The sequence below is a fragment of the Quercus lobata genome, chromosome 11 (assembly GCF_001633185.2).
Source record: "Quercus lobata isolate SW786 chromosome 11, ValleyOak3.0 Primary Assembly, whole genome shotgun sequence".
Taxonomy (NCBI): domain Eukaryota; kingdom Viridiplantae; phylum Streptophyta; class Magnoliopsida; order Fagales; family Fagaceae; genus Quercus; species Quercus lobata.
The window spans coordinates 10,175,715-10,247,803 of record NC_044914.1 but is presented as its reverse complement, the minus strand read 5'-3'; the positions used below and the strand labels follow the sequence as shown (position 1 = coordinate 10,247,803).

The 72,089-nt window shown below is 36.6% G+C and overlaps 2 protein-coding genes across 5 annotated transcripts; both read left to right on the top strand.

Annotated features, from left to right (window-relative positions):
• The first annotated feature begins 33,994 nt into the window (after positions 1-33,994).
• Positions 33,995-41,598, top strand: LOC115967819 (putative disease resistance protein At1g58400). Of its 4 annotated transcripts, XR_004086564.1 has the most exons (5): positions 33,995-36,497; positions 37,354-37,440; positions 38,922-39,120; positions 40,634-40,825; positions 41,263-41,598. XR_004086564.1 is itself a non-coding variant. In XM_031086968.1 (3 exons), exons 1-2 carry the CDS (start codon positions 34,131-34,133, stop codon positions 37,411-37,413), a joined length of 2,427 nt encoding a protein of 808 aa, XP_030942828.1. In that variant the 5' UTR covers positions 33,995-34,130; the 3' UTR covers positions 37,414-37,440; positions 38,922-39,338. The 4 variants fall into 4 exon arrangements, 1 of the variants encoding a protein (XP_030942828.1); XR_004086565.1 differs by lacking the exon at positions 40,634-40,825; XR_004086563.1 differs by lacking the exon at positions 41,263-41,598 and having other exon boundaries at positions 40,634-41,220.
• Positions 41,599-47,939: 6,341 nt separating this feature from the next.
• Positions 47,940-49,538, top strand: LOC115966371. Its single transcript, XM_031085615.1, has 2 exons — positions 47,940-48,285; positions 49,240-49,538. Exons 1-2 carry the CDS (start codon positions 47,940-47,942, stop codon positions 49,536-49,538), a joined length of 645 nt encoding a protein of 214 aa, XP_030941475.1.
• Positions 49,539-72,089: the final 22,551 nt, after the last annotated feature.

The window sequence follows — 72,089 nt, the reverse complement described above, 5'->3', positions numbered from 1 at the left end:
TGAAGCTTTCTTTAAGTATGATGAGATAGCTATTCCACGAAAAAAATGGCTTGATGATAACACCTCCGGATTGGGAGATATTGCACTCCCAAGATAAGTGCTGCTTTACAATTTCTTATACTGCGTCACCTCCCTTTCGCATGGAATATCTTTGCAACCGTTGCTCCAAATCAAATAAGGCTGGAACCTCTAGAAAGTAACCATCTATACCTTTCTGATGATATCCAAAATGAGGTAATCAGAGTCCTGAAAGACCTCTAAGCATCTGCATGAAGATAGGCCCGAAAATTGACAAAGCTGGAAAAGGGGGAGCCTAGGAGCTTCTAGAAAAAAGATGAGGTGGCACTAGGCCTAAACCTTGAAAACATGTGCAAGAGCAATACAAGCATCATGCTGTTAGGTGAAGCAGTGGAGTGTTGCACCCTAGATGGCGAGAGTCCAGTAGCCGAAAGCTTCACTACCTTACGCACTGACTCGAGTAGCATGAGGCACGTGGAATCCTATGTTAATCAACAAGGACCACCTTGTAAGGCTTAATATACCTGGGTGACCGATTGTGAACTTGGCACAGTGCTAGAATTGCCACGCAAGACTAAGGATAACTTGAAGGCACGTCTTAACCTAAAAGATATGGGTATAAGACATACACTTCACCCAGAAAAGAGGGGAGATGATAAGACATATATGCCACGATCTTGTTTTACAATGGTTCAAAAAGAAAAGGGTAGTTTCTTGAGAGTTTTGAAGAAAATAAGAGTTCCAAATGGCTATGGTTCAAACAACGCAAAATTTCTGGTTTGAAGAGTTATGATAGTCATATTATAATGCAACAACTTCTTTCAATAGCAATAAGAGGAGCTTTACTAAAGAAAGTCAGTATGGCTTTAATAGATTTATCTTGTTACTTCAGAGACGTATGTTCCAAAGTCCTGCAAGTAGAAGATCTTGAGAAACTTGAGTCTCAAATTGCAATGACATTATGTGAATTGGAAAAAATATTCCTTCCTGCTTTCTTTATTGTCATGGTTCATTTAGTCATCCATTTGGCCACTGAAGCAAAGATTGATGGGCCAGTCCATTATTGGTGGATGTATCCTGATAGACCTAACATAATTCCCTCAGGCAACATCCTCGTCTAGAAGAAGGGCCATTGGATGAGGAAACCATTAGTCTTCGGCCTTAATAGTATCCATCCGATGAAGAAAAAGTCATTAACTCACAATTAATGGCAAGGTGTTACACATCAGCAATAAGTCTCCTTACCGTTGGAGGGACAAAGATCCTCTCATTAACACCTCACAGAGGCATTACAAATACCACATTGAAGCCACCATTAAAACACCTCCAACGGCTAGGAGAAGGAAGCAACTCTAATACTTTGATATTGAGCCCTTTTTCTCTCTCAGCTGTTTGACTTTACCATCGGAGGCCTTGTGGCAGGCACCACACTGGTGTTCCTTTCTTCATTCATTCTTGCAGGGCTTTAGACAATCTTGGACGGCTCTCCTTTTGGACGATCATTTCAACTGACGATTTCAACATCATCATATCCCATTGAGTGGTAGGTCATAATAATTTAAAATTTTCAATGAAATCCATTATTCCACTATTGATCTTTTGTTTCTAAATAGGTATCTCTTAAGACTTAAGTCTTATGTGCGTAATAGAGCTCATCCAGAGGCCTCTATTGTTGAAGGATACATTGCAGAAGAATGCTTAATATTCTGCTCGCGATATTTGGAATCCGTTGAGACAGTATTCAATAGACCCATTAGAAATGTTGATGATGCTACAGGAGCAATGTTGAATATCCAACTTGATTCAATTGAATGGGTACAAGCACATCATTATGTTCTATTCAATAGCAATGAAATTATTCCATTTCGCGAGTAAGTAATATTGATAAATATGATTCATATTTAAGCATGTTAATCAAATGATAACTCTTAATAATAACACATGCTACATTTGTTTATATAGGTTACACAAGGAACAAATAAAGAGAAGAATACGTCCATGTCGCGTACCAGAAGGAGTTATTAATAAGATCCATATAGAAGAGTTTTGTGACTAGTTTCGAAATTATGTAAGTAATTCATTACTAATAATTTTTAGTATACAATAGAAGTAGTATAAGGGTTACTTAGCTCATATTGATATATCATATATAATTTTAGGTTGTGGCCATGAGTAATACTGAGAAGGCGAAACTTACTAATAAATTTAGATGGCTTGCTAAAGGACCCAATACTGAAGCTAGACGGATGAAACGATATGTTGTCAATGGTACTAAATTCCGAACTAAAGATAATGAGGAAAATAAGAAAACTCAAAACAGTGGAGTTAGTGTAGCAACATAAGGAGGCATTACTTACTACAGTGTTTTGTTTGACATAATTGAATTGAATTATTATGATAATTTGAGATACATATTATTCAAATGTGATTGGGTTGACATTGATACAGGTAGGGGATATAAGATAGATGAATTTGGGTTCCCCCTTGTCAAATTTTTCACATTTAATACATGTTGGGAAGAGAATGACAGATGACCCATTTATTTTGGCATCTCAAGCTTCACAAGTATATTATGTTGAAGTTGAAAGAGACAAGGATTGGCTTGTTGTTGTCAAAACAAAACCAAGGGATGTGTTCGACGTTGGTAATGGCGATTTGAGTGATAATGATGTAGACATTTATTGTGATAATGAGCCATATGATACAATGATTGAAAATCCACCTAATAATCCGAATGATGACCTAAATTGGGCTCAAAATGATGTGGATGGAACCATAGTTGATACACCACTTCCACTTGATGAAGAGAATTTTATGGATGATTCTGAGTCTGAAGAAGATTACTAGTCACAAGAGGGAACGTGTTTCATTGTTTTAGTGATTCTTGGTGATTAATGATTTCAAAGGAGAATATTGTTTCATTGTAGCTTGCCTAATTAGTTTATCATTGCTTGAGTACCAGTCTATATTGTTTTTATTGTAATGTGTCTAGTGATTATTTTGGATCTAAAACAATAATATTGCTTGCAATATTTACTTTGTTAGTGTGAGTTTTTAAATTGTGGATTTAAAACAATCTTTTCTCAACTACTAGGACTAACCTTTTTGCCAAGGTGTATGAGTCATTTTGTTTTCAAAATTTTTATTAGACTAATACAACATTATTCTTGGTCCAATAGCTTGGAATTTATGCTCTTCTCATTTCTTTAGTGCTAGCTGAGTTCCCGCACGATGGGTGGGGAAACTTATTATTAGTTTTTTCCAATATTTCAATAATTTTAGCCAAGAATCTTGTAGGTTAACTGGTTGGCACATTTCTAACAGAGACATCTAAGGTTCAAATCCCCCACCCCAACAATCGATGTATAAAAAATATTATTTCAATAATTATTTCAGTAAAAAAATTGTAATATTTAGTTATTTTATATACAAAAAAGAAAGACAGTAAGAATATTGTAGTGATTTGATTATACTATATATATGTGGTAACAAAATTGAAAATTGCGTGATATAGTAGCTAATATAGACAAGGATGTTTCACGCCTACTAAAGAAAATGCAAATATCATTTAATTATTATTATTTTTTTACATTCTTGATTTTGTGTAACTAAATTTATTTTTTTCCTTTTTGTTGGACATTGTTTCAGTTGTTGCAAAACCAACTTGATTTGAGCAAGAATACCATATTTCAAACCAATTCTTTCTCACATATAAAAAAAATTCAATTGTTTCTTGTATAAATCTTAGAAAAATGATATTAAAATTTCATTATGCTTAAAATAAATAATATAACAAAATAAACATATTTATTCTATTAGTAATCTTTCTAGTCACATAGAATAATTACTAAAATGTTAGTTCCCCCCCCCCCCCCCGCCCCTCACACACACACACACATATATATATATATTAAATGTCTCTAAAATGAGTTAGGAAGTTATGGTCTTCTCAATAAGTGTTTGACAACACACTAAGATTGCTGAGGATAAACATCTTCACAATTTAAACCAGTAGATCATAGTAGTAATACTATCATTGTAATCATTCCTAATGTATTTTGTAAATTTGGAGGTCTAGGGGTATATTGTTCATTTTAAAAATATTTCTCTAGTTATGGACATTCTAGAGATATTTTTGTCATTTTATAATTCTAGGGGTATTTGTGTCATTCTGAGTATTTTAGGTGTATGATGATCTCATTAGGGTATTAGTTTTCTACATTGGAGTATTAAAAAAAAAAAAAGACTAAAATTTTGTTGTTTTGTATTTAGAAAACACCTATAGAAGCACAAAAAATAAAGTATATTGTAGCAGTTAGGAAATTGCTGCAAAAAAAAAAAAAATTGTACTTTTGTATTTAGAAATCGCCTATAGAAGCATAAAAAATAAAGTATATTGTAGTAGTTGGGAAACCGCTATAAAAAATAAAGTATGTTATAGCGGTTACAAAAAAACCGCTACTACAGAGAGACTTATAGTAGCATTTGAAAATCTGCTACAATAAACCCGCTATAGTAGCATTTTTTGTAAGTGCTACAAAAAAGACCATTGTACTCATATTTTTTGTAGTGAGAACCCCCAATGGGGAGTGACATAGAACATAAAACTTAAGTGCCTACTTCAGCAGGTGGTGAGCCCATTTGTCACATATTTGTCTTTAAATAGCGCCGCCCGCGCGCCCCCCCCACCCCCCAATTTTCATTAACAAAAATGCACAAAATCTCCTAGTCTTCCACCTTTTCCTAAACACAACCTCTCCTACACCTCTTCTCCATCTAAGGGTCGTCAATGGGCCAGGTTGGGCCAGCCCGACCCATTTTTACTTGGCCCATAGGCACAATGGACATAGCATAAAGGGTTATTAACTAGTTAACGGGCCGCGTTGGGCTAGACAGAAAGAGAAAACCCAGCCCATGACCTTATCCATGGGCAATGCTCATTTTGATTTTAGCAAGTTGGGCCACCGGGTTGGGCCTAAAGGGCTACCCATGAGCTTGTGTTAGCTTCTTATTTTATTATTTTTTATAAGGACAAAATCAATTTTTTTTATAAGGAAATAATCAATCTATTTTTTTTAAAGGAAAGAATCAAGGAATTTAATGCTTAATTAAAAATTTTTACGGTCAAATCTATTTAATTTTTTGTTTTGTTGATGGAAACTTATTTAGTTTATTTATTTATTAAACCTTTAAATGGTTTTTTATTTTTATCATTTAATAAAAAAAAATGTCAAATGGTTTATTCAAAGTTGCTAGACTACTAGAAAAACATATATTTAGTAAACTAAGTTTAAGACAATCACTTTAAATATCTTAGTGGTTGGGAGAGTTCTCTTAAGAAATTCATCTATAATGTCTCAAAATCAATCCTTCATACTTCTCCTATATGTTTTTGTTATGAATTTTGCATTATTGGGTTGGGCAACGAGTTAGGCGAATGGACTGGGCTATTGGGATACCTTAGAATAGACTCTTAATTCCTAAACCCTTTGTAGACACTCAATTTCGCATCCATAATTTAACCTTGGGAGACGACCAAAATAATCATTCTAATTACCCAAAAATCATGATTGCATTTCATGCATTAAGTCATTCATCACATATCATAAAAATGATCTTAAGATTCTAATGATCACAATGATATGCTCAGTTTCCAAATTAGACCTTTGGATTGAAAGATATCGCAAGATCAATTTTTCACGGTCTATATTCATTCATTTGTGTGGAAATTAATTTTGATTGGTCGACGATTAAAATTAATTAGAATTTCTATGATTGGTAGTTTATTTTGATTGAAATAAGTTTGGTTGCATGGGAATAAAAGAAATAATAAGATAATGTTAAAATTGAACTAATAATTAAGTTTTTAGGGTAATTATCTTTGTAATAATTATTTAAAAAGATTTAATTATCAAGTTAAGGTAAATTTTATCAAGAATATAGTCCAAGACATGTCCAAGTACAATTTCCAACTCAGAAAAACGCCCAAAAGAGTCCAAAATGTGCAAGAAGGCAGATTTGGGCGAAACTGTTGAGAGTGCCAATCGGCTTAAAAGTGCCGATCGGCACTTCAATAGTGCCTATTGGCACAATACTTGAAATTTTGTTTTGGTCAAAATTCATCAAATTTGATTTTTTTAGGGATAAGCTCTAACCTAACTCATGTCTACTGACTTCCAAAGCAACCCTAGCTTATTTTTTTAAGCAATGCACCTCTATAAATAGAGGAGAAAACCCAAAATTCAGCACCGCTCTTCCCCTTTATGTTAAAGAAATTCCAGAAGCCTGGCTTTAGGATTTTGTTTTCTGTTAAGCGACCATACTTTAAATCTTAGAGAGATTCATTCTCTCTGATCTCTAAAGTAATCCCTTCTCATAGAGTTAATTCTTGCACGTAAGTTCTTAGTCTTTAAGTCCTTTTCTCTCTATATTTTCATGATTCATATGTTTGTTTACTTGCATGTCCAAGTTTATTCATGCCCTTCTTTCACGTTTTATGATTAATACGTTCATCTGATAATTATATGATTCATGTATAATAGATCTAAGATGGTTTATGAAGTTCTCTTTATGAATCTATGACTCTTTCTTAAAATCTCATATTTTTCTTTCAATAAGAAAAACAGATCTAGATTTTACTATCAAATCTTTTGTTTTCTACAATAATAAAAAAAGATCTGGATTTTTCTATCAAATCTCATATTTTCTTTCAAAATAAAAACAGATCTGGATTTTTCTATCAAATCTCATCTTTTCTTTCAAAATAAAAATAGATCTGAATTTTTCTTTCAAATCTAATATTTTTCTTACAACAATAAAAAACAGATTTGAATTTTTCTCTCAAATCTCATATTTTTCTTTCAATAATAAAAACAGATCTAAATTTTTCTCTCAAATCTCATTGAAGATAGTAAAATTTAGTCTGATGGGCCTATCTTAATGGGCCTGACGGATGGGCACTGTTTAGTCTTTGTAAAGATGGGCCCACGCGCTCTGAAGACCCATCGCACAGACATGGCAAGGGCCCATGATCCGAAATCTCTATTTGCCTAGAAAAGCCCTAAGATCTAATAAGGGAAATTGTATCAAAGTCCCACATTGGAAAGATCTGGAGGTTAAGAAGAAAAGCAACTCTCTACCACTATAAAAAGGAGTAATATTCACGCAAATCAAGGTAAGATGATTTGACCCTCTCAAACGCCTCAAAATAACTCAAGGGACGAATTCTGACTTGACCTTCGGAGGGCTTTTGGCCGGCACCACACTGGTGCTCTCTAAGGGTTTTTCTTCCGTTTGTTCTTGTTGTGCAGGTTCGTTGACTCGCGAGTACGGTGTGACTTATTGGTGACAATTCTCAACGTCATCACTCATTTTTCTACAATAGTAAAAACAGATCTGATTTTTTCTCTCAAATCTCATGTTTACTACAATGAAAAAGACAGATTTGAATTTTTCTCTCAAATCTCATGTTTTCTACAATAATTAAAAAAAAAGATCTAAAGTTTTCTCTCAAATCTCATGTTCTCTTTAACAATAAAAATAGATCTGAATTTGTTTTTTCAATCTATTGTTTCTCTTTCATAATAAAAACAGATATGGATTTTTCTCTTTAAGCTTCTTATGTTCTAAATAAAAACAGATCTACAATACCTTTTTAAAATTTCTTTTAGTTTAAAGAGATTAGATTCATAAAGTTCACTTCTTGACTTAATTTTAGATTTACCATTCAAATACATGTTGCATCTCATCATTGTATGCTAATGGGTACTTAATGATCATTAGAGTCTAGAAGATCGGATTCCATCGGGGCAGGATGGGTGCCTAATACCTTCCCATTCTATAAGCTAGCTTCTGAACCATAGATCTTAGGTTTGTAGAGTAGTCTTTATTGTTGATAAATTGTAACCAGGACAAAGAGCTTTGTAATTCCTTATTTGGACTGTAATTAGGACAAAAGCCAGGTAAAGTTTCTTTCTATCATTAATGTTCAAATAAATAAGAAATTTCTCAAAAAAAATAAAAATAAATAAGAACTTGATGTTATTCATGCACTTTTGTATTTTTTTTTTTTTTTTTTTGTAATGTATGAAAATAAGTGGCAACTCCAAAATAATCAAATTCCCAAAAGGGAGGTGTCGATACTTTCTCATTTGATTGAGAGCCCCCCATAGTTTCGGTCTCTCACACCCTCTCTTACCAAATCTCCCAGCAACGTTTTTGCCTACATAAGCCACCACAAGATTGATCATTAAATACAAGTTAGGGGGGCAACTAATGTAGATTCCCTATCTAAGTGTTACCGTAATAGAATTCTAACCACTCCCAATTGGTAGCCATTTACTTTATTGCTCTTTAAATACAATTCATTTACATTATTGTCATTTAAATATGAGTCTTTACATTATTGATTTTACTTTTATGTAATAGTCTAGCATGTAATCCGTGCGTACGCACAAAAATATTTAATTAATATTTGATAAAAAGGAAAAAAATTGAAGAATTTTATCAATTATATCTCTATTTCCTCATCAACTTCAAAAATTCTTAGAAAGAAACAAATTTCTCAAAATAACACCAGAAAATCGAACATTAGAAATAGAACACAAATTCAACAAAGGCCATAAAATAGAGATAGAGATTAAAATTGTGTTAGAGACTTGAGGAGGGCAAGGAAACATTTAAGAGAGTGAAGAGCTTGAGACTCTATTTTGAGTCCACCCATAGAAGTGTGTAGGTTAGATGTTCTTGTCTAAACGAATGAACGTGATTATTGAGGTCGTTTTGGCTTCCATGTTAGGTTTTAATGTATCATTCACTTTGGCACCAAAATTGAAAGGTAAATTGCAAATTACACCCCTAAAGTTTGAATGTGTTTGGATTTTACATCTTGAAGTTTCAGAATTTGGATTTAATACCTTGAAGTTTGAGAGTGTTTGGATTGTACACCTTCACGTTTCAAAATTTGGAATTTAACCCCTAAATTTTAGGGATGTTTGGATTTTACTCCCCAAAGTTTGGGGGTATTTAGATTTTACACCCTAAAGTTTCATAATTTTGGGGTGTTAAATCCAAACACTCACAAACTTTAGGGGGTAAAATCCAAACTCTGAAACGTCAGGATGTAAAATTCAAACATCCAAACTTTAGGAGGTAAAATCCAAATTTTAAAACTTTAGGGTATAAAATCCAAATACCCCCAAACTTTAGGGGTATAATTTGCAATTTACCCATAAAATTTCTATGCATCACCGCTGATATGAACTGTGCACCAATCCAACTCAATTCCAGAAAAAAGCAAAATATATTTGTAGTTCTAAAATGATAAAAACTTGAACATATCCATGCCTCAAATAATTAAACTACATTATTTATCAATTAGGTGAAACTAATTTCATTTATGAGAGAAAATGAATTATAATAAAATGATAATTATCTATAAATTTATATGATGTAAGTGATGCACTGCGGGGTCTCCTATTGTTATGTAGACAAAATTGTGGCTATAGGATTTAAAAAAAAAAAGAAAAAAAAAGTCAAGCTCCCAATGGAAAATTTTCCTTCCATTTCTTACTGCATGTATCAAGCTTTGAACCTCACTCAACCAAATGCCTCAAGCAAGCTCAAATTGAGTTTTTCGTGTAAAGTCTATCAAAATAAGCAAAATTGAGAGAGAGGGAGAGATATATCATGTTGCAATTTTGTTGCTTATTGATTCTCAACAAATAAAAAGGAATTTCATTTCTTATCTCTTGATAGGCATTCATTTTCCCCTTTCTAGCTGAAATAGTTTTGGGAGAGGTTGTCACTCTAAACGTGAAAGAGGGCATTAAATTAGTTCAATATTGAATCCTCAAAGAGTCAAGATGAAACCACATAATTGGTTTTGGGTCAAACTTAGGTATAGTGTCCAATAGTACTGGATTTGTTGAGATGACGACATGTGTCTACTTTTAGACATGTGTCCCCATCGACTAGGTCCAGTGCATTGATGTACTGGACCTAAACCAAGTCCACTGGTTTGCCCTTTGTCTTCCACGCTTGGGAGCATAATTACGAAACTAAGATTAATGGATTTCTCAATTTTTGCTATGAGTAATAAATACTTATAGCAAAATTAAGAAATTGAATTGGACACTTTACATCAAAGGGTCATGCTAATGAGTGCCCTTAGGGCATTGGTTAATAATCTATTTTAGGAAAGTTTTGACACCACTTTTATGGGAAATGAAAAAAGCTGTCAAAATATTAATTTCTTTTTTTTCTTTTCCTATAAAAACTTTCTTTAAATAGATTACTAACCAATGCCCTAAGGGCACTATAATTGATTCGTCCCCTTGGTTTTAGCATGTAATAAATACTTGTACACCAAAATTAAGAAAAAATTTAGGATACTAGTAAAATTAGAGCTCAATTTTTGAATCTAATTAAATTTTCTTTGAGTATTGACTATATATATATATATATATATGGAGAAATTACAGTAAACCTACCTGTGGTTTGGCCTATTTTTACTTTGCCTATTCATGGTATAAAACTTAACATTTTTCCCACTTGTGGTTACTTCCTTTTAGTCTTTGTTACCCACCTTTATTAAAAAAGATCTAGGGTACTGATCCAAACATTTCCCACCACTTAAGGAACCATGAAGGTATTGGACTGGAGAACTTCTTGTCAAACATTAAGAACCATGAGTGATCAAAGTTCTTGTTCTGGTAGAAGAAGACTTTCTTAAAGGCGTCCATATAGTCATAATAGCTATAATAGAGTTCTGAACCTGTGAGAGGCATGAGTGTCTTGAGCGAGGAGGGGTGCCTCCCATTCTTTGCAGCTGACAAAACTTGTGATGATGAACTTGTGGTAGAGGAATACTAAGGGGTCCCCTTTGTTCATGATATTTTCTACTCGAGCAGACTTTTCCTGGATGAGGATGCTCTTATAGAACTTGATGTTTTTCACTGGGTGTTTCAGGAGGTAGTGCCATTCTGGGGGCAAGACTTCCATGGCCAGAGCTAATGGATCCTCAATACGAACCAGATGGGATTCAATATAAGAAATGTGTTGGACAAAAGGTTTCTTAACATAAGAAGACCTTCCTTTTCTAGATGGGTAGAAAGAAGGCTTTTGGGACTGTATGGGGCCAAAAGGTTCTTTTACTATGTATGGGGTTGCCCTAGTTGCTGGGGTGGCTAAGGCTGAATTGTAACTGGGTTGACCATGGGATGGCCTTTCGTAGTTTGGCTTTGGGATTGTGGAAACCAAATAACGATTGGCTATGGTCGATGGGGAGACTGGTACTAACTGGCTGGGGTTCTTTGCCTGACTGGTACCACCAAGTGATTGTTGTTTAGGCAACTTTGGGGTTTGAGGTTGTACGGGTTTCTTCTCGAACATCTTGGTTTGGACTCTGCAAAAATTCATGTTAAGGAAATCAGGGATACTATTTTGGGTTCCTTCTATGAATTCTATATCAAAGTCAAAAACTGAAAGGATGGCTTGCCATCATGTAAAAATCTGTTTTGAAGCAATGTTTTGAAATTTTTTTTCTAAAACATGTTTTGCAGATTTACAATCAATCTTTATTAAAAACTTTTGATTCAAAAGATCACTTTGAAATTTTGAAATGCATAGTACTATAGATAAAATCTCTTTTCTAATAGTACTGTAATTAGTCTGAGGGGGAGTCCATATTCCTGAATGGAAACAGACTGTCTATTCAGGTGAATTAGGATTGAATCGTTGGAGGATAATGCCACCATAACCTATGTTAGAGGCTTTCGTCTGGACAATCTTGAAGGAATTGATCGAGGGAATTCCTAAAAAAGGGAGTGTCTTGACATATTTTTTGATTTCTTGGATGACTGAAGTATGAACTGGGGTCCAAGGAGATGGATTGGTACGAAGTCTATCAAAAAGGGGTTTGCATTGCTGCCTAAGATTTTGATAGAAATCGGAAATGTAATTGAGAGACCCTAGAAATCTCTGAAGTTGGGTTTTATCTAGGATTTGATCTGGAAACTTGTTAGCAAACTGGATAGCTCCATCTATGGGTTTGATAACACCATGATGGATATCAAATCCTAAGAATCGAACTTTGGTTTGGAAAAGTTTGATTTTTGGGGCTGAAACAACAAGACCATTGAGCTTGACTGTTTGGAGAAATGCCCGTAGGTGCTTCAAATGTTGATCCAGGGATTTTGAAAAGATGAGCACATCATCTATGTAGACAATGGCATGACTGGAGAATGGATTGAAAATCTCATTCATGATACTTTGGAATTTAGAAGGTGCATTTTTTAGACCAAAGGGCATTACGTTCCATTCGTAATGTCCAATGGGTGTGGTAAAGGCTATCTTGTACCTATCAGACTCTCTGATTTGTATCTGCCAAAAACCACTCTTCATGTCAAACTTACTGAAAACCACTACTCTACTAAGCCTATTGACTAAGTCATTTTTGTTGGGAATTGGGTACCTTACCCATTCTAAGACTTTGTTAAGGGGCTTGTAGTTGGTGACTAATCTAGGGACACCTCTTTCTATCTCAGCATTTTTCTGGATGTAAAAAGCTGGACAAGACCATGGTGATCTAGACTTTTTGATGATTCCTTTTTTGAGGAGATCCTCTATTTCAGCTCTACAAATATCCATAAGTTCTTGGTTCATTTGGATAGATCGAGCTTTGGTAGGGATATCATTTTCCTTAAAATCCTTGACATAAGGGAGAGCTACCTTGTGTCTCTTTCTATGCCAAAAAGTTGTGGGTAGATCAGGGCAGACTTCCGGCTTAAGTTTTTCCTCGAACTTTTTGATCTCTTCTTGGATGTTTTTACAAGTTAGTTGTTCCTCAACTTTCTTGTATCTTGATAAGTGTAATTTTTACATGATTTTTATTATCCTCTTATTTATTAAAATTGTTAGTTTTCCTTTATTTCTTTTGATTTGATTTGATTTTTATTTATATTTATCTATTCATTTGTGCTTTGAAGGAATGAGAAGATTTCAGATTAATCTACAAGGGCTTTACATGCAAAGTGGGGTTGGGCCAATTGAATCAAGTCAACTTACATCCAGCCAGGCATGAATTCAAGAGAAGACCAACCCAATTAAATTCAAGTCCAATTGGAGCAAGGAATCAAAGGAAATTTGCATCAAATCCAAGTCCAATTCAGATTAGGATTCCAGCCTGCACATCAGTTAGTATTTTCAGCATAACTTTGGGCTCAGATATCCAATTGAGATGATTCAAGTTGGGCTGGAAAGTTAACTTAAAGGGCTACAACTTTGTAGTTCACCAAAAGCCCGAATTCTGAAGATAAATGGGCTAAAATAGTTGGTTAAGTGAAGCCTAAAAATCTGGGATTTTCTCCAAACGGGAATTCAACTTATAATAGGATTCATTGACCTATTTAAAGGCTCTTTAGGGCAAAATTCAGAGAGGCCAGTGCTAGGGCTGCAGGTTTCGCATTGAAGTATATATATATATATATATATATATATATATTTTTTTTTTGGGAGTCTTTCTGAAGAGGAGGATCTGAGGACTAGGGCGAGAGCTTCATGTTGATCAACCAATTCAGATGAAAGACATAAGTTTTATTTGTTTTCTTTTCAATTTTATTTTCTAGAGTGTTGGTGTAGTCTAGCAATGAACACACAATTTATATTCTGAGTTATTTGATTTTTAATATATCCATGATTGAGTGTTTAATTCTTGTTCTTAATGCTTAATATTTCTTTTTACGAATTATTGATTGATCAATTGAATGACAATGAGACCGAGAGGTGATTTATTATTTTAGTTCTAGAATTAAACACCATTAGTTGAGTGAAAGTAGAGATGCTTTACCGCGATTAGTGTGATTTTTCAGAAAATTCAAAGTACGTAATGAGTCTTCAATTAATTAAATTCGCATAGAGATATGGAATTGTTATTTGAAGATATTTTTGATATTATTCGAGAGAAGATATTGAATACTTAAGGAATTTTTAATCATCAATGGGAGATTATTAGAGTTTAATAATTAGGAAGAATAAATTGTGTGGGATTTGTTAGGTGAAATCAACCGCTCTAGATCCATTCTTATCATATATATTTTTTTTACGCTTTTAGATTTTTACGTTTTGTATTCGTAGATTTATTTTTATTAAATAGTTTAATTTAATTCAAATAGTAGAACATTCTATTTATTTTTGATTTTCCAAATAGTAATTAATTTAGTGAATTTCGGTATTCAATAACATAGTTAATCCCTGTGGGTTTGACATTCGTTTTCTAAAAACACTTTACTACTTGTTACGATTCTGTGCGCTTGCAGATTATTTTTCGCGAATATATCTCAAATCATCCTTAAGGTACTTAAGATGCTGGGTCTTGGCACTAATTAGGTTAAGGGTCTTGGAGATGGAGACTTCCTGGAGGGTACTAATTTCTCTAGGTTCTGGGCTCCTAAGAAACTTAAACCTGACTAGTTGCCCAAAGGGATGGGTAGTGATTCCTTCACTATCCGTGCTGAAAGGATACAACAGACACATGAATGGGTTTCCTAAGATGACCCTATCTGTCATATTATTAACAAGGACAAATGTGGTTTTGAAACATGTGTTGTCCTGACACATATGAGCTTTTGGGATCTTGAATTCAATCTGCATTTTTCCACCACTTGCGGAAGTTAATCCCTCCCTGGTTTTCTTGAAGTACTTTGAGGGAATGATTTCTTCTTGGACGCAGTTGAGATCAGCAGCTGAATCTATTAAGGCTATGACCTCAAATTCAAAATCTTTGCTAATGACAATCCTGACCTTGGAATGCCATTTCTGGAAGTTAATCCTACTGATGGTTTCTAAGAACTTTTGACTGGGTTGTTCTAAGACCATATCAGCTGTAGGGTTAACTGATTCATCTTCATCATTATGAGGGTTCTGAAATGAGGGACCTTCCTCATTGCCTTGATGAGAAGTGTTTTCTGAATGTTTTAACCTTTGATCAAGGAAATTGTGATCAACCCCAAGAATGGTTAGTTCTTGCTTGAGGGTTCTCACCTCTGACTTGGTTTCCTTGATTTCCTTTTGAATGTTGTTGGCTGTAACTTCCTTCTTGTTTTTGGTAAACCTATTATAGATCTTTTCCAAATCTACTTTGGGTCCACGAATACTTTGTTCGGGTTTACTGGTTTCCCTATCTAAGGTTTCATGGAATTTACTAAGCTTCTGAGCTTTGATGACAGGGTCCTCGATCTGTTCTATGAGATCTAGGATAAGCTCTTCTTGCTTGCTAAGAACATTGATAATTTTGTTCCTACAACAACTATCTTTGCATGGTATGGGGGCATCTGGACCATTAGAGTACTTGAGGAGGCTCTAGAGGAAGATGACTGGCATAATTGGTGGATCTCTTGGTCACTAGAACTACTTGGGGACTCACTTTTCGAGTGGTCAAGCTCTAGGAGTTTCAAGATCTCATCCTTATTGGTTTGGTCACTAACTAGGGTGTTGATAAGGGACTTGGCCTTAGCTCTACACTTTTTTCTGAAATGACCTCTTTTTCCACAGTTAAAGCATTTCTTGATGCTCTTGGCATGGAATCTCCATATTTTCCTGTGGATTTGGATTTCTTTCCTTTCTTATAGAAATCATTATCCTTGAAGTTGCTGCACTTATGTTTTCTATAATACTTGGAGGCTGTTCTCTTCCTGTGGAATCTCTCAGAGGATTCTTGGCCTCTGTTTTTGGATCTTCTCTTGGAAGGGGCAACTGAGGGTAAGCCGTATTGTGCATAGAAGTTTCCTACTTTGTACTTGGCTTTACTCTTGCTGGCTTGGCTTTGGATTTTCAAATCTCTGCACATCTTCATTCCTTCATTGCAAATGGTGCTAGAGATATCTCTATAGGTTAGGTTATCATAATCTATGATACCTAAGGGATTGCAAAGGGTTTCTTTGACATTTTCACCAAAGAGTGTGGGTAAGCCATTGATAAACTTCTCCTTCCAAAATGGAGAGTTACAATCACTTCTAGGCATGACTCTGGTAGTAAAAACATCTTCATACCACCGGTAGTCGCTATGGGTTTTACATCTAAGGTTACTCAACTGGTCGTAAATCCTAGATGTGATGTTGCTAGGTTTCCCTACGAAGTGTTTCATAATCATATGGATCAGGGTGTTGACTCCACTTGGGATACCTCTGCTTATGCTTTCGTCAAAGATGGGGGGCTCCTTCCTCATCTTTTTGGATTGCATTCTTGATGTCTTCTTTGGATTCTTCTGTTAGACAGTTGTTCCACCATTGCAAAAGTTTCCCTGTGAATCCTAAAGTTATGAGCTCTATGACATCTATATGAGGAATGTTCTCATTTAGGTAGTTATTGGCTACCATGGTCATATGCTGAATCTTGTTTAGGATTTCTTGTTTTGATAAACCATCTATATTCCATTAATAGAGTTTACGAGAGGATACTGAGAATTGGTTGCTAACATTCCTTTCCTTTAACTGTAGGTAAAGGGGTGTTGGTCTGGGATACCAATTCTTGGTTAAGCTGATCGGGGTAGGATGGTGAAGCCTTTTCACCTCTAAACCTCGAAACTAGTTTTCTAGTTGTTCTATTTCCTTTTCATTGTCTGAAGAGGTTCTGCTAGAACTACTAGAGGTTGTATGGATGTTTAAGACACTAAGCTGGGAAGCTTTACTAGGTGAAAGGGTGACTGGTCCCTTCTTCACAAGTTCCTCGAGCTTTTGGGTAACTATTTTTAAGGTTGTTTTGTCCTTAGACTTAAGACTGGTTTGCCTAATTACTGGTAACTTGACAAGGGGTTTTTCTAAAGAAGGGATAGGTTTGCTAGGGTTTCCTGGCTAGAGGATAACCTTATTTTCTACCCGTTCTTCTATCTTGTCTAGCTGTTTTCCTAGGACATCTAGACATTGGTTGTTGGAGTTGTTTTGTTCTATCACCTTCTTGACTGGTTTCTCCTCATTGGAGGGGACTTTGAAGGGTGATGCAACTACATCGCTTCCACGGTGTTTGAAGGTTATTTTAGCCAAGGGTGGGTGACTAGACCGCACAACTTCCTTGGTTTCTTCCTTCATCCAATTGGTTTTGTTGATGACATAAGACCTTTTGTGCTATTCAAAATGGTTCTCAAAATATTCAAAGAAAGGGACATTGCTGGATATCTCCTTCATGAATTCTTGCCATTTTTCTAACACCTCAACCTTTTGCTCTTTGGTGTGGTTAGCTCTTTAGGCTTCTCTTTTGACTCTGTTCTTTTCAGAATCAAATTCCTTTCCTAGAGCTACTAGGTTAGGGGTGAAATCTTTCTTCATAACCATGAGCTCGTGGTCAACTAGGGGCTCTGGTTGGATGGGTACTTTAGGGATGTTCTAATCTCCTAACTTGATATCTGCGTTTGATAACTCATAAGACTCTGAATTGAGAATTCCATCGTCTTGTGGAATCTCTAGGAGGGAGGATTTACAACTGGTAGAAGAATTACTCCTAAACAATCTATTCATTGTTTTGGATCAAAAGCTTAGATTAAACAAGTATAACCTAATCACCTTTATCCTCAATAAACTGGATTTAACCTTAGATCTGAAAACAGGGTGTTCTACAAAGACGATTGCCTTCTCTGTGCAAACTACAACCTCTTGCTGCCATAGTCCTAACTTTTAAGCCTAAACACCTCACTTTGGCTAAATGGTCACTCGGCTTAGGACATTGGATCTAATTGGGTTGAAAGAATAGCACTGATCTGGTCTTACTTGTCTCAACTTGATCTTCAATCTATTTGTTGAGGTCTAAAAAAAAGGATCACAATAAAATAAGCCCAAAACAGAAGAACAAGTCAAGCTCAAAAGGAAAAATTCAGGCTAAGCCCAAAGCAACAGATACGGAAGACCCATGGGGGAATAAAAGAAAGGCCCAGAGGATCCTGAAGCCCAGAAAAGAAAGAAGCATCCAAAAAGAGACCACGGCAAAGTATAAAGAAGCAAGGATCCTCAGGAACAATCAATAGGCATGGATCTCTTCAAGCACAAAGAAAAAGGAAGACTGGGACAGATCGATAGAAAGAAGACAGAAGAAGAAAACAAGAAATAAAAAGCAAAAAAACGCGAGCGACCTCTCATGGCACAGACAGAAAAGGCCTCGGGGAACCAGGACAGGGAAGAAGAATGATAACAAACGACTTTAAAAAATGGCAGAACAGGATTCCGCCCAAATAGGAAAGAAAGGGAAAAGAGGAAGACGCCAGAAATGGGGATGCCGAGAAGGGCATACCTCAGCACGTCCCGAAGAGGATGGCTAACCAGAAGCTTTCGAAAGAATCAGAACCAAGAGAAGGAAAGAATGAGAGAAAACGGAAAAAGGGACTTACCGAGACGATGGGGACAGAACATGCTCTGTTTGCAAAAGAACAAAACATGGGAACCAACGGTTCCCCGGGAAGCCCAGAAAACTCCATTATAAAAGGAGGGGATGGGTTGTGAAGAAGGCAGCGAGAAAAAAAAAAAGAAACACAAGAAAGAAGAAATTCTCTAGGAAAAACTATCAGAAAAATCTGTGCAGAAAGAAAAATACTAAGGGAAAAACAAATATTGCTTCCCGGTATCCTGTAAAGGCCACTATTGCACATACTCGGATTCAACGAGAATCAAACTTTGCAAGTTTTGAAGGCTGAAATAGCCATTCAAAACTGCAATTTTTGAGCTTGATTGGACCTTGTATCACGTCCTAGTGAGCTTTCTGTAATCAAACAGATAATGTATTAATGAAACACTGCTTCATAATTCCCAGGATCCCCACAGCACTATTTCTTTTTATCGTCTTGCTAATCCTGCTTTCTTTCTTTCTGAACTTACGTTGTTAATTTTTGGCACTCTTCGATATCCTTGTTTGTCATTTTTCTTTATATTGTCAGGAGTATTCTCTGCATTCACTTGATTCTTAAACAGCTCGTTAGCTGCGGTGAGTCAAGGCCCGGTCCACCAAATCCTTCCTTTTTTTCATTCAGGCCCGGGATCCTTGGGCCTGAGTGTCACGAAAAAGGCACTTTCACATTTTGGCGACTCCGCTGGGGACTGGGCAAAGAAGAAGGAAGAAGCAACCCCTTCACAGAGAATGCCTCCAAGACAAAGAAACAGCAAAGGAACTAATGTGCCACCTACGGCCTCTGAGCCTGTAGGAGAAAACGAGGAAGTCTCCAGGCAAGGAGGTGGGATACCCTTGGTAGAACAGGAGGTTGTGTCAGAACAAAGACACGCAAGGTAGGAACCAGACCTAATGGCCAGGATGACAACAATGTTAAAGGATCTGGAGCAAGAAGTTCATCTTCTCAAAGAAGGCAGGACACAGGAAGTCAGAGACAATATTCCCCCTACTGGCCACCAATATGGGACGCAACCAGAAGGAGGGTCAGCAGTGGGAGGAAGAGCCAACCCTCAGTACTTGACACTGGCAGACGTCAATGCCCTCCTGGAGCAAGAAAGGGAAAAACTCTCAGGGATCCCCAAGCAATTCTCTCGGGATCCCCCGTTCCCTCCAGAACTTCTTGGCAAACCATACCCTAAGGGGTACGAACCCCCAAAGTTCCATCCTTTCGATGGGAGGAATGGAAGTGCCGTGGAACATGTGAGTAGGTTTGTCCACACTATGGGCCCCTATGCAGGAGACAAAGAATTATGTCTAAGGGAATTCGCCAAATCCTTAGTGGATAGGGCATACACTTGGTACATCACGCTGAGACCCGGGTCCATCAAGACCTGGGATGAGATGATGGAAAAATTCTGCGCCAAATATTACCCTGGTGAAGACAAAATCACTTTCCAAAACCTGCAAATGGTAAGGCAGAGACCTGGAGAAGATCCTGTTCAATTCATTAAAAGATTCGAAGATGTGTCCCTAGACTGCTATGGAGACCATGAAGAAAAGGAGCTCGTGGAAACCTGTATAGCCAACATGCTTTTTGATTACAGGCTCAACCTTGAAAATTTATGTATCACACAGTTTGCTGACCTGCTACAGAGAACCAGAAGGACGGCGCAAACCATGAGAACAAAAAGGCTGCCCGCATCCCAAGCTATAACAGCATCAGCAGGGGAGAAAAGGAAGAGACCAGATGGGAAGGTGTTTGAGGAACCACCAGTAATCCCATGCACAGCTGAGGAGTTAAGCCATGTCCTAGACAAATGGATTGGAGATGGGGTTGTCAGGCCATTCACTGTGTCCAGGCCACCAACTGAAGAAGAAAGGAAGAATCCTTTATTTTGCAGAATCCATAATTATGTGAAGCACTCCACCAAGGACTGCTGGACCCTTCGCAGACTCTTCCACAAAAAGTTGAGAGAGGGAACCTTGGAGCTCACTCAGAAGGAGCCAGAAGTGCAGAGGAACCCCTTGCCTAACCACAAAGGAAAAGGGGTAGTAGCAGTAGTAATACATGGGAACCCGGCAGAAGCAGGAGAATCTGAAGGATCCTTCCACCCGAGCACAGTCAGGACCCTCCAGAAGAATCCTAAGTTCAGGTCGCTATTCAATCAATTAGGATTCGGACCAGAAGCAAGAAGGGTGGCCACAGAATCTCTCATGAGCATAGCAGCAGATTCAGGAATGGAATGCTTTACAGCTGAGTCACATGCTAGTCGAGCTTTCCTGGAGACAACCAATGCAATAACCTTCACTGATGAAGACATGGAGATTGAGCACCCAGACCACCGTAGACCCCTTTATCTAATGGCCACCATAAACGGCGTTCAAGTCAGAAGAACACTGGTGGATACCGGGGCATCACTCAACCTCATAGCCTTGAGTACCTTGGAAGCTGTTGGCTTAGTCGACAGAAGGATCCTGGGGGCTCCCATGGAAATAACAGGATTTGGAGGATCGGTAGAATCAACAGAAGGATACGTGCAGCTAGCCTTAAGGGTGGGGCCAATAGTAGCTCTGACAAGGTTTCATGTGATTAATGCAGAAGTTTCTTATCACGTGTTGCTGGGACGCCCGTGGCTTCATAAGCATCGCCTTATTCCATCCACGTTCCATCAATGCATTAAAGGAAGACTGAATGGGAGGCCCATAAGGATCCCTGCCAATCATAATCCTTTCAGCCAGGGAGAAGTGAACTTTGCAGAAACGATGTTTTATGATGAGTTGGAGCCAGATGATGAGAACCCCGCCCCAGGGACCCCAGTGGCACCTATCCTAGAAGAAGAAGAAGGAGGGAGGGGCACCCGTGACCTGAGGAACCTTCTAGAAAGGAAAAGACAAAAGAGGGAGCCCAGCTCTTCAGGATCCCGAGAATGTGTGGTGGTGCGGGAACCTGGGGGAAGGCTAATCTATCGTTTGTGAAGGTGCGCGAGACCCGAATGCATTGTGCAGGAAGGTCCCGGACCACCAAGCTGCATGATGGCCCAAGAAGAAATCCCAGAAGAACCAGTTAAGGAGGCCCAGATTCAGCCTGAGGAAGAATTAAAGGAAATAGACTTGGGGACAGAACCAGGATCCCGAAAACCTGTCTTCATTAGCAGTCAATTGGTGGCTCAAGAAAGAGAACAACTGGTAACCTTGCTTCAAAAATACAGATATGTGTTTGCATGGACCTATGATGAGATGCCTGGTCTAGACCTAGAGTTGGTAGTCCATTCTCTTAATGTGGACCCAGGGATGAGGCCAGTAGTCCAACCAACTAGGGTCTTCCACACTGAGGAAGAAGCTCAAATAGTTCAAGAGGTCAAGAAATTACTAACAGCTGGTTTTATCAAACCCATCCAACACCCAAAATGGCTTTCCAACATTGTACCTGTGAAGAAGAAAAATGGTCAGATCCGTTGCTGTGTAGACTTTCGCAACTTGAACAAGGCATGTCCTAAAGATGAGTTCCCCTTGCCCAATATCAACCTCCTTGTAGATTCAGCTGCAGGAAACTCAATGTTCTCGTTTATGGATGGGTACAGTGGATACAACCAAATCCGCATGGCAGCCAAAGATGCAGAGAAGACGGCATTCAGAACTCCGATTGGGAACTTTTACTACACTGTAATGCCCTTTGGCCTCAAAAATGCGGGGGTTACGTATCAACAGACCATGACAGCCATTTTCCATGACATGATGCATGAGGAGATGGAAGATTATGTAGACGATATTGTGGTCAAGTCGAAAACCAGAACAGGACATTTCCAAGTACTTGAGCAAGTCTTTGAAAGATGCAGGAAATAAAAGTTACGTATGAACCCCATGAAGTGCGCCTTTGGAGTATCTGCTGGAAAGTTCCTTGGGTTCCTGGTACATCACAAAGGCATAAGCGTGGATCCAGCCAAGGCCACAGCTATTGCCACGATGAGAAGACCAACTACTGTTAGGGAACTCAAAAACTTCCTAGGAAGGGTCTTCTATATTAGGAGGTTTGTGCGTGGTTTAGCCTCAGCTACAGCAGGCCTATCCAAACTATTGAAAAAGGGAAATGAATTTACCTGGGGGACGGAGCAGCAGGAAGCTTTTCAAAGAATTCAGGGCATTATGAATCATCTGCCCACCCTCCAGGCACCAGTACGTGGGCGACCTCTGTTGCTATACTTAGCATCAAACTCTCAGGCAATAGGAGCTTTGCTGGCACAAGAAGATGGCCAAGGAAATGAGCAGCCCATATATTATGTAAGCAGAACACTCAAGGATACCGAGACCAGGTACCCCAGAATAGAGAAAGCCTGCCTAGTGATCATTTATGCATCCCAAAGGTTGAAGAGGTACTTCTCAGCTCACCAAATCCTCTTGGTAACCAAGTCCCACCCCATAAAAGCACTCCTGCACCAGCCCCTTCTCACAGGAAGGATAGCACAATGGCTAGTGTTGCTCTCACAATATGATATAGGTATAAGAACTCCCAAGGCTGTCAAGAGCCAGGCCATAGCAGATTTGCTAGCTCAATTCCCAGGAAAGGAAGAAGGCCCGCTGAGCGAAGAAATCCCTGGTGAGGTAGCAGTGATGGAGATCCTAGGGAAGAAATGGACCATGAGGTTTGACGGTTCAGCTACAGCAACTTCAAATGGGGTAGGAATTGTACTAAGCTGTGAAAATGGGGATATCATACCCCTGTCTTTCAAGCTTGGTTTCTCATGCTCTAATAATGCAGCTGAATATGAGGCATACTTAACTGGGTTGACTATAGCACTCAGCATAGGAGTGAAACATATGAGAGTATTGGGAGATTCCAATCTTGTAGTCTCCCAAGTGAAAGGTGACTTTGCATTACGGGAACAAAGCTTAGCAGCCTACAGGACTTGGGCACAAAGGTTGGAGATGGAATTTCAAACTTTCAGCATAGAATACACTCAAAGAAGTGAAAACAGGTTTGCTGATGTGCTCGCCACCCTGGGATCCCAAATACCATTTGATGGGAGGGATACGTTGATAAAAATAGGGAGGCAGGAACATTCCATTGTAAGGATCCTCCAAGGGATGTACCCCGGAGAATCCAAACAGTGGGACTGGAGGGACGAAGTCAAAGAAAAGATGAAAGAGGTAGGCCCTAGAGGGAACATCAAAGAACTAATGGATTACACCCAGATAGAAGGAGAATTGTATAGAAGACTGCCAGGAGGAATACTGTCCAGATGTATCACCGAGAAGGAAGGAAAGTCGAAACTAGAAGAATTACACGCCCAAGCATGTGGAGTTGCGGAAAAGGTCAGCCTATACAGAAGGATGCAACGCATGGGGTATTACTGGCCAGATATGGACAAGGAAGCAGCAATCATACAGGGGAAATGCCAGGAATGTCATTTGGCAATTGATAAAGAAGAAAGCTACGTGGTGTTTATTGCAGAAGATTGGCGGGTTCCTTTCATAGGATACCTGGCTCAGGGGATCCTGCCAACCGACAGGGAACTCGCCCACAAGCTCAAAAAGCTAGCGTGCAGGTATTTCCTACAGAATAACATCTTATTCAAAAAGGGATACCATGGGGATCCCCTTAGATGCCTGGGACCAAAGGAAGCTAGAGAAGTAGTCAGAGAGGTACACTCTGGAGATTGTGGAAGTCACCCAGGGAAGAGAAGGCTGTACAAGCAGTTACTATTGTTGGGATATTACTGGCCAACGATGAAAAGAGACTCTGAGGAGCTGGTCAAAACATGTCATGCTTGCCAAGTCCTGTGAGATGCCATTCACACTCACCCAAATGTCCTATAGGATATGACGACGTCATGGCCTTTTCATACTTGGGGGCTTGATCTCATAGGGCCTATAAACCCTCCATCCAATGGTTATATATGGATCCTGGCAACCACGGAGTACTTTACAAAATGGGTAGAGGCCATCCCTTTGAAAAAAGCTACTGGAGCAGCTGTAGCAAATTTCATTCGAGACTACATCATTACAAGGTTCGGGATCCCCAGAAGATTGATCAGCGACAATGGAACCCCATTCATAAACAAAGATATGAAGGGATTAACTGAAGCATACCACATCAAGCATGGAAGATCTACCCCATACTATCCACAAGGAAACGGCCAAGCTGAAGCTACTAATAGGGTAATATTGAAAATCCTTAAGAAGATGAAGCATGAGTATGGAGGAAAATGGAGTGACCATCTGGCAGATGTGCTTTGGGCATGTAGAAGCTCTGTAAAGACAGCCACAGGATTCTCCCCATTCTCCCTGGTTTATGGAATAGAAGCCATCAGCCCTGTGGAGTTAGTCATTCCTACACCAAGGGTAGTTCTGGAGGAAAATCAAGGAGAGAGTGAGGACGCAAGCAATGAAAAGAGGCTAGCAGATCTAGAAGGAGTAGAAGAAGAAAGAGAGCTGGCCAAGAAAAGGAGCCAGAGATACCAACAAAGGATGACCAGAGCATATGCACAAGCAGTACGCCCAAGAGTGTTCACTAAAGGGCAATTAGTACTAAGGATGGCGGAGCATGTGAGGAGGAACCTGCCAGGGCCTTCCAAGTTCACCCCAAAATGGGAAGGACCCTACATCATCAATGCAGCTCATGAGAGTGGGTATTATTACCTTGCCAAAGAAGATGGAACAGTCCTGACAGAGCCCATAAACGGGAAATGGCTGAAGCAATACTATGCATAAGGACAAGGGGATCCCGGTACCTCAGGGTCCTTTCACCAGCTTCACTATCTGCTAAGTTCTTTTTATTTTTTGTCTTTTTTTTTTTTTTTAATTTTTCAGCCTTTATCATGAATTCTGGTCTAAGACAATTTTGTTCAGGAACATGTGATAGATTGACACTTTGTGGTCAATACTGCACCAAAAGACTTTTTTCTTTGTTCCTTAAAAATGACCATGTTTTAATGAAGTTCCTGTTTCTTCAACATTTAAGTTTTTCTTTAAATACTGCAAAGACCAAATTTGGATAGATTTAAGGAAGGATACCTTAGTCAAAAAAAAAAAAGGGAGAGTATGTAATACCCTTTTACATATGGCCCAGGATCCACCTCACAAATAATTTCAGATATCCCACAAACAGTCCCAAGTGCATAGGTCTAGGATCACAGAATAAAAGTAAAGTATCTAGGATACCTAGCCTAGCACTTGGCAAAAGGGGAACCTGTCAAAGTTCATGAACTGGGACCGTATCTCAAAAAAAAATATATATACATAGGAAAGGATACCAGTGTACCCAGTTTAGTACTTGCATAATAGATTACCGGGTACCTGGACCAGAATTTGCAGTAAAGCCTGTGGAGACCATGGTCCAGGACTCAGGAAAGAAAAGAGTCATAAGGAAGAAAAGGCAATATACCAAAGAAAAAGGCAGATTCACATACTAAGAAATGAGTAGCAGTTTTCAAATACAAAAAAAAGTGAAAGCAAAGAGTAGAGCAATGTTCAAAAAAAAAGAAAACTTATACAACCCCAAATTGTTTATGTAAATCTAAAAAAAAATAAGCTAAGGAATGAGGCCGGCCAACAGGGAGGCATCCGGAGAAATAACAGGCACAGCCAAAGTAGAAAGGATCCTCTGCCGCTTGACCTTCAAGTCTTGTAAAACCTTGTGAGCATGAGCCAAAACTTCCTCAGCAGCACCTATCTCAGTGTCTATACTCTTGAATGATTGCCTCTGAAACAGCATATGAGCCAGCAGACGCAAGTGATCCAGCAGAAAAGACAAATTGAACTTGGCCTCCAGAAGGTCTTGCACCACCCCTCTCCACTCCAGAAGCTTTTCTTCAGACAAGGAATCTACAGAAGAATTCCTTAGGGAAATCAGCACAGCACATAGCAACTCCATCAAAATATTGCCTAGAAAGACGCCTCCCCTAAAGCCACTGGTGAAATCCTCGTGACTCTTGAGCAGACTCTCTAGCAGCGGCAGGCCTTCCACAGGAACAGAGAAGCGCAGGAAGCTGCCATAAGAAGACCCAAAAACATGGAAGTGGCTGGCAGGAAGACTGTTGAATTCCAAGAGATTAAAGCGAGCCAGGAAAGAGGAAAGCCTTGAATCAAGATCTGAGGCAGCCATTTTCGAGGCATCCCCCATCACTGTGTCACCACTTGCAGAGACAGGAGGACTTGCAGCCTTTTGCTCTGGATGAAGGTCAGCAACTTGAATAGGTCTCACAATTCCTTCAGGGATAACGGGCTCAGAACCTGCAAAGCCTGTATCAATATCCAAAAAAAAAAAAAAAGAAGAAAAGAAAAGGAAGAACAGATTTAGTCTTTTAAAAAAAAAAGAAAAGGGGAAAAAGAAGAACAAACTGGTTCCAGCTTCTTGGGGCAGAGCCTCTTCTTCCTGATCTCCTGACTTCCCCGAAGATTCTGGGAAGGAACATAAGGCAAGTTGAAGAAAAGGTGAAGGACCAGTGGCAAAATGGCTAAAGGAAAGGATAGATGCAGAGGGCTTCGCCATATAAAAAAAGAAAAAAAAAGGGGGGGGGAAGAAAAGGAAACACGATGGGAGCAGCTTGCACTCACCTTCTAAGCTTTCTGATTCTAAAGAAGAGGCAACACTGGGAGCGGATTTCTCACTGGTTTGACCTAAAAGGAAAAAGAAAAGGAGGAACTCAAAAAAAACTGGAAAAGAAAGTAACGCTATTTCAAGGAAACAAGGTTTACCTGTTTGTTTGGATAAAGGAGTGTCTCCCAAAGCACCTTTATCTGACAAGGATTGAGGAAACACAGTCCTGATAGGACTAGGAGTGCGTTCAAGATGGGGACTTTGAGATGACGGGATCCTAGAAGTTTTGGGATCTTGAGAATCCTGGGAACCTTGCATCGGTTGCCCAGTTTTCTCAGCTGGATCACCAACAAGGGGCTTCTCCCCCATAGCAGGAAAAATAACAGAAAGAGCTGTGATGGTTTCCTCCCCCAGGGCCTTGTCAGTCATAAGAGGGGATACCTCCACCTAAAGGAAGAAAAAGCGGAGAAGGCAGTGCCAAGTAAAAAAAAACACAACAGCGGGAAATGCTAACAACACAATGTCAGAACAAAATGGAAAAGAACAAAAGAAAAGGGGGAACACACATACCACGTCGTCTCCAGAAGATTGACTCTTACCCTTCTTGTGATCAGATTTGCGCTTGGACTGCAAAGGAAATCACCACTCGTCAGCAAAATAAAAATAAGTGCAACAAGGTGAACAAAAAAAAAAGAGAGAAGAAGGAAAGAAGTCTTGCCCTTCTCTCTCTCTCTACAGATTCTCTGGAAGTCTTTTGCTTACTACGAGTACGCCCAGAGGGTCCTAAAGGAGGCTGGGATACCAAACCAGAGGATCCTAAAGAACCATGGACTGAAGCAGTCACAAGAACCTGGGAAAAAGAAGACTCTACCTTAGTCTTCTTCCGGGTCCGTGAGACCAAAGGTTCCCTGACATCCTTGCCTTCCTGAGATGCCAAGTGTGCTTGAGATTTCCCCGTTTTCCTTCTTTTCGTCTCAGAGCCTATCTCCACACCCCCTGTACTTTCACCAACATCAACAGCTTTCATTTTCTTTGGCCTGACATCCTTGCCTTTACTCGGAGCAGTGGCAACACTTATTGTCTCCGTTGCACCTTTTTTGATGGGCGCTCCAGAGGAAGCACCAATGATGAGATTGTCACCCAGCCAAGTCTCAGGAAAATCCTGTCCATAAGCCACCCAACCTCCCTTGGAGGCATGCCACTCTGCGAACCCAGTCTTGCTACTTGCAGCAGCAGAAACAATCCCAGCAGTAGGAAGGGATAAACGTCTATTGGATGTCGGAGCAGAAACAATGCTAGGATTCGGGGCTTCCCGAACTGTACCAGAGCCAACATAATCAACAAAAGATTTTTGTACTCTTCTCCAATAACTGGTATAGCCACTAGAAGCAAAGACTCCTCTTTGGGAGTTAGGCACTGCAAATTGGGGGCTCCTCCGTGACCAATAAGAAAAGGCCTGCAGCCTCAGGAAAGGATCCAAGGAAGGAAGGGATGGCACCACATCCTTAAAAACTGGAAGAATGTCCTGGTCAAAACCAAACTGTCGGAGCACCCGGTGTGCTAAATAATGAGTATATTTTGGGCCACTTGAAGAAGGCACAGGAAGCCAGGAGGGGCTAATGCAGGCAAGATAAGCCAGACTGCCCTCATCACCACGGCGCAAGTCAAAGGTATTACCTGTGGAAGATAAAAAAGAAGACAACACAGAATCACACGCAAAGCCAGGACCAAACTCACGAGGGGATCTCCAGTATAAGCTCCCTGCTTGGTCAAACAACTCCACAAGATTGAGGCCACCACCTTTCAAGCTAATCCAACGAAAAATAATGGGAAAGGCATCGGTAGAATTGCCACAAAGACCCTTCACTATGTCGGGGGATCCTTGGAACTTGTCCTTCACAAATTTCAAATTCCTGCACTTAGCCAAAATAGCTGCAGAACGGTCCCACATGAAAATCTGAAGAATAGCACAGTAAAGAGATGAAGTGATCACATAACAAGAATCACCCTCAGCCTCATCTCCATGAAGCTGGTCCAATTGAGAGTAAACATGACCTAAAAACAGAGGGGCCAAATGATACTGGGTACCTCGAGCCAACTTGATTGCCAACGGAAAAAACGAAGACTTAACCCCATACCCAGGGAACTCACTAAACAAAAACTTACTAAGCCAAAAGGCCAGAAAACCGGCCCACCTCACTTCCTTATCTTTCTCACGAGAGAGGGTCATCACCCATCTCCCCATCCTAGCCGGCTTACCACCAGAAGAGGCAGCGCGACCACCAAAATGACCAAATAGTTTTTCTTCTACCACGAGATCCTCACTAGAAAGGTAATATCAAAGGGGTTCTCTTCACCAAACACCGGGAGGAGGAAGTTATTAACCACATCCTCCAAGGTGATCGTCAATTCACCAGTAGAAAAGAAAAAAGTATGAAGGGAAGGGCACCAACGACGTACCAGATGCCTGAGCCCTTTGGCGTCTCTGAAGCCCTCAAGGTTTCTAGAAATAGCCACTGCCTTTAGGATACCGGCGCGCTCCAAACGACCCACAAACTCAGCATCAGACAATTCCTTGTCTACCCATATAGGCCAGCCCTGAATCTTTCCCGGAACAAAATCAAAGAAAATAGGAACTGCCTCTCGGATTCCTTGTCTGATCTGGAGATCGAAAATCTCTCTAGGATCAGGAACCTGGGCGGAACCAGCGAAACCCGCTTGGCCAGAAAACATCCAAACGTGAGGGGATGGAGGAGCCTCACCATGAGATATATGAGGGAAAAATAAACTGAGAGAATACCAAGGATCCCGTAAAGGGAAGGCCGGACGTTCAGTAACCTCGTGAGAATCACTCGGAGCAGAGTCAGAAGAACCTTCACCCTCAGAAGGACTGGGAGTATGCTCTCTCCTCTTTCGAGAAGAAGAAGAAGCCATCAGAACAACACAAAAAAAAAGAAAGATTGAAAGTGCAAAAGGGAGGAAGACCAGAGTAACAGAGAAGAAGAGAAAAAGAAATAGAAGACACAAAGAGTGAAAGACTCAGAGAAGCAAAGTGATAAGATGAAACGGCTACAATAAAGACGCAAATAGCAGTTGGGGAAAACAGTTTATGGAAAGACGCGCCAGTTGCCAAAAAAATTTAATTTGAAGAAGGGATTAATCAGCAGTTATTAATGAGAAATAATGGGAAACGAGAAAAGTGGGTAGAGGAGTTTTACCTCAAACACCCAACTGCCACGTCCCGTATAAAGAGGAAGCTGCAAAAAGTAATAATTATAAGGGAATGCGACACGCAAAAAGGAGGTGACTAAAAGCAGCAGAAAAGGGCCGGGATCCCAGGTAAAAAGGAAGGGAACCCAGTAGAAGTTGAAAAAAGGGGGATACCACGAAAATCTTAGGAAACCTAAATCACTCACGCGTGGGTTTCAGGCAACCCACGAGCTCGGGGGGCTAAATGTTGAGGTCTAAAAAAAAGGATCACAATAAAATAAGCTTAAAACAGAAGAACAAGTCAAGCCCAAAAGGAAAAATTCAGGCTAAGCCCAAAGCAACAGATACGGAAGACCCATGGGGGAATAAAAGAAAGGCCCAGAGGATCCTGAAGCCCAAAAAAGAAAGAAGCATCCAAAAAGAGACCACGGCAAAGTATAAAGAAGCAAGGATCCTCAGGAACAATCAATAGGCATGGATCTCTTCAGGCACAAAGAAAAAGGAAGACTGGGACAGATCGATAGAAAGAAGACAGAAGAAGAAAACAAGAAATAAAAAGCAAAAAAATGCGAGCGACCTCTCATGGCACAGACAGAAAAGGCCTCGGGGAACCAGGACAGGGAAGAAGAATGATAACAAACGACTTTAAAAAATGGCAGAACAGGATTCCGCCCAAATAGGAAAGAAAGGGAAAAGAGGAAGACGCCAGAAATGGGGATGCCGAGAAGGGCATACCTCAGCACGTCCCGAAGAGGATGGCTAACCAGAAGCTTTCGAAAGAATCAGAACCAAGAGAAGGAAAGAATGAGAGAAAACGGAAAAAGGGACTTACCGAGACGATGGGGACAGAACATGCTCTGTTTGCAAAAGAACAAAACATGGGAACCAACGGTTCCTCGGGAAGCCCAGAAAACTCCATTATAAAAGGAGGGGATGGGTTGTGAAGAAGGCAGCGAGAAAAAAAAAAAGAAACACAAGAAAGAAGAAATTCTCTAGGAAAAACTATCAGAAAAATTTGTGCAGAAAGAAAAATACTAAGGGAAAAACAAATATTGCTTCCCGGTATCCTGTAAAAGCCACTATTGCACATACTCGGATTCAACGAGAATCAAACTTTGCAAGTTTTGAAGGCTGAAATAGCCATTCAAAACTGCAATTTTTGAGCTTGATTGGACCTTGTATCACGTCCTAGTGAGCTTTCTGTAATCAAACAGATAATGTATTAATGAAACACTGCTTCATAATTCCCAGGATCCCCACAGCACTATTTCTTTTTATCGTCTTGCTAATCCTGCTTTCTTTCTTTCTGAACTTAAGTTGTTAATTTTTGGCACTCTTCGATATCCTTGTTTGTCATTTTTCTTTATATTGTCAGGAGTATTCTCTGCATTCACTTGATTCTTAAACAGCTCGTTAGCTGCGATGAGTCAAGGTCCGGTCCACCAAATCCTTCCTTTTTTTCATTCAGGCCCGGGATCCTTGGGCCTGAGTGTCACGAAAAAGGCACTTTCACACTATTTATTCTCAGTTAAGTGGTGGGATAGTCTTGAGATTGATCAGGTCATCAGTCAGTTCCATAAGGACTTCCTTCCTCCAGTTCAGAAAGCCATTGCTCAGAAATCAAGATTTCAGTCTAGTTTAAACTCTGTCCAGGTCGTCGGAAAATCTAGCAAAGAATTAAAAGATCTTGCAATGCAATTGCTTTTTCAGTCAGAACAATTAGAGTCAGAAGAAAAGGTTTCTCCTGCCTTTTTAGAAGCTTCACTTAATCACTATCCATTCAACCCATTATTCCAGGACTCTCAAGATCCTTATGATGGTTACAACTTGGATAGTGATTAAGTTTCCCTGAATAGCACCAGTTACTATTCAGAACAGTTTAGCAGACAGGCTACCATTCATCTACAGCACTAATCACTGTTAATGAATAGTTCCCACACTCTGCCGACAAAAGACAAGACACTATTCATGAACAGTATCTAGCACTACTTTCCAGGAGTACTGTTTGCTTTCAGGGGAACAGGTTTTCACCCCTAGTTAAAGCAATTCACCTTCCGAAATTTCAGCAATCTTCAGAGGAATCCAAGGCTCCCTCCAGTCTACATAAAAAAGCTCAAGTTTCATTTTGAAGCAAGTCCAGTTGAAGCTACAATAGCAAAACTACTTCCTTTCTCCTTACAACCCTTAGTCTTGTAATTAGATGGTAACCTTAGTTTACATTTGTATTTCCCCAATCGGCTTTTACTCTTGTAATCATATGGCCCTGATCAGCCTTTTCAGTTCTATGACCCTGGTTAGTCTTTTATTTGTTCAAAGCCTGGTCACCTGAACCCCCAATCTGTAACTTACCCCTTTTTTGGAAAGCCAAGCCAGCAAGAGTAAAGCCAAGTACGAAGGAGGAAACTTTTGTATATAGTACGGCTTACCCTCAGTTACCCCTTCCAAGAGAAGATCCAAATACAGAGGCCAAGAATCCTCTGAGAAATTCCACAGGAAGAATATATATATATATATATATACACACATACTCCATTCTATTACTATATCATATTCGATTATATATATATATACATACTCCATTCTATTAGAGCATCTGTAGCAGATGTGGTAAATATGCCAAATGACAAATATTTGGCACATTTGCCACACCAAACACAAAAATGGAGGTTTATCAGATGTTCCAAATTCCAAAATTTATGCAACATGGCTATAGTACTGTCTCAAATATGAGACTGTACGAACAGATGTTGCAAAATTTTTTATAGTTTTTTATTCTCTTTTCTCTCTCCTTACTCTTCATTTTTTTCTTTTCTCTTCTCCCTCACCGGTTCCCTCTCTCTTCTCCCTGTATTATCTCTGTACTTATCTCTCAGGATCTTCGACTAGTCCGGAATGTTCACTGACAGCGACGACGGCGTAGCTCTGATGACGACAGCGCGTTCCGCCGGCGAGGGCTTGGAGGACAGCTTCTTGGAAACGCGCACCGATCTCTCTCACCCTCTGAAGTCGCCATTGCCGATCTCGCCCAGCCGCCATCAATATTGGTCAGCCACGCTCGATCTTACTGATCTCACTCACGGGCCGATCTCACCCCGAGGCCGTCGTCGATCTCACCCTCTTCCTTCTCCTCTCTGTCCGCCTGCACTCTGCCTCTCTTTGGTAGTGGGGTTTTTTTTTTTTTTTTTTTTTTCCTGCAATTTGGGTTAATCTGATATTGGTAAGTAATTGTGGTGGTTGGTTTGCAATAGAGGTGGGTTGTAGTGGTGGTGATGGTGGGTATTTGTGTTTGTTTTTTAAATTGTAGGCGGCAGGTGGTGGTTCAGTTGATCTGGGTGGTGGTGGTCTGTGGGCTATGGGCGGTGACAGTGGCAGTGGTGGTGGGCTGTGGGGGTGATGGCCGGTGGTGGCTGTCAGTGTTGTTGCCGTAGTGGATATTTGTGGCCGGTGGTTGTGCCATTGATGATAATGGGAGAGAGGATAATATATTATTTTAATCTGTAGTAAATATTATTTTAATGTATAGAATTGTATGATAAAACATCTGATAAATGAGATATTGTAAAATGATGTGATAAAATAATCAAGTAGGTCTTTAATGTAACAAAATGGCATAATTTTTGCCATATCTGCTTCGGATGCTCTTACTGTATCATATTCGGCCAAAAGATTTGTATGTGGCGAGTGTCCCTAGCTTTTATTTTTCTTCCTCAGCGTGTCCCACACGCTCAACTCACAAGACCAATTATCAATTATCAATAAAGAGCGGAGAAATGGTAAAGACGCGTCCCTTTCAACATCCACTTCAGATTTCAGCACTCTCTTAAAGATGCTGTACATTTGGATTAGCTGTACTCCGCTGGACTAGTTTCTGTGCACTATTTACCGAGTACTTCACCGGCCCCAAATTTTCCTAGCTCCTACAAAGGAGAAGAAAGAGCATCATTAAAATTGAAATGCTGTTGGCGTTTTCACCAAGGAGAGGTAACTATAATTCAGCTTCAAAATGAAGAGGTTTGTGGAGGGAGTCAGAGCTTTTTTATCCACAAAATTTGGGAAGGAACAAGGCCAGCCTGATCTGGAAGACACGACCCATTATTATTCAAGTACAGAAATACAGCGCTGCTGCGGAACCCACCGCCTTGGAGATGTCTTTGAGGAGTCGGATTCGGATGTAGTTATTGGACGTGAAGATGAAGTAAAAGAGCTTGTATCTCGACTGCTCGATGACAATGACGAAAGTCTCCGTGTGATTTCATTAATCGGCGATGAAGCACTTGGCAAGACCGCTTTGGCAAGGAATGTCTTTAACAGACTAGATATTCGGCAGCATTTCCCAAGGCGAGCCTGGATCCATGTTTCCGGAGATCTTGAATATAAAGCTCTCTTGCTCATCATATTAAAACAGCTTCCAATATGTAGCTTGAAGAACTCAGAGCTTATGAGCGAGGAAGAAATACGTGATAGGCTTTTCTTAATTTTAGCGGAGCACAGGTTTCTGATAGTGTTGGATGATCTCTGCACAGTAGATGTTTGGCTCAAGCTTGTCCGTGCCTTTGCAGATGCCTTTAACGGAAGTAGAGTCATTCTCACTACTCGAGACTTAAATGTTGCAAAGCAAATTGACCCGTGGGGTTTTCCACTTGAGCTAAGCCCATTAACTGAGGAGAGGAGTTGGTCATTGTTCTTGAAGAAGGTAGGCAGACCAGAATATCGTAAAGAACTAAACAACCTCAGGGGAGATATTTGGAGAATATGTGACGGTTTGCCTCTAGCAATCGTTCTACTGGGAGGGGTTTTGTCAGCTCTAGAATTTAAGGACTGGTCAAGGGTGATTGGGCTTGCTGAACAACGAAGAGGAAGCCAATCCCCTCTTGAAAATATCGTTGATTTTGGCTATGATCAACTTCCAGATTTTTTAAAGCCCTGTTTCCTATATCTGGCTCTCTTTCCTAAAGCCTATGAAATCCCCATACGGAGGCTGTTGCAGTTGTGGCTTGCCGAGGGATTTGTTCATCAATTCATACCTCATGAGAGAATTCCTGAAGATGAGGCAAAAAGATATTTGGAAGAGCTAGTGTGTAGAAACATGATTGAAATAGCAAAATGGAAATCAGATGGAAGCCCCAAAACGTGTCGAATGCCAACTTATCTCTATAATGATTTCTTGCCAAAAGCCAATGATAAAGGATTTCTTCATGTCCACCATTGCAAGAAAGATTTTACATCTGCAGATTCACCTGAGTCTTATATTCCAAGGCTTGCAGATCAATTTGGCAGCATATCTACTTCAGAATCTCATATTCAATGTCCATCTTCCTACCTTTCTTTCGACCCTAGAAAAGGATACAAATCCAACAAAGATATTGGTAAGTTTCTCAACACAATAATCATTACAAGTTTTGTCACGTTGAAGGTGCTTGACCTAGAGGGTGTCTACAAACCTTTGCTACCTAAGAAACTCGGTAAGTTTCAGAATTTAAGGTACCTAGGCTTACGATGGACTGGCCTTGACACATGTCCAGAGTCTGTTGGGGATCTACCATGTTTGGAGACTTTAGATTTGAAATGTACAAATGTAACCAGTTTGCCAAGTTCCATTTGGAAGGCAAAGAAGCTCAGACATCTCTATATGGAAGAGATGTCCATTGAGAAGCCACCAAAAAAGTCTTCACCTAACCTTCTGACATTAATGGAGCTCCATATTGGTGCTAATTGCCCCTATAGATATGGACTGAACAAGTTCACTAGCCTTAGGAAATTGGGGCTGACATGCGATTCACAATCAGCGAAGCAAACAGCCGAGTGCATCTCAAACCTTGGCAACCTTCAAACCTTAAGGTTGAAAGCAAGAGACCCGTTTGGTCAACCTGTAGAGCTCGTGCTGGCGCCTATGAAGGAACATCAGTCTCTCTCAAACTTATATTTATTTGGAGAGATAAAGATGAATGACATGGAGAACTTTCCACGAAACCTCAGAACTCTTACACTGTCGATGTCAGGACTAGAAATAGATCCAATGCCGAAGCTAGGGATGCTGCCTCAGCTGAACACCCTCAGGCTTTTTGCTCGCTCTTATGTAGGGTGGAAAATGACTTGTCCTTCTGCCCACTTTCCTAAGCTTCGTGTCTTGAAAATGTGGAATCTAGAGCGACTAGAGCAGTGGGAGGTGGAGGAAGGTGCAATGCCCGAACTTGTAGAGTTGGAAATTAGATGTTGCGAAAAACTTAAAAAGTTAGTTAAATTAGAGGAGCTGGATTCCTTGAAGGAGTTGATTTTAACAAACATGCCGCAGAAATTTGTAGAAGATATTAGAACAAGGATGGGCACAGGCATATTACTCACGAACAAGTGGGAATTTTCTGATTTACATGTAAGTTTTCTCCTCCTTTATTCTTTCTCTATTGTGTATTTTTTGTTGGGTATAAAGATGGCAGTAGAACAAAAATAAAGTATTTGATTTTTTTTAGGGGGTATTTGATTAATAATAATAATAATAATAATAATAATAATAATAAACTCAAAGATATATGACTTTTGATTGATTTTTTAATATTTTGCCACCAAAGATTTTAAAATCTCACAATTTTTTACACATTATTATTCCAATATAATTTCTTTAATTTAATTTAAATTCTATTCTATATTTAAACCATCCATTGTAATCTTCACATATCATATATTTATTTTAATGTTAGAATATATAATTTAATATACAATTATCATGATAAATACTTAATAATAATTATCATGGTGGAATTGTGTTAATAATGTTTATATTTTAAATATATTGTTCAATGATTATTATTAGTATGTGTAATGTTAATGGATATCCTTATGACACTTATGACAATTATTAATAAACTATTTTAAGAAAGCACAATTTTCATAAAAAAATATAAAAAATTTATCAAATAATTAATTATTTTATTATTTTTCATAAATTGTTTCTAAAAATATTTCATATACCAATATTGTTACGTTGTTAGAAATCTGTTAACTTTTCTTTATTATCCACTTAAAAGTAGTGGCATATTGTTCTTTCCGGAAAAGAAGCCATACAAAATTGTTTTCTGTTTTTTTTTTTTTTTTTTTTTAATTTTAATTTTAATTTTTTTTTTTATTTGAGCTGAAAATTTGTTTTGTTGTTAGTGAGTGGGTAGCATTCATCATTGATTACAGTTGGATTATTTGAATTGCTTTTTCTTTTTTAATTTATTGGTGTGTAGGTTAAGTATGATACATATACAAGTAAAGAAGAAACAGGAATGGAAGACACTGGATCATAAGGCAAAATGATTCAGGTGTTCAACTAGGTACGAATACCTTCTAACTCATATTCACTTCTATTAAAGAATACTTACAAATATAATCTTACATTTGTTTCCGTTGACTACAATTTTCTTGGAATAGTTCACATGAAGTGAAACTTTTCAGTGATAATTAGCTTTATTTGTTTTGAAATAAAATAGTATTTTACATGTAAAATATTTCAAGTAAAATATTTTTAAGCGTTTGGTATAAGAAGTAAAAAATTTCAAGCAAACAACCAAAACTAATGGTTCAACCACCAAAGCTACTAGTGCATGAGGTTCGGTGACTGAACTGCTAGAACCGATAGCCAAGACAGTGGCTTAGACTACCAGATTGCCAATAATGGTGTCTCCAATAACCGAATCGTCAACACCAGTAGCCGAATTGCGGCTTCAGTAATCAAACCTCCAACATTGGTTGCCACAACGATGTCTCCAGTGATTGGACCGCTGGCATTGGTTGTTGGAATGATGGCTTCAACCATCTGACCGTAAGAGCAGCGGCTTCGGCCATTAGACCCTAACATTGGTTGTTAGAGCGACGACTCTGGACACCGAACCAATGACTTAGCCACTAAAGGATTTTATGGTCAACATAAAATATTTTACAAGTTCAAACACATTTTACTTGCAAACAAACACCCAAAAATGGTAAAAAATTTTCCCAGAAAAATATTTTACTTTAGAACAAACGGAGAATAAACATATACACTTCCTTTTAATATAATGGTGTCATATGAAATACAATGCGGTAACTTTCATTTGAGAATAAATCAATGTTTTCTTGCATTCTCAACTCTAGGATTGAATATGATTCAAAAAAAAAAAAAAACTCTAGGATTGAATATTTAGTGTGCTCTCAAGACATTATATTCATACTAACTTATTATTCCCTAATTAACCACCTGTTTGTATGATTCATAGAACATTGGAACCATTCATGATTGCTCGTTGATCTTTGTGAGAGGTTGCTAATAAACTAATTTTTAATATCTAAAAAAAAAAATTTTTTATTGTGATAAATCAAATTAGTTTATATAAATATATAGTATTCTTTTGGGAATATATATGATCATACACTTCAAGACATTTGAGATGTATTTACAAATTTGGACATTTGGATGACGGTAGGCATACATGATACAACAATAGTCATGAATTTCAATTTTGTTATATTGTGCCTTTAATTTATATAACAAAATTTAATACAAAGATAAGCCTATATTTATTTTTAGTATACCAAAAATGATTAATGACCCATAAAAAAAATGATTAATGATTTTTTTTGAGAAAGAAATAATTAATGAAATTGATATTACAGTACAAACTACAAAGTGAGAGTAAGTCCTTCCTTCTAATAATTATGATATCATGTTTATATTATTTTTATTTTTGGAGCTATCTTAGAATTTTTTTATATTATTAAAGAGAGAGAGAGAGAGAGAGAGAGAGAGCTCCTAAGTAAATTAATGATTTTAACGCAGGATTAAAGCTTATGGAGGCTGGATTCCAGCGCTGGAGTACTCTTGGACATGATGGAGTCTCTGGAGTGCAAGAACACGACCGTCACTCAAACCTTTAACCTGCTATTGTTGATGGATGGTTGCTAATTAAAATGCGCTTCCTGAGACTCTCAGAGTGATCGACCTGGATTTTCCTGAGATTGTTTCTGAAATTACTAGAGTGAGTCAACCGTAGTTAGCACTGTTAGCCTTGAAATGGAAGATCACAATGATTTCATGAGTTTTCTTTTGATTTTCTTGTCAAAAATAATTTTTTTTCTAAGGTGATTCCAAGTATACTGAAATTTCTTGCAATATTTGAGTTGAATATTTTCCACTCTCTAATAAAGAGATATTTGATGAAATAAGCTTTGAGTGGTTATGGTATACTGTGAATTTTATATTTTCCACACTAAATATACCGTGATTGCATTGACTAATGAACTATATGATTGAATTTTATTATTTTCTTTCTTGTATAGGCCAATACAACCATGTTGTTGAATACAAAACTTAAGATACAATACCTAACAAATTGTGCCTAAATTTTTTCCATCAAATATTATAATAATTTTATATAAAACATTAATTCTGAAACAATACACTAGTATTAATTAATACCGAATATTTCGTTCCCCTAATCAAAACTGTACCTTACATTGTAAAAGAAATTTATGGCATTTGCCAGAATGCCCTAGGTAGCTTTGCCTCTCATTAAAACAACTAGTTTGCAACTCCATGCATATACAATATCATTCCTATATATATAATTTAAATACTATTGATAGTCATTTTTATATATTATTAACGCTTTAAAAAAATTTGTATGAATATTATTAGGTATAAAATGTAAATTGTCCATTTTTTTTTAAATTATTGTGAAGCACTTTTTTTATTTATTTTTTATGATTCATTTATTCTAGACTCTTTGGTTTTTGTACTTAATAACTCACTTAAATGAATATTTATGATGTGATCCCACATTTGATTCTAAAATTAAAAAATAAAATTCTTTAAGAATAAATAATTTAGGACACATGGCGCAATATTGGAACTTTAATTAGGAATTCTAATTTGAGTTTCTTTCAGCTTCACTTATTACTATATATATAGATTTTGATCAGAGGAACCGATGTGGATAAGTTAGGTTGCTCGCATTTGGGCCATTAAAAAAAAAAAAAAATTATAGAATGGTGATCCCAAGTGTAAGATGTTAGACAAATTGAAGGGTAGTTATTACACCAAGATCACAGTGTTCATCTATAACCATGTGGCTTTGCTATTTTGGTTAAGGAACGGGTAACATTAGACGAAAATTGTGCGTCTAGAGCCAACTAGAATTTCACTGCCTTAGGGAGCCTTAAGGATCATAAGCATGACTTACAGGTATTGGTGATATGACTAGCAAATTTTATGTTGAATCAAGATATGCGAAAGATAAGAAAGCAAAAGATGTGTTGAAAATCATTCTTGACAATCAATTTTGGAATGACTGTCATGTAATTATGCATATTGTGTCACCTTGCACTAGAAACAGCCAAGACATCTTAACCAATTGAGATATTGTTTACTTTAACTAAAATAGTATGATATTATGTTTTGAGGAGTATAGCTCCGCTTTTTTTTTTTTTTTGGGGACAAGTATAGCTCTGTTTACTGATTGTATATTTGTTTGTGTTGCGTATGGAACTTAGATGAGCGGTGGAAGTCATTTGGGTCTTGTGCACCAAACTTACAAATGTTTTCAATTTGGATTGTAAGTTTGCAATTTGGATCCTTAGCCAAGTAGCTGCCTCTTTGGGACATAAGCGGAATTTGAGTGTTTTTGAACAAGTACATACTGAAAGGAGAAATAGATTGGAGCATCAACAACTTAATGATCTTGTGTATGTTCATTATAACTGCTAGCTTAAAGATAGGCATATAGATCTTATTCAATTATTCAAATACTACTCTTGCTTTCTTTTATTTTAATATGTGGTTGGTTACTAATTATTCAAATGTTCATCTTATGGTATAGCGACAAAAATACGTTCAATTTTGGTCCTATTGATTATGTGAGTATTGATAGAACATAATTTTGAGTAGTGGAAGAAGAGGAACCTCCACTTCTTGATTATGAGAAGTTAGAGAATGCATTATACAAGGAGAGAGTTTATCCAATTGAAGAAGTGTCTAGCCATGCACAAGGAGATTAGTATATATTAAATTTTGTGAATTCTTTGCCTAGTTACATATTTTTAATAGATTGTTATGATTTATGAGAAATGATTATTAGAATCATACTTTTATTTATTGTTCTTTGGTTTTGGAATTTGTATAGATATGAAAATGACGTGATTGAGGATGATGACATTGATTTGGTATCATTTGGTGTTGAATGTGATGCTCCTCTCATATTTAGAGTTAGAAACCATCCTATTGATGTTGAAGATGAAGAGAATGAGGATGAGGATGAAGACGACAATGATGATAATGCTGGTGGTGGTGGTGCATTTGCTTCACATGATGATATTAATTTCAAATATCTTTATGACAAATGAGGCTTGTGTTGTTATCAAATGAACCTTAGAACTTAATAGTTTTTTGTTTGAAACTTATTTGTTATTTGGATGTAATGAACTTATCTATTTGGTTTTGTTGATAGTTTATTATGTTAAGGATGATTATTTTGTAATGTTAGTTCTATGGTTTAAGGATAGTTGTTTTGTAACGTTAGTTCTATGGGTAAGGATGATTATTTTGTAATGTTAATATGTTGATGTTTAGTACTCTTTGTTACATTTTGGTATTTTTATTTAGTAAATATAAGATATAAATTGCTGAAAAATTACATAAATTCTTTAAAAAGAAACATATGTATTACTATTAGTTTATGAGTATATAAAATTTATTTATTTATTTAATTTAAATATTATAAATTAAATTATTATTGACGTCATCGATTTAACCACTTGTCCAACCTCGGTTGAATTTTAATATCAATAATCAGCAACTTTTTCGGTTTTTTGACTATATTGTTTCTTAAAACTATGAACATAACTAATACTTTTTGGTATTTTTAATAAAAATGTCTAGGGTATAAATCTTCCATTTTTCTTGTTGTGGCTATTTAATTAACTAAAATAAAATAAAAAATTTGGCTCAAACTTTTTGGTTGTTACAATAATACCCTTTAACCCTTTTTTTTTTTTTTTTATTTCAAAAATTTATTATATAAACTTTAGTACTATAGCAATTAAATCCTTTATGTCCATTCTCAGCCTATTTTAATATTTATTTTTTTCACTCAATAATATACAGGTGAGGTAGGTGTGGTGGAGATTATCACTTACTTTAAGGCCACGAGGGAAGGTACTCCGAAACATGAGTAAGAAGGATATTTTTTTTGGTTTGTCGACTCTCCAGCTAGAAACAACTAAAAGCTTTGCACCTTATAATCACATGACTTTAATTAAAGCTACTTTTGTCGATAGGCTGGATTTGTCGTTTTGAATTTGGGATTACAAACTTGCATATGCTATATTTTCAATGGAGGGGCCCGGGTGTGGGGAGGCCTGCATTATTAACTTGCATTTAATTTTTTCAACATCCCAATACCACGCCAACTTGGTTCATAGGTAATTATTCAGCATTTCGAAAATATAGTTATATTCTCTTTTCTTTCAAAATTGTGGACTTCGTCATTCCACATGTGAGATGAAGAAGCAGCATATCCCCACAATTCTAGAATAATTATTAATTTTTCTTTGGTTCAGAAAAATATATTGTTAAATGGAATTCTTTTTGTTTTTTCCACAAAAAAGTGGATTTCGTCATTCCACTAGGAAGCATTATTGATTCATTTTTCTTTAGTTAAGAAAAAAAGAAAAAGAAAAAGTGGTAACAGCATTAGGGTCTATTTGGTACGTGTATTTAAATAATAGTTTTCATTTTTTTTTTTTTAAATACATGTTGGTAAAAAAGTGTGTAAAAATATATTTAATATTGTTTAAAAATTAAAAACATGGGTTTAAAATGATCTACATTCTCAACAAGCCATGTCAATTGTCAACTTCTTTCTTAAAAACTACATGGGGTGTGGCTTGATGGTAGGAGTCCTCGTTTTGTATTCAGTGAGGAGCGGTTCGAGTGATAGCCCCAACGAAGACCCCTTTTTTTTTTCAAAAAAAAAAAAAAAAAAAAACTTCTTTCTTTAAAAATAAAGAATTGGTATTGGTAAGTGCATTACCATGTGCGTAAATTTTAAAAAATAATAAAAAATTGTGCGGGTAAATTTCAACATGCTCTAATGCTCTTCGACCAAAGTCTTATCCTAGATCATTTTTTTTTCCCCTGAGAATCGTCTTATCCTATTGGAGTTGGCGTATTGTAGGTTTGTGTGTTTCCATTAAAAAAAAAAAAATAAGAATCGTCTTATCCTATATGGTTGGAAGTACATAAAGAAATATGAGTAGAGCGAGGCTAGGAGAACACAATTCTCTGCATTTGTTAATATTTTATTTTAATATTTGTTCATATTCTTTCTCTATTCCATATTTGGAGCAGTGGTAGATTTGAATTTTCGTTGGGGTCCTATGCATGAGATTAGGATTTGACACTAATATATTTAGTAATTGTTAAAGCATCCACATCGGTGGATGCAAAATCTTATATAATAGAAAAAGACATAATTTTTACATATTTTGCTTCAAAAATGCTCCACATCAGTGCTTCTAAAAGTGTGTAAAGATGTGTATATTTATATACTTGCTACAGTAACCGTTTATATTTACATGATTACTGTAACTCGTCCATTTATTATTTTATTAATTTCACGTTCGCACCTTTTTTTTTTTCTCTCTTCTCCGTGCACAACGAACTCAGTAACATCTCCTCTTCTCATCTTCTTTTTCCTCACACACACACAAACACAAACACATCCACACAAACAAATCAACACATATTGTTATATGGAATTCTTTTTGTTTTTTCCACAAAAAAGTGGATTTCGTCATTCCACTAGGAAGCATTATTGATTCATTTTTCTTTAGTTAAGGAAAAAAGAAAAAGAAAAAGTGGTAACAGCATTAGGGCCTATTTGATACGAGTATTTAAATAACAGTTTTCAGTTTTTTTTTTTTTTTTTTTTTTTTTTTTTTTTTTTTAAATACGTGTGGGTAAAAAGTATATGAAAATATATGTAATATTGTTTAAGAATTAAAAACATGTGTTTAAAATGATGTACATTCTCAACGACTCATGTCAATTGTCAACTTCTTTCTTAAAAACCACATGGGGTGTGGTTTGATGGTAGGAGTTCTCGTTTTATATTCAGTGAGGAACGGTTTGAGTGATAGCCCCAACAAGACCCGTGTAGTACAGGTGGTATTACTCATTGTTGTCATATGGCGTAGAGTTGATGAGCCTACACCAAATACCATTTTTTTATTAAAAAAAAGAAAAACTTCTTTCTTATAAATAAAGAATTGGTATTGGTAAGTGCATTACCATGTACGTAAATTTTTAAAAATAATAAAAAATTGTGAGGGTAAATTTCAACATGCTGTGATGCTCTTCGACGACAATCTTATCCTAAATCTTTATTTATTTATTTATTTCTGAGAATCGTCTTATTGTTTGTCCATTCTCCAGCTGGAAACAACTGGAAGCTTTGCACCTTATAATCACATGACTTATTAATTAAAGCTACTTTTGTCGATAGGCTAGATTTTTCGTTTTGAATTTGGGATTACAAACTTGCATATCTATATAAATTTTTTTTTTTTGGGATTCAGATTCTCTAGATTTCCTAGGGTACTCTACCAAATAGATTTTCTTAAATCCTAACAATTCTTTAATGATTTAATGGTCTAGATTATGTCATGTCAGCATTCTACTAACAATAATCTTAATTGTTTTGTTTGCAACATTATTTTATTATTTTAAGAATATTGTTAGTGGAATGCTGACATGACAGAATCTTGACCATTGAATCATTAAAGAGTGGTTAGGATTTAAGAAAATCTACTGGTAGAATACTCTAAGAAATCTAGAGGATTTGAATCTTGGGGGGGGGGGGGGGGGGGGGCCTGGGGGCGGCGCTCGCTTTTCATTATTAACTTTTTGCATTTAATTTTCTCAACTTCCCAATACCATGCCAACTTGTTCATAGTAATTATTCAGTATTTTGAAAATATAGTTATATGGCATTCTCTTTTCTTTCAAAATAGTGTACTTCGTCATTCCACATGTGAGATGATGAAGCAGCATATCCCCACAATTCTAGAGTATTTATTAATTTTTTTGGTTTAGAAAAATATATTGTTATATGGTATTTGACGAGTAGTGCATAAATGGCTGTCTGTATTTGCAAGTCGTCCATGTTAATGATGAGTAAGAGTATGGACAAGCGTTCATTAATTCCAGATAGCATTCAATGACCAAATGATAAATGAGTATGGAACCGTTACTGTCGTCCAATGATGTGTATTTAAATGGCCATTACAAATGTTAAAGGGTTGGGATTAAGTGGTCATTATTGTACAATAAATCCTTCAGTTGTGGTACAACGTTAGAGAGGCTAGTAGGCTAAGCATTTACTCGATCTGAGGCTATATAAAGCCAGGAGAGACAGGTAAATGTTCATATTTTTGAACACACACAAAAATTACTCTACAAATTAAAGATTTCTAAAGAGTTTTAAGCTAACTTAAGCATTGGAGGGTCCTTGATAGGCCTCAAACCAATGTCATTATCTACTTAGTGTTTTCTCTCATACAGGATCTGAAGGTCATCCATCGTACTGACGAGGAATATACTGACGAGGCGAAATCATGTTTTATCAGTTTGGCGCTGTCTGTGAGAATGACGGGCTATCAATTAATAAGCTGGTGAATTCTCTACTTACTAAGTTCCTTAGAACTGATGGACTCAACCACAACTACACCACTCGACCTGATGGTGATGGCTTAACAAATTCAAGCACTAACGACTAACGTGCAAGAATTGATGAAACAAAATGAAGACTTGAAGTAGAAAATGCATCTAGAGGGCACGAGTATGTCGCAGTCATGGCGTAACTGCAATGATAATGACGACGAAGCCCACAACCCAAGAAATAGCAGAAGAGAAACTTTAGAGCACACCGCATAGTCGACTCGTGGTAGCGATCAGATGATGAAGAACATGAGGAAGGAGTTAGATGAAGTAAAGAATGCCAAGAAGGGAAAAAAAAACAGTAAATCTTGATGGTATGATCAAGAGGACAGACTCACCCTTCATTGCCAACGTTTTGGAGTGTCCCTTGCCTCCCAAATTTTGTCTCCCTCAATTGGAAGTATACAATGGCACTAAGGATCCCCTAGACCACATAGGGGCATTTAAGATGTTATTAAACCTCTAGCAAACTTTATATGAAGTCATTTGCAGATTGTTCCTAGCAACCCTTAAAGGAGCACCAAGGGCATGGTTCAGCAAGCTGCCTATGGCATCTATTGCAAACTTTGATCAGCTAAGCGACCCTTTTGTTTGCCATTTCATTGGGGGCTAATGCCATAAGAGTCCCACCTCCTATTTGCAAGCTGTAAAGCAACAAGAAGGGGAAACCCTGAGAGAGTATGTGAAATGCTTCAACAAAGCAGTGCTGGAAATTGACGAAGTAGATGATCAGGTGATAATGAGAGCCTTCCAAGTAGGGTTGAACAATCTTGACCTCGTTTTCTCTCTAGGGAAGACCCCTCCAACCTTGATGACAGATTTGTTGTTCAAAGCACAGAAGTATATGAATGGTGAAGATGCATTGACTGCAAAGGGACCAACGAGTAAGCGAAAGAAGGAAGAGAGTGCTGAGTCCCAGGGCAAGAAGAAGGATCGCAAAGATAATCTCTTAGAAGCCAAGGCTAGCAAAAGTGGTCTAGAGGCGTCATCAAAGAAAAAGCTGAATTTCACTTCTTTGTTGATGCCCGTGGACAATCCTCATGCAGATAAAGGACAATCCTGCACTGAAATGGCCTAAACCATTGAGTTCATCCTCAAAGCAAAGAGATTCAAAGAAATACTGTCGCTTCCATAAGGATCATGGTCATTATACTGACGAATGCAGGGATTTGAAAGAACTGATAGAGGAGTTAATCCAGGGGGGAAAACTTAAAAAATTTGTCAAAAAAGACTATGGGCCCCGCCACCGAACGAAATAGAAGTCTACAAGTCGTAGGAGAAATAAGGGTGATTATGGGAGAATCAGTTGTTGGGGGATTGTACAAGTCCTTGAGAAAGGCAGTCTAAAGACAAGTCAACAATATTCATGTCAAGCACCCGATAGCCAAAAATCCTCGTACCGGAAATGACGACATTGTTTTTTTCGAGTGAGATACAAAGGGAATTAGGCAGCCACACGATGATCCCCTCGTTATCATGCTAAATATTTAAGGGTACAACACCCGAAGAGATTTGGCAGATAACGGAAGCTCAGTAGATGTGATGTATAAGACGGCATTCCAGTAGATGAAGTTGGATCCAAAATGCCTTAGACCCTTTGGGTCTCCTTTGGTCAGCTTCATTGGGGACCGCGTATATCCAAAAGGCATCATTTCCCTACAGATTATAGTAGGGACTCACCTAGCTCAGGTAATAAGGGAGGTAGACTTTCTAATTGTTGACTGCCTTTCATCTTATAATGTGATTCTTGGATGACCAACCCTTAATCGCCTCAAGCCTGCAGCTTCCACATACTGCTTAAAGGTGAAATTCCTAACCCCTTACGAGATTGGAGAAATTTGTGGAGACTAACTATTAGCTAGGAAGTGTTACCAGGTGGTGTTGGCATCCAAAGAGAATCAAACTTGGATGGTAGAGGAAGAACCACCCAAGCCCATGGAAGAGGAAAAGAATATAGAATTGGTAGAAGGAGACCCTTCCAAAACTACCAAGATAGGAAAGGAGCTCCAACAGTCCTTAAAGGACGAGTTGGTGAAGTTTTTGAAAAAGAATTTGGATGTCTTTGCATGGAGCCATGAAGATATGCCGGGAATTGACGGACGTGTGATAGAGCATAGTCTTAATATCAACCCAATGAAGAAGCTCGTCCAAAAAAAGAGACGAGTATTCGCCCCAAAGCGAAACAAAGCAGTTATGGAAGAGGTAGAAAAGCTCTTGACTTTAGGATTTATTCAAGAGGTTTACTACCCCGAATGGCTTGCCAATGTTGTCATGGTAAAAAAGTCCAATGGAAAGTGGAGAATGTGTGTGGACTTCACAGACTTAAATAATGCATGCCCTAAAGACAGTTTTCCCCTTCCCAGAATTGACCAGCTCGTTGATTCAACAGCTATCCATGAATTGCTAACCTTCATGGATGCTTTTTCAGGTTATAACCAGATCCTTATGAAGAAGGAAGACTAGGAGAAAACTGTATTCGTCATTAGCTAGGGCTTATATTGCTATAAAGTCATGTTGTTTGGATTGAAGAATGCAGGTGCCACTTACTAGAGACTGGTAAACCAGGTGTTCAATAAACAGATACGCAGGAATATGGAGGTCTATGTGGATGACATGTTCGTAAAAAGCAAAGAAGCCAAAACCCACCTTGAATACCTCCAAGAGACGTTTGATACTTTGAGAAGGTATAGAATGAAGCTCAACCCTGCGAAGTGTGTTTTTGGAGTCTCCTTAGGAAAATTCCTCGGTTTCATGGTGTCTTAGCGAATAATTGAGGCAAATCTAGAGAAGGTGAGAGCCATACTTGACACGACTTCTCCCAGGACGGTTAAGGAGGTGCAAAGGCTGACAAGATGAGTGGCAGCATTGAATAGGTTCGTCTCAAAAGCCACTAATAAGTGCCTCCACTTCTTTAAAACTCTTAAGCAGGCCTTCCAATGGATGGACGAGTATGAAGTAGCCTTCCAGAACCTCAAAGAGTATCTGGTAAAATCCTTGCTTTTGAGCCTGCCTGTAGAAGTAGAAGATCTGTTCTTGTATCTAGCTATATAATAAACAGCCATCAGCTCAGCTTTGATTTATGAAGAATCCAAGGTGCAATGACCCGTGTACTACACAAGCCAGGCTTTTCAGGGCGTTGAAGCGAAGTACCCACGGATAGAGAAAATTGTCACTTTAAGAAAGCTTCGTCCATACTTCCAAGCACACACCATCATTGTAATGACGGATCAACCAATTCGAAAAGCAATGAGCAAACTAGATGCAGCAAGGTGCATGGTCTAGTGGGTTGTTGAACTAAGCCAGTTTGATATCGAATACAGGCCAAGAACAATGACCAAAGCCTAGGTGTTAGCAGATTTTATCATTGAATTCACTCTTCCAGACCCAGATCAGGAAGCAAAGTACTGGATGATCTATGCAGATGGCTCGTTTGTCGCAATACTTGGAGGCTTCAGTGTAATTATGACATTGCCTGAGAAGGATGTCATTAAGTATGGAGTTCAACTCCAATTTCCAGCGATGAACAACGAAATGGAGTACGAAGAAATCCTTACTAACATGAGAATTGCAAAAGCCCTAGAGATAAAAAATTTGAAGCTAAGAACCGATTCTAAGTTGATTGTTGGGAAAATAACCAATGAGTACAAAAAAAGAAGAAGAAAGAATGAAGAGGTACCTTAAGCTGATGAGCCAACTTATTGATGAGTTTAATGAAGTTAAGTTCAAACAAATCCCACGGGAAAACAACTCAACTGCTAACGAGGTCACTAAATTGGCGTCAATTGAAGATGCCTCACCAAAGCCAGGGATATTTATGGAGGTCTAGACAATCCCTAGCATAGACGGATTGCAAACCTTCTCAGTCCACTAACCAAGCACCTAGATGGACCCAATCCTTTCTTACATCAAAGACAGCTAACTCCTATCTAACTCGTCTGAAGCAAAGAAGGTTAGAGTCAGAGCGGCCAGTTTCATTGTTGTGAATGGTGAACTTTACAAAAGAGGATTTTTTTTGCCTTACCTAAAATGCCTGACTCCTGAAGAAGCAACGTATGTGTTGAGAGAAATCCATGAAGGCGTATGTGGTGATCATTCAAGACCACGATCTTTGGTGGGAAAGACAATCAGGGCAGGCTACTTTTGGCCAACTATGCAAAAATATGCAGTAGAACTCGTCAAAAAATGCGATAAGTGTCAACGGTTCAGAAATGTACAGCACATTCCTAGATAACTAATGACGAGCATTTCCTCACCATTGCTATTTTCCACCTGGGGGATTGACATCATTGGTCCACTCCCTTAAGGGAAGAAGTAGGTTAAGTTCCTACTTGTCGCTATTGATTATTTCACTAAATGGGTTGAAGAAGAGCCATTAGTAGTGATCGCTGAGAGCAAGATACAGAACTTCATCTGGAAGAACATTTTTTGCAAGTTTGGGATCCCAAGGATGATTATCTTTGACAATGGTTGGCAATTTGATAGTCGAAGATTCAAAGAATTTTATGCAAAGCTGGAAATAAGAACCACTATTCGTCACCTAGACACCTATAGGCGAATGGGCAGACAGAGGTAACAAATCGTACTTTGCTCAAACTCATCAAAGCACAACTTAAGGGGGTAAAGGGTGCATGGCCAGAGGAGTTACCATGCATTCTATGGGCTTATTGAACAATTGCAAGAACACCAACAGGAGAAACGCCATTCAAGCTAGCTTTCGGTACAAAAGCAATTATTCTGGTTAAAGTGGGGTTGTCTAGCCTTAGGCGAGCCCATTATGACGAAGGTTTAAATAATGATGAGCTAAGACTCAACTTGGATTGTTTACCTGAAGTTAGAGATGAGGCAGCCTTAAGAATGGCTTGATATCAACAGAAGATGGCAAAGTACCACAATTAGAGGGTAAAGCTCAGAAGGTTAAACATTGATGATATGGTACTGCAAAAAGTCTCACAAGCCACTAAGGACTCAACCTAGGGAAAGTTAGGCCCTACTTGGGAAGGTCCATATAAGGTCGTTCGTTACTCAAGAAGAGGAAGCTACTACCTGAAGGATCTCAATGGCAATCCATTGCCTCATCCCTGAAACGTGGAGTACCTCAAGAAATACTATCAGTAAGAAGTACTTAGATCAATAAGCTCCGTCCTTGGAGTACCTCGCCTAACGATGCATCAGATAAGTGAGATTTCATTGTTTTTCCTTAAAGCATTTTTTCTTTTAGTATTTTAGTTTGGTCAAGTTATTTTCAGTAATTTCCCTTGTAATCCCTTTACAAATAAGGGTGCTTGAAATAATAGGCTCCATAAGCTATCTCTTTTTCAATAAGTTTGACAAAGCCTTATGGTGAAATTTACAGACAAGATTGAGCCATGAAAAGGAGATGCCTATGTCCAAATGGTAAAAACTCCATTAACGAGTTCAAATCATAAAAGACATCTTCATATGGTAAAAACTCAAACGACGATTTTAAATCATAAACATGGTAAAAACTTTGACAACGAGTTTAAACCATAAATATGGTAAAAACTTTGACAACGAGTTTAAACCATAAATATGGTGAAAACTCTAACAACAAGTTCAAATCATAAACATGGTAAAAACTTTAACAACGAGTTTAAACCATCAATGGTAAGAACCACAAAAGTACATCATCAATGATGAAAACTCCAAGTTTAGATCATGCATTCCCAAGGGAAATATAATGTATGATCAAAAGAACTTCAAACAACAAAGTCTAGTGTTATAACGAAAACTTTGAGGTTTAAGTCATAGCAAAACTTCTTGAGCAAACTACAACAAAGGCTGAAGGCATGAATAAAGCTAAAAGTATAAACAAGAAGGCATTTGCTGTTCTTAAAGACGAAGATATAAAAAGCCTCAAAACAGGAGGCATCCAAAATATTCATTGTCTTTGAGTTCAAACCTCAAAACAAAAGGCAACCAGAGCCCCCCCCCCCCCCCTAAAAAAAAAGAGAGATATTGAAAATTTTCTTTCAAGGAGCAGTGACGACCTCTTCAACATGGCCCCCATCCATGCGAGCCTCGTCCACAATTCTACCCATAGCAGTACCATCTCCTTCAGCAGCTTTAGCAAATTCAGCAAGAGCTTTTCCTTCCTTCTCTTTAGTCTCGTCGGCAAGGATCTCAGTGTCAATGGCTTCGAAGTCAAGGTTTGTGAAATTCGCTACCTGACTATGATGCTTCATCATCCACCTACAAAGAAGCTCGAAACCCTTGAAGTACTAGACGAATTGGAGATCAGAAAAGCGATCAGACTCTAGAAATTTCGTGATCACTTTCTCACATTCTTCGTCTATCTTCAAAAGGGCAGCTTGAACCCTCGTCCTTCTAAATGACAAGCTTTTTTTCCACATTCGGCGCATCCTTGAGCTCCTTCACCTTATCCTTAGCCTTCGTCACTTGGTCCATTGCCTCGATTGAATCCTTCCTCAACCTCGAGCTTTCAACCTCAACTGAGTCAACCTTAGAATTGGCAACCACCACCTTCTCCTCACTGTTCAGATAATCTCTCATCAAACGCAAGGATTCTTTGAGAACCTGAAGACGAAAGCAGAATTAGAACTTTTAACAGGTGTAAAAACTCAATAAGCAACAAAAAGTAGCTAAGTAAAATACCTGCACAAGCTTATGGATATGACGGTTGACCAATTCGTGAGAAGGGATGGACGAGAGGCCTCTAAGCTCGTTGTTAGTGATAATGTTGTGAGCTCGTCCAAGTGCCATGGCAGGGTCTTCCCAGACGCTCTTGCCAACCTTACCATTCCCTTTGGAATGAGTGGTTGGAGGTGTTGTTAGGACATATGTGATTCACTTGTTAGGAACATATGTCACTATTTTATGTAATTGGATAATCCTTTGACAAAACACACTTTACTTGTATTTGAGTAGATCTAGGATGTGTTTAATACTTCAAGAAATTTTGTTTCAAGATCAAGTGTTAAAACCATGCAAGTCTTTCTAAGATTTAAGCTGAAAAGTGCAAGATCATTAAAGCTCGACAACTAGCATCTATCGAGCTTGAAGAGCTGTTCCAGCCCTGTGGCTCGACAGCAGCTCAACAGATAGGGTATCTGTCGAGGTTTATGAAAAATAGAATTTCAGATCTGTTTTGACTCTAATCCGTGAATATGTGTTTGGGCTTTCTTTTCTCACAACCTTAGACATATAAAAGGATTATTTTAAGGGCCGTCAAAGGTGACACAAGTTGCACAAGTGTTAAGTAAAGTTTGTTCAAGCAAATTGTGACCAGAGACACAGTTTTGCCCTAGTTCATCTCTCTTGTGAAGAAGTTGCTGTATTTGTGCATTGTATGGTTTTGTAACCAAGCATCTTCTTGATCTTTATCATCTGGATTAATTGAAGAACTTTGCAGCCAACAACCTTCTCTAGTTGGTGATTGAAGTTACGTACTGGGATCCTCGCAATTGGTTAGTCACGTACTGGGAGCCGTGCATTACAAGGAAAGATTGTCACTACAGAATAAGTTTAATTGGGTATTGGGGTAAGGGTTCAACTGTAGGTTGGTAGAAGGTACTGGGATTCCTTTACTTGTAACTGCTTGTTTTGATAATAGTTGATTCTCAAGAATGGTGACCTTAAAATTACCCGGTGGGGTTTTTGTCGTGTTGGTTTTCCCCATTCGAAAACAAATCACCGTGTCGATTTAATTTCCACTGCACTTAGTTTAATTGGTGATTTGTTTGTGGTACCACACGCTTTGCATGTTAATTTGATTAATTAATAAGCTTGGCTAATTAATCAATTGATTAATCACAAGGGGTCAATATATTTTTGGCCTATCAGGTGTGAAGGTCATCATCTCGAAAGAAGGTGTGGGAGAAGATGGGGTACCAAAAAAGAGACAAAGGGGTAGGAGTTTTGTCTTTTTCTTAGCTTGCGTTTCTTTGATCCTAGGGTAAGTTGGGACAAAGGCTCGTTTTTCAGGCTCTTCACATGGGCATATTTTTCTTTGCTATACCTGGTAGCCATTTCTACATGCAGAAAGTCAGAGAGAAGGATGAGCTTTTATAAAGAAAAGGGGAATAAAAGAAGAGAAGACAAGATAAGCATACTCTTTTCTTCTTGAGCAATCTTCTTAAAAACAAATGCAGAGGGTTCAGGTCCAAGGCAATAGTTGTATAAGTGACGAGGATCTATTAAGTCGTCAAAATCTTCGATGGTAATAGCAAATTCTAAAGCAGCTTGAACTCGTCCTTGATAACAATCTTCCAATTCGGGGTGATCGGAAACTACAAAGCAAGCTAAAAAAGAAGAATCAGAAAAAGAGAAGATAAAACAATTAGTCTAACAGAAAGGTAGAAGAACACACCAAGAGAGGGAATTTCCCATTTCCGTAGCAACCATGGGACCTTACCCCACAGGTCATCAGTTATGGTTTTCCATCCAGATCCAGAAACAAAAAAAGTATCGTGATTTCTAGTCACGAAAAGAGGTAGGAAAACTATGGACGATCCCAGACTCCCTACTCCAAAGTAAAAGCTCAAAGTACCCGTAGTGGGTAGAAGGCTTCAAACGATAAAAATGAAGGAACTCATTTAGGGTTTATCATAACCCCATCATGGGCGGACACCCAAATTGACATAAAACTAATGATCGTCCTCCAAGCATTAGAGATGAGCTACTTGGGAGCAATGTTAGGAGCAGAATGAAGTTTCATGATGAAAGGATGAACAGGGAAGCGGAGACCACACGAGAAAGCAGTCTCATAGAAGCTCACCTCGCCATAGGCAAAGGTGCAAGCTTTCTCATTTGGACGAGGTAATCTAGTGACAACTTCTCTAGGGAACTGAAATCTTTTCCTTATAGACTTCAAATGTCTTTTCTCGAAGGAGCAAGATTTGGAGAGAGCATGAAAATGGATTGAAGACGTGGAAGAAGAGGGTTTAGAAGATGAGGAAGAAGAGGGTTTTGACACTACAATCTCAAAATCTTTATCTATAGACTCGTTACTCGAAGACAAACTAGTTTCGAGTTCGTTGGACCTAACTTCAGTGTCCTTATACTTTATGGTGGTCATCTCTAAGTGATGGGCAATCAAAGAATGACAAATCAAAGGGTAAAGGGTGATCAAAATAGGCCTAAAGGCCGCACATTCTTGAGGTAAAAATAAGCCTACTTGAGGATGATGCCCACCAGAAAGCTCTAGAAACACCTCTAATCTAGCGACGAAGAAAGAAATAGAAGGAGCTTCCTGCCTAATGAAAGCAAAATTAACCATTAATGGAGCTTTGAGAAGAGGAGTTTTACTGTACTGAATATGCAGGAGCTTTCTTTTTTGAAAACTTTAGACTTCAAATACAATGCACAGTGAAGAAGAAGAAGTATATAGAGGTTTATCAAAGAATGACAAATCAAAGGGTAAAGGGTGATCAAAACAGGCCTAAAGGCCGCATAGTCTTGAGGTAAAAATAAGCCTACTTGAGGATGATGCCCACTAGAAAGCTCTAGAAACGCCTCTAGTCTAGCGACGAAGAAAGAAATAGAAGGAGCTTCCTGCCTAACGAAAGCAAAATTAACCATTAATGGAGCTTTGAGAAGAGGAGTCTTACTGTACTGAATATGCAGGAGCTTTCTTTTTTAAAAACTTTAGACTTCAAATACAATGCATAGTGAAGAAGAAGAAGAATATAGAGGTTTTTTCTAAAAAGGGAAGCAAAATCAATGCGCGGGAAACACAAGGAATTCTCACATGTACGGCCAATACAAGGAGAAAACGTGGCAATCATCTGACGGGAATATCGCCTCACATTAAATGTGATGGGACGAGAATCTCGAGGCACGAATAAACTGACCTACCAAAAAAGACTTTCCTTATTCCTATGCTCGTCCAAACAAAGGACAATAAAGAAATAAAGGGGGCAACTGACGAGTAGCGCATAAATGGTCGTCCGTATTTGCAAGTCATCCATGTTAATGACAAGTAAGAGTATGGATGAGTGTAAGCGCATTAATTCCAGACAACATTCAATAACCAAATGATAAATGAGCACGGAACCGAAAATGCTGTCCAATGATGTGTATTTAAATGGCCGTTACAAATGTTAAAAGGCTAGGATTAAGTGGTCAATATTGAGCAATAAATCCTCTAGTTGTGGTACAACGTTAGAGAGGCCAGCAGGCTGAGCATATACTCGGTCTGAGGCTATATAAAGCCAAGAGAGACAAGTAAATGTTCATATTTTTGAACACACACACAAAAATTACTCTACAGATTAAAGATTTCTAAGAGTTTTAGGCTAACTTAAGCATCGGAGGGTCGGAGGGTCCTTGGCAGGTCCCAAACCGGTGTCATTATCTACTTAGTGTTTTCTCTCATATAGGATCTGAAAGTTGTCCATTGTACTGACGAAGAACATATTGACGAGGCAAAATCACGTTTTATCAATATTCTTTTTGTTTATTCCACAAACAAGTGGATTTTGTTATTCCACTAGGAAGCAATATTGATTCATTTTTCTTTAGTTAAGGGGGAAAAAAAGTGGTAACTGCATTAATATTCTCAACAAGCCATGTCAATAGTCAACTTCTTTCTTAAAATTAAAGAATTGGTATTGGTAAGTGCATTACCATGTACGTAAAATTTTTAAAAATAATAAAAAATTGTGAGGGTAAATTTCAACATGCTCTGATGCTCTTCGACCAAAGTCTTATCCTAGATCATTTTTTTTTCCCCTGAGAATCGTCTTATCCTATATGGTTGGAAGTTCATAAAGAAATATGAGTAGAGCGAGGCTAGGAGAACACAATTCTCTGCATTTGTTAATACTTTATTTTAATATTCGTCGATATTCTTTCTCTATTCCATATTTGGAGCAGTGGTAGATTTGAATTGTCGTTGGGGTCCTATGCATGAGATTAGGATTTGACATTAATATATTTAGTAATTGTTAGAAGATTTAAAATTTATGAACTTTTCTGTTCATTGTAATTTTTAAAGAAATTTTTTTAGCTCCTAAGTTATTGGAGATTGATTGTCAATGGACTGTCAGCTATTGGAGTTGTTTTTTTTTAAAGAAAAGTCTTTGAAGTTTTATTTGTCATTGATTTATTATTATTTTTTAAATAATCATTGAATTTTGGGATGGCTTTGACCACTTACATTGGGAAGTTTTTATGGGTATCATTGTCACATGTCTAGATCATATATTTTGTTCGGGACTTGACAGTTTTGGCCATGCACATTAATTTGATATTGCCGAATTTGAAGTTTCATGTGCCCAGGTTATTATTGCATACAACTATTGGAGTATACTCCCAGCATACTCCGGGATTATACTCTTGGAGCACACAGTAATTTTTCAATGTGCCCCCAAAATTATGCCATTGTTTTACCTCTCCGATGTTTATTACAATTTATGATTCATATTCAAAGATTAGTCAATAGATTAGGTAGATACATATATCTAATCTGATTGAAATACAGAGGACGCATGATGTGAGTGGGAAAAAGTTAGGCACAGGAATTTTTTAGGTTAAAAATTGAATCCCACGGGCCACAAGGAATTACTAGTGGTGCGAGATTACTTCTCTTCCTAGTGTAAGTTAAGCCATCTTCTTGAAAATTATTCAGTAAAACTAGTATGATATTGCCTCTATCCTTTGTTTCCTGCAAAATCTTAAACATTTAGCAGATAAAAAAAACTCCCAAGTAAATTAATTTTTTTAACGCAGCATTAAAGCTCATGGAGGCTGGAGTACTCTTGGACAAAATGCAGTCTTTGGATTACAAGAACAAGACCGTCATACAACCCTATTAAGGCATTATTGTTGATGAATTGGTTGTTAAATGCGATTCGTGAGTGTGACCTAGACTAGTTGAAAAAACGACTTGGCGTAGTCAGTATTTCGAAAATATAGTTATATGGTATTCTCTTTTCTTTCAAAATTGTGGACTTCGTCATTCCACATGTGAGATGAAGAAGCAGCATATCCCCACAATTCTAGAGTATTTATTAATTTTTCTTTGGTTCAGAAAAATATATTGTTATATGGTATTCTTTTTTTTTTTTTTTTTTTTTTTTTTTTTTTTTTTTTTTTTTTCCCACAAAAAAGTGGATTTCGTCATTCCACTAGGAAGCATTGTCGATTAAAAAAAACTTATAGAATGGTGAGCCAAGTGTAAGTTGTTAGACAAATTGAAGGGTTTTACGAAATTTTTATTCATTTTTGTTGTAACCCTAGAAATGTTTCAATGATAACTTGGAAGAGTAGTTATTACATACTTACCTAATGCTACTTTTCTTAATGCGGGGCCTTCGACATTAAGTTGCAATTAATATTTTCAACGACATTTCAGCTCAGTTCCAACCGGGGGACAGAACTAAGCTAGACCAAGGGGACCATGGAATTTTTTATTTTAATGAAAAATATATTATTATATAATATTTAAAGTATCAGCTCAAGACCAAGAGTTTTCTATTCCTATTAATGCTGTGAATTCTATTTTTTTATCAACTTATATTGAATGCTATAGCATCTTATGGTCCTGGATATAGCTTGATTGTTGATTCACATTGTTCGTATTGGGCTGACCATGGTTGTACAATAATGGCTAAAGGGTGGATTGATACTAGGCATAGAACATTGATTAATTTCTGTGCTGTCTATTTTTCTAATTGAATTATTTTTATACTTTCCATTGATGCTTCCAAGATCACAGTGTTCATCTATAACCATGTGGCTTTGCTATCTTGGTTAAGGAATAGAAAACATTAGATGGAAATTGTGCGTCCAGGGCCAACTAGAATTGCTAATACTTCCATTGCCTTAGGAACCTTAGGGATCATAAGCATGATTGACAATTATTGGTGATATGACTAGCAAATTTTATGTTGAATCAAGATATGCAAAAGATAAGAAAGAAAAAGAAGTGTTGAAAATCATTCTTGACAACCAATTTTGGAATGATTGTCATGTAATTATGCATATTGTGTCACTAGTGATTATTTATTACGCATTGTTAATTTTGATGAACAACTAGCTATGGGATATGTTTATGATGGCATGTATAGAGCAAAGGATGGAATTCAAGGATAAGAATTAATTTTGGGAGCCATATGTTAATATTATCAAGTATCGTTGGTGAAGAGGAGAAAAATCACCCTCATCCATCATACATTAAATGAGTTCTCCATAAATGACATGAGTAACGGTTAACGTGCCAGATAGGTAAAAGCATAATCGACAGACCAATGGGCAAAAGAATATTGAAGTCTATAATGCCTCCGCATTCATTATTGATGAGCATTAAGATCGTCCATCTCTCGATGGATGAATAAAATGCTATTCAATGCAAGGCGTAACGTATGAACATCAATGACGGACGAAGCCATAAAATACATTCAATGCCCAACACAGCTAAGGAGTAACGTACGGGCATTAACGTTGGCAGACAATAAATGCCAGCCATTAATACCAATAGCTCCATATTCTATAAATGCAGATAATCATTCAGTCGGTGAAGAGAAGAGCTATAGAACCCACACAAACCAAAGGGAAAGGGGAGATAATTCTGATCCCAAAAACGATTCCCAAGTTGAATTCTTTTGCGATATACTTCAATTGAATTCCATTTTAACTTAATCATTGGAGGCCCTTTGGCGCACACACCACATTGGTGTATTTCTTTTTTCTCTATTTCATATCTTATTGTAGGTTCATCTCTTGATGAATCCAATGCCTTCTTCCATCTATATTGACAAGGAGTTCAACTGAAATTTTTTTGCATCACCAGTTGGGATACTCAGTTCTATAGATATTCATGTTGCAGCTTATTGGTTGAATCTCGCATTCCAAAATGACCCATCCATTCTTAATAAGAGGTTAGAGACACAATCCTTTGTGACAAATGTTATTGAATCAAAAGTTATTTGTGGCCGACTCAAGTTGATGGAGGAATTAAAGCTATTTCTAGAGCATGAACAAAGCTTTGGAACTTAACTTGCACTAGAAATAGCCAAGACATCTTAGTCAATTGACATATTGTTTACTTTAACTAATAACAGTATGATATTATGTTTTGAGGAGTATAGCTCTTTTTTTTTTTTTTTTTTTTTTTTTTTTTATAATTTTTTATAGGATAAATATAGCTCTGTTTATTGATTGTAAATTTGTTTGTGTTGTGTGTGGAACTTAGATGAGTGGTGGAAGTCATTTGGGTCCTATGCTCCAAACTTACAAAAGTTTGCAATTTGGATTGTAAGTTTGCAATTTAAATCCTTAGCCAAGTAGCCGCCTCTTTGGGACATAAGTGGAATTTCAGTGTTTTTGAACATGTACCAAAAGGAGAAATAGATTGGAGCATCAACAAGTTAATGATCTTGTGTATGTTCATTATAACTGCCAATTTAAAGATAGGCATATTCAATTATTCAAATACTACTCTTGCTTTCTTTTATTTTAATATGTGGTTGGTTACTAATTATTCAAATGTTCATCTTATGGTATAGCGGCAAAAATAAGAAGTTCAATTTTGATCCTATTGATTATGCAAGTATTGATGAAACATAATTTTGAGTAGTGGAAAAAGAGGAACCTCCTCTTCTTGATTATGAGAAGTTAGAGAATGCATTATACGAAGAAAGAGTTTATCTAATTGAAGAAGTGTCCAACCATGCGCAAGGAGATTAGTTTATGTTAAATTTTGTGAATTCTTTGCCTTGTTACATATTTTTAATAGACTGTTATGATTTATGAGAAATGATTATTAGAATCATACTTTTATTTATTGTTCTTTGGTTTTGAAATTTGTATAGATATGAACAATGTCGTGATTGAGGGTGATGACATTGATTTGGAATCATTTGGTGTTGAATGTGATGCTCCTCTTAGATTTAGAGTTAGAAATCATCCTATTGATGTTGAAGATGAAGAGAATGAGGATGAGGATGAGGATGAAGATGACAATGATGATAATGCTGGTGGTGGTGGTGCATTTGGTTCACATGATGATATTAATTTCAAATATCTTTATGACAAATGAGGCTTGTGTTGTTATCAAATGAACCTTAGAACTTAATAGCTCTTTGTTTGAAAATAATTATTTTGAATATAATTATCCCAAAAGCCTAATTATCTACAACCTTTAAATATTATCAGCCTATTTGTTTTAATCCCATGCAACAAATCTCACTTTAAGAAAAATATTTATGTTGACACTCGATTTTGCACCCATAATTTAATCTTAAAAGATAGCTAAAATGACCATTTCATATACCCAAAAATTATAGTTGCATTACATGCATTAATTCATTTATTGCATATCATAAAAATGATCTTGAGATTCTAACGGTCGCGATGGTGTAATCGATTCCCAAATCGGACCGTCGGATTGAAAGATATCACAAGATCAAATGTTCATAGTCTGCATTCATTTTATTTCAGTGGAACTGATCTAGTGTGATTAATTGAAATTAATTTCCATTGGTTAATGATTAAAATTAATTAAATGAATTTTTGTGATTGGTTAAGTATTTTTCTTAAAGTGAGATTTGTTGCATGGGATTAAAACAATTAAGTTAATAATATTTAAATGCTGTAGATAAATAGGCTTTGGGGATAATTATATTCAAAGTAATTATTTTAAAAATCCTAATTATCACTTTGGGATGAGGTTTGTCATGAAAATAACTCTAAAATTCGTCCAAATACAGTTTTAGACTTGGAAAACACTTCAAAAACGTGCTAATCAAGTAGCAGATTTCAGATTCATGTTCCAAGGCCCTTTTGGCCTAGTAGAACTGAAAATTCGGACTAGGCTATTTTTGGCAAAGTTGTAGAGAATCGAATTCCCCTTCAGTTGTCAAAATTTCAGCTTATTCCGAAATTTGAGTAAAAAGATATGATCAAAATATTGAAACTTGTTCTGATCTGAAAAATCAACTTACTCTTATCCAATTCTCCTTTTTTTTTTAGGATTTTCCCCATGCGTTTTTTTGCTTATTTTTTAAGCTGATTGGACTTAATTTTCAAGCAAACCTAGCTTATTTTCTAAGCAACTAACACCTTTATAAATAGGAGAGGCCTCCCAACATTCAGGACCCCTTTTCTGACCCTTCTTTTTCTGATTTCTCTCTCCCTTTATGTTAAAGAAGTTCTGGAAGCCCTGCTTTAGGAACTTCTTTTTTGTTAAGAGGCTTCACTTAAATCCTTTAAAAAAATTGTTTCTCTTAAATCCTTAAAAAAAAATTGTTTCTCTTTGAAGAACTCTTTCCTTGAGGATTAAGTTCATGCAGGTATAACTCTAACTTTGTTTCCATAACATGCTTTCATATATGTTTTAGTTTCCATGGACATTTAAGTTCATGTAGGTATGACTCTAACTTTGTTTCCATAACATGCTTTCATATATGTTTTAGTTTCCATGGACATGAAGTTTTTGTTTGTGTTTAAATAATCATGTTTCTCATATGTTATCACATGTTCTCTTTTGCTTTCAAAAGTTTTCACATGATTAATTGATGAACATGTCTAAATCTATGGTTGAATCTTGCCTTAGAATTTTAGATCTGCAATTTTTCTTTGTGTTTATTTTAAAAACTAAAATCAAATTTGCAAGTTTTCTTCATTTTTTTTTATTAAGAGCCAGATCTGTATTTTTTTCTCTTTGTTTCTTTTTCAAAGTAAAACCAGATTTGAATTTTATTTGTAAAGTTTGATCTGAATTTTATTAATAAAATCTGATCTGCATTTTTTCTTATAAAAAAATCTGACTTTTTTTTTTTAATAAAAAACCAGATCTGCATTTTTCCATATAAAAATCTGCCATGTTTTTTTTTTTAATAAAATCTTATCTGCATTTTTGCTTATAAAATCTGCCCTTTCTTTAATAAAAAAACCAGATCTGCATTTTTCCAAATAAAAATCTGACATGTTCTTAATAACAAAATCTGATCTCCATTTTTTTAAAATAAAAATCTGACTGTTTTTTTTAATCAAAATTAGATCTGCATTTTTCAATAAAAAATTTGTGTTTTCAAAATAATTTTTTTCCCACATTAAAAAAATCCCAATTAGATCTGAATTTTTATTTAAAATTCCTTCTTTTTTCTTTTATGGAAACTCAAAATTAAATTTTTCATTAACTATTCTCATCATATTTTTTCACACAAAATAAAATGGCAGATCTATGGTTCTTGAATAAAAGTTTAACCCTAGATCTAGGATTTGATATAGCATCTGTTGCATAACATTTCATACTTCAAATATGGGTATTTAATGGCCACTAAGAGTCTAGAAGACTAGACTCTGTCTGGGCAGGGTGGGTGCCTAACATCTTCTCATCTTATAACCTAGCCCCCGAACCTTAGAATTTTAGGTTAGTAGAAGTAGTGCTTTTAGTTTATTTTTTGGTAGATTGTATCTAGGACCAAACCTTTGTATTTTTACATAGATTGTATCTAGGACCAAAGCCTTGTAAAGATATTCTACCAAGTTGTATTTGTATAATCAATTAATGAATTTGAGGTATCTTTGGACATGTGAATTTGTATTTTTTTTTTTTTTTAATTATAAAATAAGTGGCGACTCCACACATAATCCTGAAAAGGGAAGGTGCCGATGCTTCACCCCTTTTTTGAGAGCACCCTTAGGAGTTTTTTCGATCTCTCACAGTGGCGACTCCACTGGGGATGTTGAGGGCTAAGCTTCACATTAGACTTTAAATGACCAATTAAATTCCCTTGTTTTTGTGTGATGTTTTTTTTGTTTGGATGCTTATGTCTTGTATTGTTTGTGTGATATTTTATTTGAAAATGCAATGTTGGTTGTTAAAAGCTTTCCCTAACTGTCATAGTGTGTGCCATCCAACAACAAATATGCATGTACCCATCTCAACATATGGTGGTACAAACCATAGATCACCGTTCTTCATTAGATTCGGGTACCTAGTGGTGAACTCACCAACTCATAGTCCATAGTCACTAGATCATTTCTTGTTGACTAAAAGGGATAGACCATGCCGTTTGGACAAACGTAATGTTCATTACATTACAAGTTGGGAAGTATAACGTCCTAGCTATGAGAAACAATATAACAATAAACCCACCCTACAATGTAATGACTTAGACTTGTCCTTAGGTCAATCCATGTTAAAATTGCATTGCATATTGTGCGTATTTGACTATTGTTTGAACCATGGTGAGCCCAAGTTCAACACTTGGGCCCATCTTAATTGTTTGAATGTTGTGTGCTTTATAAACCTGATTTTGTTTTCCTAGAAAGAAAGGTATGTCATGTGTATATGCAGTTTCAGCCCAAGCTTGCTAAGCCCAAAGTCCATCAAGCTCATCAAGACTCAAGCCCATCAAGTTCATAAGTTCATCAAACTTAAGCTCATTAGGCTCAATGAGGATTCAAGTCCAATTCCATCAAGATCAAGTCATCTTCCTCGAGGTTTAGGCCTACCAAGGTCCAATTTTCAAAATTTCAACTCAAAAATCCACAATGGACCAAGAAGAAACAAGCAGCCCGACTTTGCCTCATTTCAAAAGCAGTCAAGCCATATTTGAGTTTTTAGGATCATTGTTCATCTAAAAGTATTTTTTTTTTTTTTACTACATGTTTCAATTAGAAAATATTTGAAGTTTAATGTATTTTTGTTGATTATCATGTTTCATGCATTTTGTTTATAAAAAAAAAAAAAATATCCAAAAGAAAAAAAAGAAAAAAAAAAGATTTCGAAAAAATTTTCTCAAAAAAAAAAAAAGAAAGAAAAAAAATTTTCAAAAAAAAAAAGAGAATTTTTTTTTTCAAAAAATAAAATAAAATAAAAGAGTTTTCAAAAAATTTCAAAAAAAAATTTCAAAAATTTCAGAAATTGACTAGGGGCATTGGACCTTTTTAGTAACCTTTTCTAAAAACTTTTATTGTTCTTTTAAAGACTCCAAGATTTTTCCAAAGTCTTCCTTTCAAAGACTCCAAAATTTTTTCAAAAGCCTTCTTTTCAAGAGAATACAAGAAGTTCCATTTGATAAAACTTTTTCCAAATCATGATAATTAATTGCTCTACCAATCAATTTGTTCCAAGGAGGGATTTAACTTCATTCAATCCATGTAAGGACTTTTGCTAAACATTTAGAATATGAGAAGAAAAGGTCCTAAAAGGTAATCAAAGAAATTCATCAATTCATCCAAATTTCTCAAACCACATACACTCAATCCCAATCTCTACAGAAATTTTCACATCATTGGAGTATTTATACTTCTATTCCAAGAATAATTTATTAAAAGAGTTTAAGCAAATGTGCCTACAAGTAAGCATCACTGGAGATAGGCCATCTTTGGTAACCCACATTATTCCTTGACACCTATTACAATAATTATCCATTGCTAGCTAACTTGAGCCTCTAAACAATTAGCCTGTTTTTCAATGAACCCACTAAAAACTTAAACCTTGGGTGGGAAAATTAAGTATGCATGCTTAAATCTCAAGATGAGAAAGTGTTGACCTTATGGATTCAGCACACTTAGTAAGGTCCTCAATGAAGACAATGAGACCAATGAAGAGTTCATCAAAGAAAAGGGATAGTTCACTCCATCAAGCTAGGAAGGAAGGAAATCCATCAAGGAGAGATAAGATTTTGAGAAAGCATCAAATTGTGAGAAAAAAATAGAAGGCCATCAAGCTAGAAAAGACTTCAACAACAAAAAGAGATAGAAGTGAATGTAAGAATTTTCATCAAGTTGTGAGAGAATACTGATTCATCAAAAGACACAAGGGACATGAGATTCCATGAAAGATCATTCAAGTTGAGAAGGATGAGCAAAAATGAAGATTCATCAAAAGCAAAATTCAATCAAATTGAGGAAGATGAGGAAAATAAAAATTAAGATACATTTCATCAAAAAAGTGTGTTCAATCAAGTCAAAAAAGAAAAAAAAAAAAGAAAAAAAAGAAAAAAAAAGTATGTTAAAAAGGATAAGAGGATATCTAGAAGAAATGCAAATTCATCCAAGAAAGATGAAAGTCTATTGAAAGTCAATAAAAAAATAAAAAAAACCCTGTTAGACTGAGAACCCAAAAGGGTGGTCTAGGAAAAAATTAAGGCCTTATAAAAAAAAAAAAGAAAAAAAGAGAAAGCCCGCTAGGTTGAAAACCCGAAAGGGCGTTCTAGGCAAAAATTAGGGCATAAAAAAAGAAAAAAGAAAGGAAAAGAGCCCGCTAGGCTGAAAACCCGAAAGGGCGGTCTAGGAAAAACTTAGGGAAAAAAACAAAACAAAAATTCAAAAAAAAAAAATCTTTCAAAAAAATTAGAAAAACAAAAATGAGAGTGAGTGATCTGACCATAAGATAGGATGCTAAGAAACAAAAAAGAGGAAGTTGTCAAGCTAAAAAAAATCAAGACCAAATGAAAGGAATCAATGAAGACCAATGAGAAGATGATGAAAATGACGAGGATTTTAGCACAAGAGTCAATGATGGAAGATGTGGAAAAAATCTTCCAATGCTTGAATTTAAAGTATGGCATACTCGGAGAAATATCATAAGGGTTTAGAGCCTTTTATATCCTTCATTTCAATAACCTGAACCCGGCCTACAATACAACCTTGGAATAAAGCCCTCTTTGAAGTCCTGCTGATTGAAAGCACACATTTAGCTCTGATAGTATTTTCTCTTGGATTAAGAAGGAAAACTGCTTAAGATTATCAAGCCCCACTAACTGATATCTTAAAAAGACAAATTTCACAAATTCTCAAGTTACTTAAATTTTTTTTTTTCTAAGCTCCAAACACTCCCTTTTTTTGCTTCCAACAAAAAATAACTCTCAAAAGAACAAATTTTCAAATTCTCAAAAATTTTCAAATCTTCAAACTTCAGATTTTTCCCTTTCTTGCTTGTTCCCAACATATGTGATTCCCAAGCATTTCATTTCTTTGATTATCTTTGAAGAGTTAAACTAAAAATTTTCAAAATGAAGAAGCAAATTTGATTACATGTTTTTAATGATTTCAAATCCTTCTTAGCCAATGAGATCGAGTTAACAATTGAGTATTATGATTGGTCAAAGTGGTTCTTCAAATGATCACCTTTGGTTCATTTGAAAAAGATAAAATTTCAAAAAATATCATTCTAAGTAAATTGCTTTTTTTCCCAAAAAAAAGAGAGACTCATTTAAAAAAAAAATCATTTTTCAAAAAAAAAAAAGAAAGAAAGAATTTTTCCAAAAAAAAAAAAATCATTTTTCAAAATTATTTTTCGAACTACGTTTGGACCTGATCCTCTATGAGAAAGGTATGTAGGCAAATTTTTCAAAGGCCCGGTCACAATCACCCAAAAAGAAACTTAATTTCAAAAAAATTCAAAAAAAATCATTTTTCAAAATTTTTTTATCGAACCACGTCCGGACTTGATTCTTTATGAGAGAGGTAAGTAGCCAGCTTTTTCAAAGGCCCGGTCACAATCACCCAAAAAGAAACTTCATTTCAAAAAAAATTTCAAAAAAAAAAAAATTCATATTTCAAAACTTTTTTTCGAACTATGTTTGGACCTGATTCTTTATGAGAAAGGTATGTAGGCAGCCTTTCCAAAGGCCCGGTCACAATCTCTCAAAAACATTTTTTCAAAGACTAAAAATCAAGACATTTATTTGTGTGAATTTAGGCTAGGAGCATCTGTTTTGCATTAAGCATATCATCAATTTTTTGTGCAAGCATGTCTAAACTAGGGGCATTGGCCCAAAACATTTTTATAATAACTGATTACTAACAAGCTCATGGAAAGAATCTTTTGCAAGAGGTGGACATAGATCTTTCATCTACTCAACATTCACCATCAATCTTTAATTCAGATGCTACCATATGTCCTGGAAAAAAGGCTGAAAACATGACAACTAGACAAGGCTTAAGATGTGCCAATCGGCACTCCAACAGTGTCGATTGGCCCATCATTCCAGCAGTCCTTATTTTGCCCAATTTTGTGATTTTGATTTTTTTTTTACTCAAATTTTGCTTTATTGAAGGTCCCTACACAATAAGAATTTTCAAAATTCACATTGATTGTTGAACTAGGGGCATTTGGCCATGCCTCATTCATTTTCAAAAAAAGAGATCATCATCATCATCTTTTCAAAAAAAAAAAAAAAAATCAAGATTTCCAAAAATCATGCATCCATTTCTAAACTAGGGGCATTTGGCCATGCCTCATCCATTTAAAAAAAAAAAAATCAATATTTCCAAAAAGTCAAGGTTTTCAAAATCATGCTTCAATTTGGAGAATAGGGGCATTTGGCTATGCCTCATTCAGGTATCACCCATGTCAAAACCTGTCAAGTAAATTCAAACCTTTGCACCACAAAGCTTCATCAGGTAAACTCTAAACGTTTCTGAATCAAGCTCTTACAAGAATAAGTTCATACATATCAAAGTCATCAAATGCAAAGATCAAAGAGTAGTTCATGAGTTATACAAATTAATTGACTAGAAATCAACTCTTGTTTTTCTTGCAGGAAATTAAAAGCGGAAAATATCCTGAACTTCAATTTTCAAAGGACAAATCTCCTAACAAAATTTCAAAAGGATAAATCTCCTCAAACTTTTTTCAAAAAGGAAAAATCTCCTAAAATAAAATTTTCAAAAGGACAAGTCTCCTAAAAAACTTTTCAAAGGATAAATCCCCTAAAACATTTTTCAAAAAGGAAAAATCTCCTAAAATCAAATTCTCAAAAAGACAAATCTCCTAAAAAATTTCAAAGAATAAATCTCCTAAATTTTTAAAAGGATAAATCTCCAAAACAAAACTTCTAAAGGAAATATCTCCTGAACATATCTTCAAAGGACAAATCTCCATGAACAAATCTTCGAGGGATAAATCTCCTATTCAAATTTTCAATGGACAAATCTCCTTGAACACATCTTTATAAAAGGAAAAATCTCCTAAACAAATCTTCAATGGAAAAATCTCCTTAATAAATCTTCAAAAGGAAAAGTCTCTTGAATAAATCTTCAAAGCAAAAATCTTCTGAAGAAATCTTTAAATGACAAATCTTGATGAACACATCTTCATAAAAGGAAAAATCTCCTGAATAAATCTTCAAAGGAAAAATCTCCTGAACAAATCTTCAAAGGACAAATCTCCATGAACACATCTTCATAAAAGGAAAAATCTCCTGAACAGATCTTCAAAAGGAAAAATCTCTTGAACAATTCTTCAAAGGACAAATCTCCATGAACACATCTTCATGAAAGGAAAAATCTCCTGAACAAATCTTCAAAAGGAAAACTCTCTTGAACAAATTTTGAAAGGACAAATCTCCATGAACACATCTTCATGAAAGGAAAAATCTCCTAAACAAAATTTCAAAAGGAAAAATCTCCTAAACAAAACTTCAAAGGAAAAATCACCTGAACACAAATCTTCAGAAAAAAGATAAATCTATTAAGTAAATCTGGTTCTCAATCATTAAGATCTAATATGAATTTTTGCCTACAGTAGAGAAACTCCAGAATTCTAGATTGAGCCAAATATAGTTTTCAGTTACCTCCAGAATTTCAGATTGAGCCGAATATAGTTCTCAGTCACATCTAGAATTCCAAACTGAGTTGAATATAGTTCTCAGTCGCCTCTAGATCTTCAGACCAAGCTGAATATAGTTCTCAGCCTACTTCTAGAATGGGCGAATACAGTTCCTAGTTATCTTACTTCAGATTGAGCTGAATATAGTCCTTAATCTACTATCAGATCGGGGGAATACAGTTCCTGGTTACCTTACTTCAGATTGAGCCAAATATAGTTCTCAATCTACTTCAAGATCGGGTGAATACAGTTCTTGGTTACCTTACTTCAGATTGAGCTGAATATAGTTCTCAGTCTACTTCTAGATCGGGCGAATACAGTTCCTGGTGTTGGGCTTTGTGGAGCCTAGTTGTGTTTGATCCGGGTGATGACCCGACTCGACCCAAAATAATGTTGCATGGTTTTTAATGAGAGATTTTAAAAAATTTTGGCCCGTTTTGTAGCCCATTGTGAATCTTGTGCACAAGATATAGATACCGTTGTTTTGGTGATTAGGGTTTCTTGTTGCTGTTTTTGAGAGAGTGAAAAACTGTACGGCCACATTTTGTATTTTTCCCTGATAATAGTGAAATCCTTGCAACCCCTTGGCCGCAGGCAAATTGTCGAACCACGTAAATATTGTCTTGTGCGTGTAATTATTTTTTTTTCTTTGGCATGTGTTTTCTTTATTTTTGTTTCTCACAGGTTTGGGAATTTCGTGTTAATTCCCTGCACTTGGTCATCTCATTCCAAGTTGAGTGAATATAGTTCTCATTTGCCTCACCAGTATTCAAGATTTAATTCATGTTTATCAATTATCAAAGTAGATTAGATGTCCATAGTTTTTTTTTTTTTTTTTCAAAACAATAAAACGCTAGTTTTATGTCCCAAGGTTCTAGGCTCTAGGGTTAGTAAATCTTTGAAAAGTCAACTTCGATTAAATCATGATTGCCAAAATCAGTGTCTTTGTTTTACATTGACATTTGCTTTGCAAGCTCTATCAATGAGGGGCATTCTGTAGACACTCGATTTTGCACCCATAATTTAATCTTGGAAGATGGCTAAAATGACCATTTCATATACCTAAAAATCATAGTTGCATTACATGCATTAATTCATTCATTGCGTATCATAAAAATGATCTTGAGATTCTAAAGATCATGATGGTATGAGCGATTCCCAAATCGAACCGTTGGATTGAAAGATATTACAAGATCAAATGTTCATGCTCTGCATGCATTTTGTTTGGGTGGAACCGATCACGTATGATTAATTGAAATTAATTTTGATTGGTTAATTATTAAAATTAATTAAATGAATTTTTGTGATTGGTTAAGTATTTTTCTTAAAGTGAGATTTGTTGCATGGGATTAAAACAATTAAGCTGATATTATTTAAAGGCTGTAGATAATTAGGCTTTTGAGATAATTATATTCAAAGTAATTATTTTAAAAATCCTAATTATCACTTTGGGATTAGGTTTACCATGAAAATAACTCTAAAATTCGTCCAAATACAATTAGACTTGGAAAACACTTCACAAACGTGCTAATCAAGTAGCAGATTTCTAATTCACGTTCCAAGGCACTTTTAGCATAGTAGAACTCAAAATTTAGACTAGGCTATTTTTGGCAAAGTTGTAGAGAATCAAATTTCCCTTTAGTTGTCATAATCTCAACTTATCACATGATTAATTGATGAACATGTCTAGTTCTAGGGTTGAATCTTGCCTTAGAAATTTAGATTTGCAATTTTTTTTTTTTTTTTTTTTTTTTTTTTTAAACTAAAATCAAATTTGCAAGTTTTCTTCATTTTTTTTTATTTAGAGTTAGATTTGTATTTTTTTTTCTTTGCTTCTTTTTCAAAGTAAAACTAGATTTGAATTTTATTCGTAAAGTTTGATCTAAATTTTATTAATAAAATCTGATCTGCATTTTTGCTTATAAAAATTTGCCCTGTTTTTAATAAAAAACCAGAATTGCATTTTTCCAAACAAAAATCTGCCATGTTCTTTTTAATAAAATCTTATCTTCATTTTTGCTTATAAAAATTTGCCCTGATTTTAATAAAAAGAAAACCAGATCTGCATTTTTCCAAATAAAAATCTGACATGTTCTTAATAAAAAAAAAATCTGATCTCCATTTTTTCCAAATAAAAATCTGGTTTGTTTTTATTAAAAATTCTGATCTGCATTGTTTCCAAATAAAAATCTGGTCTGTTTTTTTTTAAAAAAAAAAAATCTGATCTGCATTTTTTTAAAATAAAAATCTGACTTTTTTTTTTTTTAATGAAGATCAGATCTGCATCTTTCAATAAAAAAATTTTATGTCTTCAAATTAAAAATCTGTTTTTTTTCCCACATAAAAAAATCCCAATAAAATCAGAATTTTTATTTAAAATCCAATCTTTTTTCTTTTACGGAAACTCAAAATTAAATTTTTCATTAACTATTCTCATCAAATTTTTTCACAAAAAATAAAATGGCAGATCTAAGGTTCTTGAATAAAAGTTTAACCCTAGATCTAGGATTTGACATAGCATCTGTTAGATAACATTTCATACTTCAAATATGGGTATTTAATGGTCACTAAGAGTCTAGAAGACCAGAATCTATCTAGGCAGGGTGGGAGCCTAACACCTTCCCATCCTATAACCTAGCCCCCGAACCTTAGAATTTTAGTTTAGTAGAACTAGTGCTTTATTT

Bases quoted from the DNA above. Each gene is read 5' to 3' on its own strand.
- LOC115967819 (XM_031086968.1), top strand. From the start codon at position 34,131: ATGAAGAGGTTTGTGGAGGGAGTCAGAGCTTTTTTATCCACAAAATTT. The intron at 36,498-37,353 runs GTAAGTTTTCTC...ATTGGTGTGTAG, and splicing joins GGGAATTTTCTGATTTACAT to GTTAAGTATGATACATATAC.
- LOC115966371 (XM_031085615.1), top strand. From the start codon at position 47,940: ATGCCGGGAATTGACGGACGTGTGATAGAGCATAGTCTTAATATCAAC. The intron at 48,286-49,239 runs GTTATAACCAGA...TCACTCTTCCAG, and splicing joins CTTCATGGATGCTTTTTCAG to ACCCAGATCAGGAAGCAAAG.